The following is a 72,089-nucleotide window of genomic DNA, read 5'->3' as shown; positions in this document are numbered from 1 at the left end:
GAATATTCAAATAGTCATATAACATGCTTTAAATCATAATCATGCAGTTTACTAATTAAGGTCACACATAATTCCCATTATTCCCTCCAGGCACACTAATCAAGGCCCTTAAGCCTTATTAGCGAATTTGGGTCGTTACAGCTGCTCTCAGTAGATTCATTTCCAAATCAGCAGACGAATGCGTCCCATTCTTTAATCTGCTCAGAGGCAACAAAAAATTCGAATGGACAGAGGAATGCGAGCAGGCTTTTCAAGCATTGTAGGCTCACATGTCGCAACCACCAATCCTATCAAAACCGATTGATAAATAAACTTTGTTCATCTACTTGGCAATCACAGAATACGCTGCTAGTGTTGTCTTAGTAAGAGAAGAAGAATGCATGCAGAAGGCTGTTTATTATGTAAGCAAAAGGCTAATTGGAGCGGAGCTGCGGTATCCACCTATTGAAAAATTAGCCTATTGGTTAATCTTATCCTCCAGAAAGTTGCGGCCATACTTCAAAGCTCACCCAATCATGGTTTTGACCGATCAACCTCTACAGCAAGTTCTACAGAAGCCAGAAGCCGCAGGCAGATTATTGAAATGGGCGGTCGAACTTGGGCAGTTCGATATCTCTTACTTGCCACGAGCAGCAATAAAAGGGCAAGCTCTGGCTAACTTCATTGCAGAGTTCACTGGGCTTCCAGATAGCGAACAGCCAGAAGAATCTGAAGAGCCTGAGCCTCAAAACCAGACTCCCTCATGGACGGCTCCTCTAATGAACATCACATAGGAGCAGGTGTGATTTTAATAATGCCTGAAGGGCATCGATTTCACTGCGCAATCAGATTTGACTTCACTGCTTCTAACAACGAGGCTGAGTATGAAGCATTGCTCGTTGGGTTACGATTGTCCAGGGACATGAACATAAAGGCACTTGACATTTACAGTGACTCGCAGCTGGTAGTAAATCAGATCATGGGAGAGTACCAGGCCCGAGGTTTAAAGATGTTCGCTTACTTGAACAAAACGAAGGATCTATTAGCGCAGTTTGACAAGTACACCCTTCAGCAAGTCCCTCGCAACCAGAATTCAAATGCTGATGCTAATACTCTGAACATAGTGCCAGTTGAACGGCTGTCTGTGCCAAGCATTCAAGCAGAAGAGACTACTTTGGTGATCCAGGTGGCAGATACATGGATGGCACCTTACATAGAGTATCTGATGCAAGGTGGGTTACGAACGGACATAAACAAAGCCAGGACCCTTCAGCGGCAGGCCGCTAGGTATATCCTGGTCGATGGAATCTTGTACCGAAGGGGATACTCAATGCCACTCCTCAGATGTATTTCGAAAGAGAAGACCAAGGATTTGATGAAAGAGGTACACGAAGGCTTTTGTGGGGACCACGCTGGGGGGCAAAGCTTATAAAAAAAGATCCTAAGGCAAGGGTACTTCTGGCCAACAATGAATGAAGACTTGATGGAATTCGTGTGGAGATGCGACAAGTGCCAGAGGTTCTCCAAAATTCCACGAGCAGCCCCTAATGAGCTGAAACAGATGCAAAGCCCGTGGCCGTTCGCAGTCTGGGGTATAGATTTAATTGGATCTCTGTCCACAAGATAGGGCGGCATCAAATATGATGTGGTTGTCGTCGATTACTTCACTAAATGGGCCGAAGCTGAGCCACTCGCAACCATAACGACCAAGAAAGTGTTGGATTTTGTAGTAAAAAACATTGTATGTCGCTATGGATTGCCAAGGAAGATTGTCTCAAACAACGGCACGCAATTTGATAGTGATCTGTTCACAGATTTTTGTGAACGACATGGAATTATCAAGAGCTTTTCTTCAGTCGCTCATCCCCGAGCAAATGGACAAGTCGAAGTAGTCAATAAAATGCTAAAGGATACTCTGAAGAAAAGACTTGAAGAAGCTAATGGGGCATGGCCAGAGCAATTGCCTGAAGTCCTTTGGTCGTACAGAACTTCCCACCAAACAGCAACAAGCCATACTCCATTTTCCTTGGCTTATGGGTATGAGGCTATGTTGCCTGTTGAGTTAGATCCACCGTCGCATCGCAGAATAACGTACGTCAAGGCTCTAATAGCCAAATATTGATGGAATCCCTGGATTTAATCGATGAGAAGCTTGAGCAAGCCCAACTCCGAGTAGCTACTTATCAGCAAAAATTTGCCCAGTATTTCAATTCTAAAGTACATGAAAGGAAATTCAATGTCGGAGATCTGGTACTTCGAAGAGTTTTCCTAAACACCCGCGACCAGGCTGCTGGAGTACTCGGACCTAATTGGGAAGGACCATACCAGATTGAAGAAGTCCTCCATCCAGGCACCTATAAACTTGCTCGCTTAAATGGAGATCTCATTCCTTGCTATTGGAATGGAGAACACCTGCGCAAGTACTATCAATAAACAATTCTTCTTAAAGAATTGGCTTGTATTAATTTTACTTTTTATAAGTTATGAAAAAGGGTTGGTCATTTTACATGACTAATCGCTTATAAGTGTAAGATCTTATTGATCACTCATACAGACATATGTTGTCCATTTATTACGAGAAATATAAGGGACTATGCACATCCAGTCATTCTTGCCAATTATTGTATTTATTACAAGTATTTGCTCATTACGTGTGTTATTTTTCTGTATTATCATTTTAATTCCTTTGCTCCGAGCAGTAATGTTCGAACAAGTTTTGGTCAAGGCAAATGACTAAGGACCTAAAGCTCCTCAATCACTTGGGGGGCATATAAGGCATCTAGTAAGCAAAGCATATCGAAAGGTATGTAAACACATGAGCAAAATAAGTGAAAGCATGCCAAGGTACTTAGAGTATTTTTCAAAATTTTGTTAGTTTGTTAAATCAATCGAAAGTTCTATGCTAAGTTCGGTCATGCGAACATATATTATAATAACATAAAAATATTAAAATATCAAAATGAATTCTTTTACACCGCGAGCAGTGACTGCTCAGATGTAACTATTTAATAAAATGAGAAAAGCTGCCCGTGCAGCAATAAAAGTTAAAACATAAAATTGTTTTTACATCATGACCCTTAAGTCATATAATTCAAAAATAAAAAGATAAAATTATGAAGTAGCTGGGGGGTCCTGTGGAGATTTCTGTTGCTTCTGGTCGATAGTATCTCCAGCCTCTTCTCGGGCACCCTCGATACCGGTTGCTAAAGAAATCTCTGGAGACCTTGGAATTGTTTCTTCCTCCAGGCGAGCGACACACCTAGCTAGCTCTGCCTCCTTGATATGGTCTGGAATATAGGAGAAATTAGCATTAGGGTTGCTTTTCCAATACAGGTAAAAGCATTCGAACGCCGCCCCTTCGTAGTCTTCATGGTTGCGGGCATTCTGTTCCTCCAGTGCAGCAACTTCTTTGCGGCTTATCTCCAGCTCAGATTGAAGCTTGTGGGCTTCCCGGTAATTTATAAGCATAGTCTCCTTGTACTTATCCTTAGATACAGTGATCTTGGCAATGCACGCCTCCTTCCTCTTCAACTCCTCTTTAAGAGAAGCGAGTTTGGCCTCGGTCACTTGTAGTGCCTCGAGGTGCTTCGCCTCGGCTTCCTTAAGAGCCCCAGTATGCTTCGCCTCGGCTTCCTTGAGGGCCTCAGAATGCTTTGCCTCAACTACCTTCAACTGCTCGGCGTGGGACGCTTCAGTCACCTTGAGTCGCTCAGTGTATTGAGTCTCAGGAACACTAAGCTGATCGATGAGTTTCTTCTCGAATTGAGCAGTCAGCGTCCTCGAGCATCTCCAGCCAGAAGTCATGGTAAGAACTCCCTGTGATCAGAAAGAGATAAATTTGTTAGTAGGGGTGAATTGGCGAGAAAATTCATAAAGTACAATAAAGAAAGCAACTTACAGCATGCACTTCGTTCAGTGCGTGGTTGAAGACTTGATCAACCGCCATGGAGCCAGTCTCCTGAATCACCTCCCGGCTGCAACGGTGCTTTGTTATTCTGGATAGCCTATCATTGGATGAATTGAAAACCACGCCCGTGAGGTCGTCTCCCGAGGCTTCTTCTCGGCGACCAACCGGCTTCTAGACGGTGGACGTTGGAGGCGTAAGGCCAACTGGAGCTGGTGGAGGAGTCTGTCCGACCGGAGATGGGGGATCTAGATTTACTGGAGGTGGCGGAGTTGCGTCTCTGGCAGGTCTTGGTGTAGGAGTTGTCTCCTTTGTGGGAGTAGGCGCAGGAGGGTGTTCTGTTCGAGATTTCTTCGCAGGGGGATTGCTGCAGCCCTCCCCAGACTAGCGCTTGTGGGACTTTTTCTTGTTTGCCGATTAGGCATACAAGTCAAAAGCTCATTCGGCGGGCATGTCTGCAAAAGAAGAAACAAGCGAAAAATCAGGCAATATAATAAAAAGAGCTTGCTAAGTTGAGGAAACAAGGGTAGAGAAATTAATAGTATAATACCCGAGCTATAATTACTGGTCGCTACACTATTTACTTTACTAGTGCTACACTCACTTTCTGGCCTGAATAAGTCTAAATTTAAAGCAGGTGTGTATTTAAAGTTTCCATCCCTGTCGAAAAGGTGACAGGGAATAAGCAGACTATCTAAAAGCAAAAAATTAGTACCGTAGACATTAGCTCCTTGTGTGAAGGCCAGGATGTTAGCGACCATATCGGTAGTCAGAAAGTACTCTAGATGGTACTTCCCCACGTTAGATATAAAAGTGGTGTCACTCAGGAAAGTGCGGGTCGTTTTCTGGTGGCAGAAATGGAAGAACCCCGTGTTTTCTTGGTTAGGGTTGGATTTTAGGTCAAACAGGTAGTAGACCTCATGTAGCGTGGGGACCGACCACTTCTTATGACTATAAAGGATATAGAGTGCAGAGAGCATTCTATACCCATTTGGGGTTATTTGGAAAGGAGCGACCCCAAAATAATTGGCCACTCCTTGAAAGAAAGGATGAAGAGGCATGATCGTTCCTGCCTCGATGTGATACCTCGACCAGGCGCTATAGGCGCCTCCAGGAAGATTCGCCCGTTGGTCTCTGGTGGGTTGGACTAGGGTCACCCCAGGAAGCCCTTACTTCTTGATATAATTGGCAATCATCATAATCGTTACTCGACTAGGAGGGGAAACGTATCATTCGACATCTGGTCGAATGACGTTTCGGAGTTGGGCTTGAGTTTGGATTCCTGGCTCGGGAGTACTCTCAGCTCTACCACTGGTCGAGGGAATTTTTGCATGAGGAGCAGGCTGGTTTGCAGAAGGTTTTGATGGTTTCTTTTTCTGGGCAGTGGATTTTACTCTACCCATGGCTGAAGAGTTTGAGTGAGGTCTGTTAGGTTGAATTCAAGAAAAAGGGATATCCGGAATAAGTAATGACGACTATTCTTCGTCCATGAGCAGTTGGGCAAGCAGGTCGTCGTCAATTGGTCTCTCACCTCACTACAGATCTTGCATGAAAATTTGCGAATAGAAAAGGGGAGATGAGAACTTGAAGCCTAAAAACTTGTGTTGAAAGTGGGAATAACATTGCTCGCGTATAAAAAGTTAAGCTTTTATACGGCCAGCAACATTCTAGCAAAAACGCTAAGTTTTATACAAGCAGTTTGAGAAACGGATTAAAAAGCGGAAGTAAAAGTTTTTCAGAGAAAACTTTTTCGACTCCGAGAGGGCGGGAAAAACCCAGTTTTTCAACTAGCTTAAAAATCGAATTTTTACTTCGATTTTACGCCCTCAATCTACAATCTCAACTACTAAACTGACTCCTAACTCCTATGAAATGTTATTTCACTACCCTATCAAACATTGATCAATATGCCCATTTACCCCAAGACAGTTTCGGTCAAGAGCATTCAAGAGCTCAGAAATGAAACAGATAAAAAATGATTTTGCATGGCAACTCAAACGACTGAAAGGTTCAGAAAACTTACTTGGATGAAAGGTGGAGTACGAACACGAACACTTTGAGCGTCTGAGCGAAAGTTCCTTAGATCAACAGTGAAAGCTTCTGGGTTGTTTGGCTCGGTTCTTCAGAGTTCTTGAAGAAGAGAAGAGAAAATAGATGAAAAGTAAAAAGTAAAAATGTGACTTGGGGGTATTATTTATAATGATCGTGGCGCCATAAAAGAGGTAATCATGGAATTACTTTTTTCAGCGTATGGGGAAGTGTAATAGCCGTTAGACAAGTTTTTGGGAAACCGAAAAGACTTGATTGGACATGATTAGTTACCTTTTTCAAAGAGGCATGGGCGGCTCTGAATGATTTGGTAGGGTATGCGAAGGGTCAGTTTCCTAAGTTTACTTTATGCTGGTCGCAGTAAAATAAACTTGTGGGGTAAATGTTTACCCAAAAACGGTTGTTGATGACGTGGCAAGAATTTCTCACACGTGGTTGACACGTGGCAGAGTCAAAATAAGGAGATGTTGTTCGATTATCGACCAGCTACACTGTAACGCCCTACTTCCTTAGAGTTGTTACTAAGTGAGTTTTAAACGTGCATTTAACTCGCTAATCGAGGTTTTTCGGTCAAAAGTGTAAATAAATCATAAATAGTGAAATAAACTTTGAAAATAATTCCATTTACCACAAATCGTTGAGTGTTTGACACTTGGGATCCCAAGATACTGTTTAGAAATATTTACAACATAAAATTTACAAGTTTGAGTCGACTAGACGACAAAATCTAAGTTTTAATACAACCATCTCCCAAAACCACTGGCCGTGGCAACCAGGCAGGCCAAACATGTACACGCCGCTCACGCTCTCCATACTCATGGTTGGTTGACTTTCCTCTCGCCCTTACCTGCACCACAGAGCACTCGTGAGCCGAAGCCCATCAAGAAAACCCTCACAAGCAGATAACATATACACAACAAACACTTAGCATATAATCAGGCCACCAATAGGCTAAATACATACGGATATGCCGTCATAGGTGCTTTACCAGGCCCTAGGTTCACGGTCCACACCGTGAGGATATCCCAGGTATCCTTTAGGGTCTCACCCTGGCAACTCGCACTCCACGTGCTCAACGCTGCTCCTGGCCCCTTGCCGTACTCGGCCTTGCACTCAACGTGTCGAACGTCGTTCCCGGCTCTCGCCGAACATTCACATAATCGTATTCATAGCATAACAAACATATACTGATTACTAACAAATTCAATCAAAGGGCTATGCCTTGCAATTCAAACATATTGGGCTCAGCCCTGCATACAAGCTCTGTGGGAACAGTGGTTTTCTTACCTGTATCCCGAGCTTCCAATGCCCCAAAGCCGCGAGCACGGTCCTCTAACCCGAGCCTCTCCAAAGACCTAGTCACAACACATATAAACATCATTTAATACTAACCAATCCAAAACCACTTCCCCGGACCAATCCCACACTCTCGGAATCCCCAAATTCCTAAAACAATACATCGGAAACATCCCCCGAACCCCCGGAGCAAAAGCTCAAAATTGCAAAATTGATATGCCCTGAAACTAGCCTAGCACCGCGGCGCTGCCCTAGAGGGCCACGGTGCCCAGCAAGTCAGAGAGCCTTCCCCTGACCTGAAGCAGCCTCGCGCCGCGGCGCCCAAGAACAGGGCCGCGGCGCTCCTTCGCGAACCCAGATTTCTGGGTTTTTCCCTGCATTTTCCCCGAGCTAAAACCACTCCAAATCATCCCAAGCAAGTACCTAAGCCCCAAAATCAATTCAAAACCCCACATAGACCATCTAAGAACTCAGAAACATTAACAATAAACCCAAACACACAATTAAATCCCCAATTCACCAATTGGCTTGAAACTTTATGAAACTTAAACCAATAAACCAGAAACTTAAACTACCTCAACTAAAACATATCAGGGTTGCATAGAACCTTACCTCAAGTTGAACTTTGTCCCTGAGCCTTCTCCAAGTCCAATTCCAAGCATATCCCTCTTATTTCCCAAACTGACCTAGCCAAGCTTCAACCCAAAATCCACCAAACAAAAACACATATATCAGCTCTTAACCTTAGCTTTTCTCTGCAGATTTCAATCAAGTTACTGAGTAAAACTCACCTTTGAGCCTAGTAGACCAATCCCCCAATTCCTAGCCTTGAATCCTTTGAGCTCTAGCTTAGTATCCTTCAAATTCAGTCACCTTAGAGAGGGAGAGGAAGAGCATCGATAGAGAGAGGTTGAGTTTCCTTTTGTTAAATGGTTCTAGAGTCCCCAGCCCTTAAATTGAGCATATCCATCCACCCAAAATGACCATTTTACCCCTCATAGAAACCCTTTCCTAACTAAACCTCAAGGCCCTTTTCGTCATTTCCCTTCTTTTACTATTCTACCACTTTCCCATCATAACTTGTTACTCTCAGCAGTTACTAATGGTTAATCAGGTTACCTAATCACCAATAACCATTAACCATAAACTCACAACCCAACTCATGAAATTTACCCAAAGTACCCCTAGGCTCCTCCCGAGCCGGGTATAGAATCCCGTTGTGACTTTTGAGTTATCAAGCTCTCTAGGACCCTCTTGGCACGTGCATCACATTAATATCACCACACCCATGTGGTACAAACCACATAATACAATTATCACATTTATGCCCTCAACGGGCTAAGATTACCAATTTACCCCTATCATGCAAACGGGGCCCACGTGCATATTTATACCACCTAAACATGCATTCTAATCACATACTCATTTAAATTCACATATTAGCATATTAATTCACTTATTGCCCTCCAGGCACGCTAATCAAGGTCCTAAACCTTATTAGCAACTTAGGGTGTTACATACACATTGCTTTGTCAAACCTCACGATTAGATACGACCAGGCTGGTCGTATGATTCAGTTTATTTCCTTAAAAGATTGTAATCTTATAATAATCACATTGATTATTTCCTCTTTATGGCCTTGATTATTATCTCATTTCTTGTCGTATTCTTGACTCCGTGTCGTTGGCCAAATCGAGGGTTAACAACTCTTTCTTTACATGATGGTGAGCCATTGTCTAATGCCACAGAGTATCGTAGCATAGTTGGAGCATTGCAATATTGTACTCTTACTCGGCCAGGCATCTCTTACCCTGTCAACAAATTGTGTCAGTTTCTTCGTGCTCTTACTTCAGTTCATATGCAAGATGCCAAGCATGTTTTAAGGTATCTAAAGGGCATTGGACATCTTGGTCTACTACTTCAACCCAGCTCGAATCGTTCTCTCACTTGTTATACAGATGTTGAATGGGCCTCCTGCCTGGATAATCGTCGTAGCACTAGTACTTATTGTGTCTTTTTTGGCAAAAATTTGATCTCTTGGTCCTCGGCTAAATAAAAGGTGGTATCTCGCTCCAGCGCTGAGTCGGAGTATCAGGTTCTTGCCAATGGTGCGGCTGAAGTCTCTAGGATTGAGACTCTTTTACATGAGTTGTCTATCCCGCTGTCTACGCCTCTTGTTCTATATTGTGATAATCTCAACACTATTCATCTTGCCTCCAACCTGGTTTTTCATGCTTGTATGAAGCATATTGAGATCGACTATCATTTTGTGTGTGAAAGGGTGGTGTGTAAGACTATGCATGTGGTGCACACTCCATCTCAGGCTCAGATTGTAGACTGTCTCACTAAGGTGCGCATGACTTATCATTTTCAGGAGTTAAGGGCCAAACTCACGGTGCTTCCACGCCCCGTAACTTTGAGGGGGATGTTAAACCATAATTAGTATCAGCTTAATTACACAAATGCTTAGTGTTATTCTAGAAGACTTTTCTGGTATGGGTTGTCCTATTACAATAAGACACATCCCTTGGATTCTGTTAGTTGCCTCAATTTGTGTAATAACTTTGGCTATATAAGCATCTTTTCTATCTTGCATATTCTTCAAGGAATGAAATACAATTTACATGTAATGACCCAAAATTACTAATAAGGCTTAAAGGCCCTGATTAGTGTGCCGGGAGGGCATAATTGGTATTTATGTGAATAAATGATTAAAGGCATGATCCTATGATAATATGGATATGTGAGGGCATATTTGTAATTTTGGCCCGTTGATGGCATAAATGTAATTATATGTGATTAATTGTTGAGACCACATTATTATGTGGATATATTTGCACCATATGGCTCGAGACGGTCCTAGCGAGTGAATTGGTGAAATAATCACGGCGGGGATTTATACCCGGCTCGGGGGATCCTAGGGGTATTTTTGGGAATTTGCAGAATAATTTGGGAATTATTAGACATTGGGTGAATAATTGGTGATTAACTGGATGACGGGATTTAAGTGGTAAATAATAGGAACACTCAAGGAGCTAATGGGAACTAGGAATAAAATGACTAAAGTACCCTTTAGACACTCTTGAAAGATTTAAATGGGTAGAGGGGCAAATGAGTCATTTGGTTGTTAAAGGATATGTTCTGAATTAAGTGGAATAAAGCAAAAAGAGGTGGAACCTCCCTGCTCTTTCTTCCTCACGTTCTCCTCTCTCTTTTCTTTCTCTCAATTGGTTCAAAGGTTAGGAAGGGAAAAGAAGGGCAAAAGCTTGGGTATTTGACTGGAATTTCTGAGCTAAGGTGAGGGGCTGCCGAATTTCAGCTGGGAACTAGATTGGTTCTGGCTTGGGCAAAGCTGAAGGGAAGGCTTGTGTATTTAAGGCTAGCCAACCAGAGAATCCAGTTGAGGAATTTGGAGAACTCAACCATTTTTGAGGTAAGGAGTCAAGCCTTTAAGTTTGTTAAGTTTAGTTGAGTTTAATTCCTGAGTTCTTACCCTGGTTTTTATGGTGTTCTGGGTTTTGGGGAAAAGAGGTTTGATTTCTGGTGGTTGCTGGAGGGAAAGGAAGAATTGGTGGTTGTTAGGGACAATCCAGAGGCTAGGGCCGGAATCATCCAACTGAGGTAACCATTTTTGGCCCTTATCTATTTTGAGTTTTCTGGTTTTAGATGGTGCTCTTGAGCTTCAGAGCTCAAGTTTGATCTTTGTGTTTCATGAAGTTGTTAGTCAAGGTTTGGTGTTATGTGGGTGTTTTGACTGAGCCATAGTGTATTGTAGGTTCAATTTTGAGTTTATTTGAGGTTTGGAATGGATTTTTGGAGCTTGGGCTCGGGGAGGTTCGAAGAAAGAAAACCCAGAAGTTTGCATTTCTGGTACTAGCGTTGTAGCGCTAGGTTGGGAGCGTTACAGCGCTAGGCTGTGTTTTCTGGCAGGTTTTAGGTTTCTGTCTATAGCGCTGTAGCGCCCACATTGTAGCGCTCCTCAACCTCCTGAAATTGGTTTTTGGGTATTTTCTTAGGGTTTTCACTTGGGGGCTCGGGGGATGGGTATTGTAACGCCTCAACTCTAGGGACCGCTACAGTGCACATTGCAAACAGTGCTAAACTCGCTAATCGAGTCATTTGGCCATAAATGTGTAACTAAGTATGATTAGCGGTTTAGGGATTAAAAATTTCGGTTAAGATTTAATGTTTCATTAGAACGTTTACTATATACATTGGGATCCCAAAAATATGGTTTAAAGGTCTATTACAAGAAAATATTTACAACAGGCCATTCTAAGCGACAAAACAGGGTTTAACCCTAGTTTCTCTTTCAAACCTCGTCCAAGTATTGGTCGAGCAGCCGCATATGTACACGTCATCACCTAAGCCCTTCAACTCAAGGATGGTCCAGCTTCCTTTTGCCTTTTACCTACACCACACAGAACCCGTGAGCCGAAGCCCAGCAAGAAAACTCATATGCTCATAAACAGTCATATCATGATATCAAATCATATCTGGCATGCCTAACAAACATAACTTTATTCAAGTATGCAATTGAATTCAAACAATGTTGGGGTATCCAGGATAAGAAATCCTGCCCTTCTGATTGGAGGACTATCAAGTCAATCCTAATCAGATGAGTGTTTCGACACTTAAGGTTCTGGTAAACCATGCTGAGTGACCAACAAACAAGTCACTACGGGACTCAGCACCCAAAGCCATGCATATGATGATCAAAATGATCATACATAGCTCATAGCTATGATCAGATGAGTGAATAACACTTTGAGGTCCTGTTAAACCATAATGAGTGACTACCAAACAAGTCACTAGGGGCTCGGTGCCCATAGCCGTGTAACGACACCGTTACCTGGGCTTTCCTGCAATGGCTCTAACCAAATGAGTGACTGATGGGTAGTCACTAGCTTAAATAGAAGAGTGGCTGATGGGTAAGCCACTAGCCTTAACAAATGAGAGACTGATGGGTAAGTCTCTAACTTAAATGATGAGTGACTGATGGGTAAGTCACACAAGCGCTTTTAATATTCATCGAACATGAGGTCAGTCCGGCATTAATGCTCTTTGAGTCATTCAATGCAGATTGTCGATTAGATCTAATCTTTGTTGGCTTGCGTTGAACACGCGAAGGCCGTCCTGACTTATGAGTCAGCACCGTGTGACCAGTGCCCAGTACCACTGCCGAACCTGACTAATGAGTTACGACTTCACAGTTGATACTAACACCTTTGCCAATTCTGACTAATGAGTCAGTACCATGCACAAGTAAGCACTGCTACCAAACATATATCATATGTTAAACATCCAAAGATGGGGCATTCAGCATGCTTACTTAACAGTTGCTAGCATAATAATGATCATGCACAAACACAGAGACTCATGCTCTGACCAATCCCACAGTCAATATTCATGGCATGCCCTAATCACATGTTTCTCGTGCATCACATGCATCACACTTAATCATCCAGCATGCCTTAACAATAACCATATGCAAATGAGCAAGATTGCTAAGCATTCAATATGCTATCAATGTTCACATTTAAACATCCAACATGCATCAAGAATGACCATGCATGTCACACATGGGGTGCAGTTTTCTTACCTCTGGTTCGAGCGAGAATTAGAACAACAACGACCCTTGAGAATGATCGATCCTTTAATCCCTTAGCGATCACCTAGTCATAACCAAATATAATCTCCAATTAATGAAAATCAACAATGATAAGGTCTTGGTCTAAACTCCACTCTCGGGACCTCGAAACATGCCCACACGATGAGTAGATTCGATCCCAGGCCTTAAGGATTGAAACCCCGAGCCAAAAACCCTTAAAAACACTTAAAACAGGGTTCTGAAGAAATAGGGTAGCGCTGCCCTCCTAGCGCCCCAGCGCTCTACTCAGAACCACAAACCGCCCCACCTCCTCTGCAGGTAGCGTTGTAGAGCCCTACACTGGGCGCTGTAGCGCTACCTTCAGCCAGCTTCAGCCCAGAAATTTCCTCCTTCGATTCTACCATTTCCAACTCAAATCAAAAGTTTCCCAACATCAAATTCAGTCCTAAATGAACCTAAAAACCATCCTCACATGTCCTAAGCATCACAACCCCAAGAACCCTAGCCAAAACACCCATGGAAACTCAACTTTCCAACTCAAAAACCAGCTGGAACTTACTCAGAAAACAGAGCAAAAGCTATAGTTCTAATTGCTAAAAACTCACCTCAATCTCAGCAACACACCCTCTTCAATGGTGGAGCATAACCCTAGCTTATCCCGGCTTGATTCCTTGGCTTGATTCCTTAAACAATGCTTGAAAATCCAGAGAGAAAATGGAGGTAAAAGACTATCGGGAGATAAGGAGAAAGGATACTCTATTTTGCTTCTCTTCTACAGCCTTAATGGCTTATATAAATCCTTTAGGGGAAAAGACCTAAATGCCCTTAAGTCTAAAATATAACCTTAACAGCCACCAAGGGAAAAACCGTCCTTTCGTACCTATTTCGTTAATCATAATTAACACTCTCCAATTCCCGCTATTCTCAATATTCTCGAACAACAATAATCCATATCCCATTACCCTTTAATTCCCGGTAATGCTCTAATCATTAAAACCACCCCGAGACCCGAACTTAAACCTGTTATGACTAGACCGAACACTTGCATTTCATGATCGTCTCATGTCGAAAGGCTCGAACATATCTCCATAATGATGGGATCTCATTCACTAATCACAAAATGCACCCAAATACACAATTATGCTCTAAACGACCCAAATTGCCAAAACAGTTTAATAAATAGTTGTGGACCCACATGCATGTATATAACATCATATTATAATATAATTCACATAAACATGCATATAATCATTGAGTAGCATAATAAATCAATTATGGCCCTCCCGGCCTCCTAATCAAGGTCCTAACCCTTATTAGGAAAATCGGGGCATTACAGGTACACCACCTCGTTTGGTGGAACTTGGGGTCCCAAGAGCACGAGTGTGATCCCGGAATTGTCCTTTCGAATTTAAACTCATCAAAGTACCATTTATGGATTGTTACTAGGTTTATCGCCAAGGCTCAGAGCTAAGGGTTGTGCTCGGAATCAGTTCACCTTCTCCGCTTGAAATCAAAGGTAAGAAAACTGCACCATTTTATGTGGATAAGTTGGGACTAAGAGTTCCCTATGTTATATTATTTTATAATATAATGTAATATTATATTATTTTATAATATAATGTTTTAGATTAAATAAATGTGACATGGAGTGTCACATATTGTAACATATAATAGAGAGTTACATTATTTGGATATATGTGAAATATCCAAACATGTAACATATTTGGTGTTACAAATTCATCACAAATTTGTAACTCCTAAATATCACCCATTATTGTGTAGATTTGTTGTTACACAATATTGAGATGAATTTCTTAAAGCCATATGAGAAATGGCTGATAGAGATGTGATTTTAACTCCCATATTGTGTATGGAAGTTACAAAATCAAGTGGGAATAAATTGGAACGTTTTGGAAAAAACTGAAAAAATGTGTTGCTGAAATTGACTGAGGGCCGCGGCGCCTGGAACTAGCGCTGCGGCCCTAATGGCTGACAGCTTCTATAATTTCAGTTTTTTATCCAACTTTGAACGATTCCAACAGCTAAGTAACTCTCAAATCTCTATTTTAATTTCATAAAACACCCAATTAATCATTGGTAACAGCCATGGGGGTTGGTGGAATTTGAAATTCAAAGGGTATCTCTAAACTCTATAAATAGGAGCCTAATGCTCACTTGTAAGACACACCATTTCTATCCACTAAAGCACTTGGCTAGAAACACCTTGAGGCTTGATAATTCCATAAAGCATTTCCAAAATCTGAGAGAGATCCCTTAGTGCTTGAGTTAGGGGGAAATAAGCTTTTGGACAAAGGTTTTAAACCTTATTCAAGTTGGTGATCCCCAATCCTCTTCACTTAGGTTGTGTAAGTGAGAGTTTGTTTGTGGTTTATGTTCTTCCTTTTGTTCTATTGTTCTTCTTCTTATTCTCTTGTTTTATTTACTTGTATATTTTGTTTAAGAGTTGTAATCTCTTCATTTGGTCCAAACACTTTATTTTATTTGTAACTTTTGTTTTGAGTTGTATTTTACTATTCTCTTCTTCTTCATCATCTTCTTCATTTCCTTTGTTGTATTTGTATTTTCAGTTATAGAGTTGTAACACTTTATTTAATCAATCTTGTCCATTGTAATATTTTGCATAGAGTTGTAACATTATCTTACCATTTCCATTGAGGCAATATTATTTTTCCTAACACCCTATACTTGTATGCAATATTGTATGATGGTATTATGTCATGTGAGTATGAAATAAACGGCCTAAGAGTGTCAGAATTAATATTGGCGCACAAGGACGTGGCTCGGTCACTGGTAGCTGAGGTTAATTAAATAATCACTGAGCTTGGCCTAAGCGAGCTAGAATCAGTGGGTTGAACACGTTATATTATTTTATAATATAATGTAATATTGTATTATATTATAATGTTTAAGATTAAATAAATGTGACAAAGAGTGTCACATATTGTAACATATAATAGAGAGTTACAATATTTAGATATATGAGATATATCCAAATATGTAACATATTTGGTGTTACAAATTTGTAACTTCCAAATATTTCCATTTATTGTGTAAATTTGGTGTTACACAATATTGAGATGAATTTCATAAAAGCCACATGTGAAATGGCTGTTATAAATATGCTTTTAACCCCAATAATGTGTTTTGGGGGTTACAAAATCATTTGGGAGGGTTTTGAACCGTTTGGAAAAATAGCACATTTTCAAGTGCTGAAATTGGGCTGTGGCTGCGACCACTGAATGATAGTGGCCGCGGCCTGGGGGACAGAAAGCAGTGGCCGCGGCCAATGATGTCCTTGGCCGCGGCCACAGGTGCATTTCAGGCTATTTTTTTAGTTTTTTCCAAAAGTGTTGAACGGTTCCAAAAATCCAAATAACTCCCAAATCTCATTTTTAATTCCATAATAATCAAATTAAAAATTGGTAATAGCCATGGGGGTTGGTGGAATTTGAAATTCAAAGGGTGTCTCTAAACTCTATAAATAGGAGCCTCTAGCTCACTTGAAAGACACAACATTTCTATCCATTAGAGCACTTGGCTAGAAACACCTTGAGGCTTGATAATTCCAGAAAGCATTTCCTTTAATCTGAGAGAGATCCCTTAGTGCTTGAGTTAGGGTGAAATAAACTTTTGGACAAAGATTTTAAACCTTGTTCAAGTTGGTGATCCCCAATCCTTTTCACTTAGGTTGTGTAAATGAGAGTTTACTTGTGTTTCTGTTCTTAAATTTTATTCTTTTGCTTTTCTTCTTATTCTATTGTTTTATTTACTTGTAACTTTTGTTTAGAGTTCTAATCTTCTCTTTTGTTTCAAACACATTTACTTTACTTGTAATCTTTTGCTTAGAGTTGTATTTTTCACTATTATATTCTTCTTGTCTTCTTCTTCTTTTTCTTCTTTTTGTTTATTTGTACTTTCAGTTATAGAGTTGTAACCTTATTTAATCAATCTATATTTATTTGTAACATATTGCCTAGAGTTGTAATATTCTTACCTATTTTCATTGAGCCAATACATATTTTTCCTAACAGAACACTGGGCTTGGCCTAAGTGAGCTAAAGATAGTGACTTAATCAAAAGGTGCGGCCTAAGGGCGTCGACCCTAGTTATTGAATGATATGTTTACTATTGTTAATATAATGATTATGACATGTTAAATGCTTGGTTAAAAGACTCTTGAATTGTTTATTATTATCACTGATCATGAGAATGTTGTGGACTGCTGAGTATCTGGTTATGCTTTGTGAGTCATTTGATTACTGTTATTGATTATGCTCTGTTATATGGTTTTCTTGTTGGGCCTCGGCTCACGGGTGCTACGTGGTGCAGGTAAAGGCAAGGGTAAGATGAATCAACCATGGGTTGGAGAGCTCTGGGGGCGAGGTGTACATTGTCAGCTACTCGATCGCCACGGTCGAGGAATTGTGCAGGGACGGAAACCTAAAATGTGTATTTTTCCATTAGAGTGGCTTGGTTTATTTATGACACTTGGAAATTTTGTAAATACATCTTTTAAACCCTGATTTGGGATCCCATGTACTAAACATTTATTTTAATAAAAATGATCTATTTATGACCAAAATCTTTTAAACCTAACATGTTTATGACTTTATGTTTGGTTAGTGATATCCCATAATATTTATTAAATTCAAATATGTGGGATATTTGATTGCACCAATAGCGGTACGCCTCCTCCTTGTGTTGTTGGGCACCAATAGTGCCTCTTAGCAATTCTCTTCTTAGTGCGGGTGAGGTGGGACACCATTTTGTTAATTAAAAAGATATTTATATTTATATTTTAAAAAACACCACTATAATTTAAAATTAATTAAATCATATCACACATGATTCATGAACAAAATAATGTCTCAAAATAAAACCAAAAACCTTATAACAAAGTCACCAAACTCATACTTCATATCTAATCTCCTAAGTAAAATCATAACTAATTATTAAAAAAATTAAACGAGAAGCATCGAGTCGACTGTGAGAGAGAGAGAGAGCCGATTCCCGTCGCGGCCCCAAAACCCACCGAAGAAGCATTGTGTCGACTAAACCCGAGGAGCGAGGACCTTCAGAGTTCACTGTTACGGAAAACCAAATCCGAGGCTCTGCTCTGCTCTCCATCTATCTCCGGTCTCCTCCGAGAAGCTCCAGAATATGAGTCGACTGTGATGGTGTTGCTTCACTTCGCCGAAGGTATTGATTGTTTTAGGGTTTAAAATTGATTTGATAAACTGATAAGGGAAATTGGCAATTGTCCGAATGGTGGATGAATGATAATTTGATTGACATTAATTTGGGTTTCTAATGTTTTCTTTCCAGAATAAATGTCATATAGTATCAGAAAACCATGTGAATGAATGGAGCTCTCTCTTAATCTACTCTGAACACACTCGTTCAAGCTCAGCTTTCTCTGCCGCCTCTCTCTCGTCGACTCAGGTTTTTTTTCTTTCTCTACTCTCTTTTTTGCTCTGAAAAACGATTCATATCCGAAATTATCGTGCTCATTTGAATTGTTTCTGATTTGATTCTTATTTAATTTAGGTATGTGTTTGTTGCATTTTCATGATCACTGCTCACTCCTTTTTTCTTTTTCTTTTTAAATGTTCAAATTAGATTTGGATTATTTTGATATTAATTAGTTGGTTTTTGATTGAGATCATTTGAGGTTTTTTTGTGGAAACTCTTAGATTTCAGAACTATAAATCAAATTATTGTGATGACTCTACAATAGAGCAACCCAATACAAAACTTGACTTGAATCTAAAACATTACTTAGCAATAATAAGATTAAAATGCTGTAAACTTAAGCTTATGGACAAAAACAATGTAAAATTCCTGGACATATGCATAATATAGAAGTCTATAGCAAAATATTATGCAAAATTCAATACCTTTATCATCATGATTTTGCATAGTGAATGCCTTAACTCTTGTGATACTGAATGAAGCTGTTGTTCCAATGTAGAAAATGATTGCATCAATCAAATTATCTTATTCATATTTTCATTTTAAATGTGGAAAAAGTAAACTAAGAAGAGCATGAGTTTATGATTCAAGATATTCAATGGGGAAGCTAATTTCATCCTGTAAAATAAGACATTAAGAATCAATTATTAATTACATAAAACTGCATGAAAATCATAGAATTATATTTTGCAAGGTGGAAAATAATCAATTAACAAGGTAATTGTTTAGGCGAAACTTTGCTTCTTGTGGTGAATTACCATATACCATTACTAAGCATATAGTAATAGTAGTCAAGAAATTATTGTCATATGTCAGTACAGTTTAAGTGTTGAAACTTCGAAGAATGTGACTTGCAGTAAAGTTTAACGATTCTAATTTATGTTAGATTCCTAATCTAACATATATGTCAATTTAAAGATTCCTAATCTTTACTTTGTTGAGAATATATATGTCAATTTACCAAAATAGTATAAAGAAAAAAAAAACGGGTGTTATGTTTTTTTTTTGTTGAAAATCCTATTTTAACCTTATAAATTTGGGTTTATTTAATAAAATATAACGTAGGGGAATTTATGTGAGCAAAAAAGTAAAAATTGGATATAATTGCTAAAAGAAATGTCGGGATACTATACAACGGGTGAAACTTGGGGATCCCAATTGTTATTTACACTAAATACAAGTGTGCATAATATTTTAATAAACTGGGTGTACTCTTTCCTGACATTAAAGTAGCTATTGTTCTTCTTCAATCATCGAAATAGTGATATAGTCACCTAAAAAAAAATCTACAATAATGATATGAAAAAAAATTACATACAATACTATAAATTCTAATTTTTTTTTTTAAAAAATACAGAATTTTACAAAAATACAAATATCAATTTTGTTACTACTTGTAATAATTTTTTATTTAGTCTGTAAATGTTGTTTAAAAAAAAACTTATTGTTACAAATTTGTAAACTTTGTTAAAAAAAATCATATTTATAATTATGTCATTACGTATTTTTGTTATTTTTTTTAGGTTCGGTATTTTTAGAGGCATTTTTGTAAAGTTCATTATTATGAATTATTAATTTCATTTTACCTTAACTTACCATGAATAGTATTACACGAAGATCTCACGATCTGGATATTTAGTTTACAGAAATCGTAATCGAGGCCCATACCACCAAACGACATTTAACTGGGCCGCTATATAAATGGGCTTTAAGATTGTGTTCGGCCCAATGTGTGCGTAAAGTGAAAAAAAGAGGATCGAATTCTATCCTTCCTCTGCGCGCCCGCGCTCTTTTTCTCTCTTTATCTTTACCATTCACTGTTTCTTCGCTCACATTTTGGTCTCAAATACCTCAAGGATTTTGTTCTAATGGAGCCTCTAGAGTTCGTGGTCGACAAAGTCAAAGGTTTTGGTCAATGGACTCAAGACCTCATCGATGGCTTCATTCATCGCCCCCGTCGCCGCACTCCGGTAAAATCCATTTTTGTTATTCTTTTTGCAGATGACTTTATTTTGTTCCCTTTCAGTACTATTAACTCTTATCTTTAATGGGTTTGTTTGTTTTTGTCTAGATTGAAATATTGAAAAGGCTGCAACGAGAAGCATTTTCGGATTTGATGAAGATTAGGGAGAGACAAGATAAGGTAGAGAGAATTCTGTCCTTGTATAAGACTGCTAAGGGGAGTCCATTTCAAGAAGTGGGTACTGTTCTAAGAGGAGAAGTTGATCTCATGGGGGGTTTGTTGATGATGAATAATGTTGAACATGATGATAACTACAATGTACTTAGTAAAGCTGGTCTCAGAACAGGACTTGATTTGAGGTTCACTTTTGAAACCACTATACAGGATAATGATTCCCTTGTTGTCGAGATTGTAAGCTCTCAAAATCGCAACAACAACAACAACAACAATAACAATAATAGAATTAGTATTAGTAATAGTAATCCTGGTCAGGGACTAGGGAGCTCACTTTCTTTATCGAAGTTGTGTTATACAGCTAATGCTAGTGACTGGCTATCTGCATTTTTTATCCCTTTGGGGGGGAAATGCAGTGATGTTGCAATCATCAAAAATCCTTCTCATCAGGTAGCCTCATACATGAACTTAATTATGCCTCATTTGTTGTTCACCTTTGTTATTTCCCTCTTTCATTCTTTTTCTTTTTCGCTAATCAACCTTGTATAACTCAGTTCAGAGAGCCTATGAGAATTTTGCTCTTTGTTTTGCAGGGTAAGGGCCTAACTGATGTTTCATCTTCCGGACCATCCTTCTTGAATCAGCCAAGTGGTAGTGCAATTGGTTTAATGGTGAAGAAATTTAATGTCATTGCTTCATTGGCTCAGTTTGTTTCTGGGCAGGGAAGGCATTCGGATTCTCATAGCTTTGACCATTGTTGTAGCACATTTGGGCAAGTGTTGTGTGAACTTCCAAGAGGAACAAAGTTTTCAGTCATGGGACTTTTGCAAGCCCCTAAGTTATCATCTCAACTACCTGCCACTCATGGACCGTTCACCCTTTCTATTGGTGGTTCCAAACGCCAAGAAACTCCTGAGGGAATGGTTGAGGAATTAGTTTCCAACATGGGAAATAGCTCACATGGAAATGAATCTACTGGGTCCCTTGCTTTGATGTTGGAGTCAGAGATTGACGAGTTCACTAAGATTGGTGGCTGGATTGAGCTTAAAAACTCGGACCCCAAATATCTAAAATGGGCGGCGAGTTTGTCTGATGATTCTGAAGATTCATTTGGATGGGGAATGAAGTTCGGTGGGATGGTTGAAGGTCCCTCAAATTTTGACCATTTTCATGTTGAAACTTACATGAAGTTAAACTTTGGAAAGAAATGCAGTATAAAGCCCGGGATTGCTTTTATAAATGATGGGAATGCTAGAGTAACCGCACTTATGCTTCGGTCTAACTGGTCACTTTGATTACCATTTTCAGCTCATATTGGGAATGTTTTTTGTTGTGCTATAGGTCCATTGTTCAAAAGATCTAATGCATTATTCCCCAGCCTGCAGGTATATATATATATGTTATATTTATGTGGCTTAAAAATTTCCACTTTCTATTAGATTGCACAGCATATTTATAACTGGTGCAAAGTAAATTTTTCCTTTTGTTCTAATTTACTTGTAAAAGATATAGAACAGTATACAGCGTCACAAGAATACCAAGATTATGCCCTAAACAACAGAGGATTCATCCCAAAATTCAAAGACTCAAGCCGCAACTTCATTAGTTTTCTTTCTTGTATAGGGAGCGTTATGGACTCGTCCCAAAATATGAAGACTGAAGCAGCAATTGTTTTTAGAATTTTCGTAGGGATTTTTAATTAGTTATTTATTTTTTGGTTGAATGTTCTTTCATTTTAAGTGATAATAAATAAGTAAAATTTTCCCCAACCAACTAGTTTCCAATTCTTTTCATATGGTATTGGTAGTACTAGTATAGGGTGTTCATTATAATTTTAAACAATCAATTCAGATATTTTGATCATCCAATCCAAATTTAATTAGCTTCTATCAGTCAATACGATCCCATCCAATTAATTGGATTGAATCTATTTTTAAAACTTTATATAAATTTTGATTAAAAATAGAGGCAAAATATTTAATGATTGTAACATAGGAAAGAATCCTTTGGTGTCCTTTCTCCAAAGAAATATGGGATTGGTGGGATATCCATTCATGTCACATTAGAAAGAAGATATTTACTTTAAGGAAATTCTACTTTATGCCTTTGAAAAAAATGCTCATCATAGGTTGGGTAGTTTGATTTGAGAGGAATAAAAGTATACCAAGTGTTTTGAATGGGTAACCTAATACTGGGAATCAATAAGAAGCACACAGAGAACGACAGAGCAATTCTTACAAAGTGCAAAATCTCCACACCAAAGAAGATAAGATTTGGGGAACCATCCCATTATTTTATTAGTGGATGCTGCAATATCTAACCACACAGAAACGATAGGATTCAGAGCAATCATCCTCTCCCCCGAGAAGGAAGTTATAGCAGCTCTATCAAAGCTTTTAAAAAGGTAAGTGTTTTCTGTAAGTTAAAACTTACTACAAAGACTCAACAACTAAAAGATGGATGTATTCCCATAAGTGAGCAAAAATGGTAAATAGTTATATCGATTTTAGGATCCTCATCCCTTTGTTTAAGGTTATTTGGTTGTTATGGAAGTTTTGTTTTTATTTTCAATTCCTATGACATACATTTGTTTTGTTCTTACCTAAACTCTCTTATGGATTGTAATGCAGGAACATTGTCAGCCTTTCAAGCAAAAGCTATTGCACTGTTGGTTGCACTCATTTGGGCTCAAAGACTTGGACTTCAACTGGATGTTGTTTTTTCGGATTCCCTTTCTCTTGTTTTGGCTATGAATAATAATACAGCATATCAAAATGAACTGAGGATTATTTTTTTATATATTAAAACTTTATTGTCTACTTTTCCGAGGACATCTCTGTCATATGTTGGTCGTAAGTTTAATAATGCGGTCCATGGTATGGCGAAGCATGCACTTAGGCTAGATAATGAGTTTTGTTGGTTGGAGGAAATCCCCCTCCAATTTGTACTATTTTTCCGATACAATCTGAATAGTAAAAATCTCTATTCCCGACCAAAAAAAACATAATATTGGATATTAATTACTATATTTCTATATTTTAATTAAGTATGATAAGTTGCTTTATTATAAATTTTAATAACTAATAAGATTTTGGTTATATTTTTTTTTTACATTTTATATCAAATTTAATATATAGAAATAGAATTAATTGGATTATTTTTAATTGAATTATTAATAGCGTCATCATTAAATCTAGAATCTAACTTTTGACATCCAATTCAATTATTATTGAATATCTAATTTTTTTTCTATTTAGATTGGATGGCATAGATAAATTTGGTTTAGATAGTTTGAATGGGATCATAAATACTCTGATAATTGGCATGTCTTTAGTCATCACACACGACAATACTGTAACGCCTCACGTCACTATGGCTGCTTCCTGGAATGACGACTGGCCCTACAAACCAACACGAGTTTTTCCAGCGTACTTTGTCCTCACTCGCACGCACGCTTCCTGGGAAAATTTCTCAGGAGGTCACCCATCTTGAGATTACTCAAAGTCAAGCACGCTTAACTTTGGAGTTCTCAAGTGATGGGCTACCGAAAAGAAGATGCATCTTGTTGATATAGGTAGTACCCATCAATCCATTTAAGCCATCTTCAACTGTATAGTCTCATACCTACGCAGTCTTAGAATCATCACACTTGACCTTCCCCAGACAGTGTGGGATTGCATAACTTTTTACCCGTTCTTTCCCCTTGCAGATCACAGGATTCTAACTGTCACAAATACTATATTTTTTTTCAGAAGACCACAAATTTTGTAAAACCATCTACAAGTTTTTCTATACCAAGATATAATAAATCAGAATTATAGCCATGGTATTACCTCTATAAAAACAAACCATACTTAATTATATAAGTTAAAATGGGATGACTTATGAAATTAATCTATAGATTTGTCCATTGAAATATATATATTTTTTGAAATGGCATATTGAAAGAAAATTGATACATGGACATGTGATACCAAACCAATACCCCTTTCTATACTTGTTCATTTCGTTCATAAATGTATTTTAGCTCTAAGTTTTTTTTTTTTGAAAGGGTCTAAAAATGCTTTTTAGTTGCGTCAAGTGTCATTGCATACATTAATTATATTCATTATATGTATAATGATACATGTACTAAAATTATGCAACAAAATATTGCACCAACTAATGTGGTACTGTTTTTTTAAGATAGTAAATTTCGCCTGAAATAAATTTAATTGGTTAAATGAAAGTGTCACGTCAGTTGATGTAATAATTTAGTACATAATTTTAGTGCACATATCATTACTCTTGTATAATAAGTACTAATTTGTTTTTTAACAAAAAGAATTAATAAAAAAATATTATTTGATTCGTTTTGAAAACACGTTATCGAAAAAGTACTATCATCCTATAGCTAATCTATCAATTAATTTTTGTTTGTTTTAGAAATGGAAGCAACCTAACGATTTAAAAGAAATTTGATCGATATATCTAATTCAATATCTAATTAATTTTAATCATCGACTTTTAGCTTTTATGTTCCCATTTTAGCCTAAAGAATATACCTAATTGCAAGTTTCTATAGAAGAGACATTGGAAATAGTTTTTTAATTAGTCTTTTACATGAATTATGTTATTAAAGTCCACATATTTAATGCTTGAAGAAAATGTTGGATTTTAAAGTAAAGACTTAATTGTTATTGTTGTTAGTACGATATTTTTGGAGATTTGTATTCTCTTCGTGAGTATATAAAAATTAAGTATTAATATACTCAAAATAATTATGGAATAAATAATAAATTATTATTTAAAGTAGCCAAAATAAGAATAAAAATTAGTAGGATTTGTGTTAATCCCAGGTAAAAAATTTGAGTACTCTTTTAACAAGGTATATATAGAATTTTATATTCTTAACTTAGTAAGTTGATAAGCAAGGAGGCCCACAAGATGCTTATACAAGATTTCTTTTGGAACCCAAAATTTATTTTTCCTTCTAAATTCAACCAATTCTCATTGCCTTGCAGGAAAATATGTATTTAATGTCAATTGATTTTGGGCAGTAACCCAATTAATTGGGTCACTTGAATATCAAGTAGTTTTTTGCAATTAAATTAGCCATTCCTTCTTAAAAGCCTATTCCACCTCATTGTTTCTTATACCATTTTTGAAAATCACCCTATCAATTTATGAAATTATTATCTCTTCCTCATGGTGTTGAAGTTCTCTTCTTTTGTGTTCTTGGTTGAAGCCCTTCCTGAATTCATACTATATGGTGTCGAAACTCTCTTAATCATCAATCAAATCTACATGGTGCTCTTATTCATCAATCATCAATCAAATGTTTATAATATAAACATTAGTCAGTTATTACAAATCAAATCAATCAATCAAATCATAACATTAGGTGAACAAGCATAATTATTTGGGAGTAGAACCTAGCACTAGGTGAACAAGCATAATTATTTTAAGTACATAGTGTGATACACTAGAATAAGTTGGACTACAAAAAAGATATTTATATTATATACTTTATTTTTTAGTTATTATTATTGATAATATTGTCATAAGATTATAGTTGATTTTCTTATTCATTTTCACAATATATGTTTCTCCTATTTAATTATTTTATCTAATAATCGATATGACATGCATTTTTTCTAACAAAAAAAAATGATTAAAATTTGGGTTTATATTTTTTTGGACCCTGTGTTTTTTCTCAATACCTGTTTGGACTCTGTGTGTTTGACAAATTACTTTTTGGACCCTATGTTTTGTAAAACAGTTAAAATAGAACCTTAAACTCAATTTTAATGAAGAAAAAATTGAATATAACAACACAGTTTTTAAGCAGAATGAATTTATTTTTGTTCTGAATTGTTAGTTTGGTAAATTATTTGTGATTTTAGTTGAAAAAACATTGATCAAAATCGGGTTTAGGGTTCTATTCTAAAATTTTTACAAAACATAGGGTCCAAAAGGTAATTTTTCAAAACACAGGGTCCAAACAAGTAATAGGAAAAAATATAGGGTCCAAAAAAGTATAAACCCTTAAAATTTTATGAAAAGTGACATAGAGATTGATCAAGTTCAAGTGTGTGAAGGTCTACATTGTCAATTGAAAACACATACATTTATATTTTTACACATCAATTTCACAAACTAATCGATTCAATTTGGTTTTGAAAAATTATATGGGATATCAAATTTTCTATACTTAATTTTAAAAGATAAGTAAACTTAGTTGGTTTTATAAATATTTGGCTAGTAATTTATTTTTCTTCTTTAAAGACAATAAGCATTTGACAATGAATACTTTTTGGGGCCGTAAGAGGAGTTCACAATTTTTATATTACTGGGAAAGTTGAAGAGGGTAATTTGATAGTCTGGAAACTTACATCATTGTGTTTGGTTGTGCACTGTAATTTTATCTATGATTCCTGGGATCACTTTCTGTGTTTGGTTGTGCATAGGAATCTGTTTAGTTTTCATATTTTCATAAAATTAATATAATAATATATTTTATCAAAATAATTTATAAACAATTTTACTCATGAAATATTTTTTAACAAAATTAAAAAAATATATCTATTGAATACTATAATCAAGTATAATTTTTAAAATTACAAAAATACTCTTATTTTATTTTTAATAATATTTCATTTGTTATTTAAAACTAAAGTAATGATATAAATGCTTTACAAATCAATTTCTTTAAATAAACAAATATTATTTATCATTTTATAGTTTGATATATGTATATTTGTTTTTATATTATAAGTTTCAAAAATAAAATAAATTATTAACTAAAAAATTATTGGTTTAAGATTTTTTAAAAAAAATAATAATAATAATGTTGACCGCGTTTTTGGCCAACGACGTGAGAACGTCAAAAACGATAAAACCTTCAAGAGAAATTAAACGACACATACAATTTTGAACAGAAAATAAATAACACACGCAATTTTTTTAGTGGTTCAGCCCCAATATGTTGGTAATAGCCTAATCCACTTAGAGTTGTGATTATAGATCTGTACTCAAGATCAGATTAACTGAGTCAACTGAGTTTCTTCAGTACAAATTACAAGAATACAAGAATTCTTTCAGATGCAAGCACTTTCTCTCTTTAGAAAACTCAGACCCAAAATTTCCCCAAAAGTCTCAAAAGAAGCAGAAGACCCATTTCTAATCCCATAAGCCATATATTTATAGGCTTAGGATCATACATCTGATATCCCCTAGAATCGGGATATTTCATTATATTTCTTATATATAAATTACAAAAATATTCAAAATTTAACAGAACACCAAATTTGTGGGAAGAATGAGAGATTCCCGCGTGTGCCAAGACCGGTTCTTGTTGAAGCCGTTTCTGGGAATCTTGACTTAGTCCTCCTCTATCTGGTCGACCCATATCTCCTTCAAGCTGGTTGAACACACCTCTACTGGACAGTCACGCACTTGGCTAGTAGGACACGCACTCCTCTGGTCTAACATGACACTCTGGCCTAGCATGCCATATCTCTCGTCTAACATGGCACTCTGGTCTAGCATGCCATGTCTCTCGTCTAACATGGCACTCTGGTCTAGCATGCCATGTCTCTTGTCTAACATGACACTCTGGTCTAGCATGCCATACCTCTACTTGGACAGTCATGCACTTGCTGGTAGGACATGCAAGTGCTGGTCAGACATATGCATGCTGGTAGGACATGCAAATGCTGGTTGGACACATGCATGCTGGACATATTCAAGTGGTAGGACATGCATGCTGGACATATTCAAGTGGTAGGACATGCAAGTGCTGGACAACAAAGTCACTCCTGGTCGGATGCAACTTACCCGGTTGGTCATGACACCTCTCAAGCAGTCAAAACTCTTCATTGATGTACTGGGTCACTTCTAAGCCAGATCACTTTATCACAACTCTGAGGAGCCAATATATTTATTGACTTATTAATGTGTCTTTTACGGACCATGTACTGCCACTTGTCACCTCTATTGCCACGTCATCGATCTCCATTTTTTGGGGATAACAAATAATTTTGTAGTGTTTTACATTCCTGGGTATCTGAAAACCACTTGTCAGATGAGTAAACCCTTGGAGTACAAATTCCTAGGTTAGAAAAACTCAAACCCAGTACCAAACATGAGAAAGTGTTCAGATTTCCATTCCCGTGTCCAGATTCCTACATACTAAATGACCCCTTTTAGTTTTTTGGGGGAAGAGATTTATCTTGAAAGGTTCACCAAAATTTTACAAAAAACGACATCAAAATTTGAGAGGTAAAAAACGACAGTGTTTTTGTCCAAATTCCAAAAGAATCTAACTAGCAATTGTCGTTTTCAATTGATGCCAAATGGCAAATACTATGTCGGTTTAACTTTAAGGAGAGAAAACGACAACATAATTTCGAAAATTACAAATCAAAACGCGTAAAATACTATGTGGTAATTTAATATTCGACTAATAAATAATTTTTTTTTATTTACCTTTTTTGGTATTCTCTATTATAAAAATCAAGTTTCGTGTTCATCCACTCTCTCTCTCTCTCACTGTAATCCCAATCCATATCCCTATTCTTCTCTCTTTCTCCGAATCGATCAGAGAGCGTCACAGCCCGAGATCGCTTCAGCGATGTCGACCGGCAGAAAGATTACGTTGAAGAGCTCTGACGGTGAGACCTTCGAGGTCGATGAGGCGGTGGCCTTGGAATCGCAGACGATCAAGCACATGATCGAGGACGATTGCGCTGACAATGGTATTCCCCTTCCCAACGTCACCAGCAAGATCTTGTCTAAGGTCATCGAGTACTGCAAGAAACACGTTGAGGCTCCTAAGGCCGAGGACCGCGCCTCCTCCGTCGACGATGAACTCAAGGCTTGGGACGCAGATTTCGTCAAGGTTGACCAGGCCACTCTTTTCGATCTCATCTTGGTTCGTTTCTTCTCCCCTACTATCCTCTGATTTTTCTATCTAGTTCCTTTTATTTTTATTGCTTCGATTTTAGGATTAGGGTTTGTAGTATTTGTTTGAAATTGCAGTCTTTTTGTTGGTGTGGGTTTATGTACTGGATCGTTCATTTAGGGTTTTGCGTATCGTGTTCTTATGGGTGTTTGTGAATGTTTATTCATTCATTCATGTATAATCAATTTTGATTTATGGGGTCTTAGAATTATGATGATGTTGTTCTATAGTCTCTGCTGTTGATGAAATCTTGGGTCTAATTTGAAGAAATTGGATGTTTATGAGACGACCCTTTTTGGTTTTTCTAGGCTGCAAACTATTTGAACATCAAGAGCTTGCTGGACCTGACTTGCCAGACGGTGGCGGACATGATCAAGGGCAAAACTCCCGAGGAGATTCGCAAGACATTCAACATCAAGAATGACTTTACACCAGAAGAAGAGGAGGAAGTTCGCAGGGAAAACCAATGGGCATTTGAGTAAATCTCGTTTACATCAAATGAGCTACTCTGTTTTTGTGTTCAAGTGTTTTTTTTTCCTCTCTATCTCTCTCTCTTTTTACTGTTTTTCAATTGGATGTCGAGGTTACTGAATGCTATTTCAATCCATTATGGGAAAAGCCTCTTAGTCCTTAAAACTGTGGAATTTCATGTTCCTATAAATCTTCTTCCTCCCCCTCTCTAAATTTAGATACTGGGATGATCATCATGATGTTATCTTGATCTCTTCAAGTATATGAATGTGATAAATGATGTTCTTTATTCACATTTCTTTTCTTTACTTATTCATATTTTGCTATGTTCATGATTGAAGCTTGGATTGTCTTATATCCAAGACAGCTTCCATCTACTTCTTTATACATAATTGTCAAGGCTAATCTGATGGAATCATGGACCATAGATTTTTTTTTGTGATGGAGCTGAATGTGAGATTCTTACTTTAGTGCTATTACTTTAAGTAGATTCTTCTTTATTTTTTTACACGTATCGAACTTCAATTCATGGGTTATTCTCATATGCATTAGAATGGACACCCACTTTCATAGTTTAATTATGTGCTGATCATAGCAAATGTCAAAGTCTAATTTTTTTTGTTTTTGTTTTTATTTAAAATATGGAAGTTAAGCATAGGTTACCACTACATTACTACTAATTGACCATAGTACAATGATTTGTCGCTTTATGTTTTTTTTTTTAAATCTAGTTTCCGGGAAGTAGTACAAAAGGGGTACGGACATTATACATTTCATTTGTCCAAGAAATTACCCCCATTGAATTCTTTTCCATCACCCCATGAAATGTGAAAGTCACTTGATAAGTCAACGTCTGATTGTATCCCTTGAATCTAAGTTCTTCTGGTTTCACTGTGACGTTTAAGCCACTTGGTGCCTCAGTGGCAGCAGTGAAAATCGCTTCACCATCACCAACATACTTAACGACCCTGCTTATAGTCTTGCTCGCACTCCCATTGAAGTTGGAGATTGCTATCGAGGGGTAGTTGATATTTGATATCTTATCAGAGCTCGAGTCTTTAGGGCAAGCAAATTCGTTAGGAATGGTTTTGGAGATGAGTTTAATCTTCGATTCGTTATACCCATAATAGCATAGAAAGTTGAGGTAATCAACAATAGTGGTTTCGTAAACCAACCCTGGCTGTAATGGTCCTTCTGTTGTTACTTCTCCTGCCCCATAGTCAAAGGGTGTTGCCACAGAACCGGAGTTTGTTGTCATTGGAGCTTTCAGATTGTTCGTTTGGATTGCTGTTGTCATGATAGCAGATTTGATTGCCGAGGGACTCCATTCGGGGTGCTGGGACTTGACCGTGGCGGCTACACCGGAGACGTGTGGACATGACATGGAAGTACCTGAAATAACGTTGAATAGTGAAGGATCTTTACCAGCAGGGGTGTCATCTGTGTCGTTGGCAATCCACGCCGCAAGAATGTTCACACCAGGTGCTGCTATATCAGGCTGCAGAGCAGTGTGCAATATATATTCTGGTGAGAAATCAGAAAGAAAACTTTGGTGTTAGATCATTGGTGAATAATAATAGCCTTACCTTGATCATGTTAGAGGTAATGTATGAAGGCCCTCTGGACGAGAAATATGCCACAGCAGGAGCTGGTTTATACTCTGTTACCGTCTCAGTTGGCAAAATTGTAGCAACTGGGTTCCTTCGCAAGCATTAAAAAGAAAAGAAAAAAACTCGTTTTATTATTGTCTAACAGAGAGATTTGGAGATAATAGAATGTGTAGTATTCAATTTTCACCACATTCTTACTTGGTCGAGTTGATGTAGGAGAGGATGTTGGTAGCATCTTTTGAACTGATGACAGTGGCTGGAAAAGCTTTGTAATTATCAGCGACAGCCCTGGATTCGTCGTCGATGATAACAACACCTATTCCTCCAAGACTCTTCACTGTATCTATCTTGTCATAGGTTGAATAACCATCTTTCTTTTCACACACAACGATGTTCCCCTTAATCGCTATTCCGTCCAACGATTCTTCTTGGCAATTACTGGTGGTAATGTTCGATTGTTCAGTGATTTTTAGATAAGTTAATGGCAAATAAGTTGCAGACCAATACTTTTTGAAGCAAAATACCTGGCTCTATCGTCATCCCCGTCGCTTTTTTTGGCAGACTTGGCGTATATCAATGGGTACTCAGCAGTTTTTTTAAGAGCTGAGAAGTTTATGCCTCCTCCCTGAATTAGTTCAGGATATAAAACATGCTTCCATTAACCTGAGAAAGTCACTATACTACTGACTACAAAACACTTCTTTAAATTTATCGGATGTAAAAGAAAAGAAATGAGTTATTTTGAGCTAATAGCATTGTTATAAGACACTCTAGGGTGCCAAACACCAAATGATAATTGGTGCAATTAAATTTTGGATGAAAACTATTTTATTTTAAATTTGAATATGTGACATTTTATATTAAACTGCATTATCACTATTTATAGCATTACGTGGCAAGATGACATGTAGCGACACCATCCAGCAGCACTCAACTAAAATCGAATCTTTTACTTTGGTTGTTTATAAGATCAAAAGTAGAGCAAATCAACCAACTAATTAAAGAGAATTATTAAGCAGCAACACTCAAGAGGTGGTACAATTTAATATTTAATAAATATTATGAGATACTGTTAATCAACTCTAACGCAACTGATGTAATGTTCGACAACTCGAGGAGCTATATAGTAACACTATTAGTTAAATAATTTTTCCCTTTGAAAAAAAAAAAAGATGACTTTTGGACTTTGGTTGTTAAATACTTTTACTTTATTTAGAATATATTTGTTTGTGACAACCAAGATAAATATCCATGTAAAAATGGAAGTAAAAGCACATTCTAGTAGTGAATCTTGCAACATAAATGATTGTTTGGTTAATACTCAAAAAGTAATAATGAAAAAAGAAAGAATGGTAGGCCACAATGAGGTCCTGTTTTTGAACCAAAGAACATACCTTGATCACTTTGTTTCCGCCCAACAAGACATTGGATTCAAAATCCCGGTCAATAGTAGTAGCAGCAACGGTCAAAATCCAAGGCACAGCGTTGGTAACCGTTGACGGCTCTGGTCCATCGTTCCCAGCTGAGCACACCACGGTAATCCCCTTCTCCACAGCGTGGAACGCCCCTATAGCGATGGGGTCGGAGTACAAGTCAGGTTGAAATGCCGCCGAAGCACCAAGAGAGAGCGAGAGCACGTCGACCCCGTCTTCAATGGCGTCGTCGTAAGCCTTCAATATCGACGAACCAAGGCACCCTGGCGTGCAGACCCTATAGACCGCGATTCTCGAACCAGGTGATCCACCCTTGGCTGTCCCCGTTGCCAGGCCATAGTAGGAGGCACCTGTGACGGTAGTCCCCGCTGCTGTGGATGCCACATGTGTTCCGTGCCCGACTAAATCCCTTGCCGTTTGGTACTCCTCCGGCATATCGTCATCTTCTTCATCGTAAAATCTTGCCCCGATCAGCTTCCTGAATTCAAAGAAAAAAAAATTATTTTCAAACTTAACTAAAACTCATTTTCTCTGGTTTATCAATGTTAGGCAGTAGTGTGTTATTACTTGTTACAATTGGAGGAGTTGAAGTTATGGCCAGCCATGCACTTTCCTTTCCACCGGCCAGTTGGAATGGGAGTCATTCCTTCATCGCTGAAACTATTTGATTCCGGCCAAATACCCGTATCCAGTATACCAATGATGGTGTCTCCACCGTTGGATGAAGCAGAAGAAGAGAAAGAGCTGGAGTTCTCTTTGGGAAAGGAGTCGATTTTAAGAGCTGTTTGGTACTTGAGAAAATCCCATGAATGAGTTGTGTGGAGCTTTAGAATGGGATCACGAAAAACCGACACCACACCAGGTTTTTGAGCCACTGATTGTGCTTCTGCTTCTGATAAACGAGCCGCGAAACCAGAAAATCCATGCTTATAGGTATGAACTAGTGCATTTGCTTTCCTATATATATATATATATATATATATATATCAAACCAAATAACCATATAGAGTGAATGAATGAGAATATACAATAAGAGCAGACAAAATATGTAAATATTTTACGTTAATATATATATATATACCGTCTGAACAAAGAGTTGATAAGTTTAGCATGGTCATCTCTTAAGGAACCATCGGTTGAGGGTGAAGCTCCCATGTAGACGATATAAAGGCCATTGTTATTGCTCCCACCAGCTTGAGCTGCTTTAGTTTCTCCCAAAAGAAGTGAGAAAACGAAAGTGACAACAAGAGTAAATAATACCGGAATGAGCAAAATGGATTTCATGGTCGTGTGTGTGTATTGATTATTAGTGTGTTAAGTGATAATTAGTTCCACACATCGAGTGATTTATATAAAGGCCAAGGAAAATGAATATGAATGTGAATATGAGGTGGGTTTTGGCTTGTTGGTGGTGGAGAAGACCTAAGTAGTCGACCTTCGACGTTGGTGGGAAGTTATCACGCGTATCCATTAGATTAGGTTTTTAGATATCCACTCAAAGTGCGTTATTGATATTGCTAATCTAATTGTAGTGCCATTTACATATAATCTCAATATATATATATATAATTATGTATGTTTATATATAATGGTGGTGGTGGTGGTGAAGTTGCGTTTATAACTATTTTTGTATATGTTTATTAAGTAATCGATGGTGTGACGTTTTAAGCAGAAATTTTTGGAAAGAGGTTTGCAACTTAACAAACTCTAATGATCATGCCCTTTGAATGGATAGATATGCCCCTTTTGCCAACGGGTAGAGTAGAGGAACTAATTTGGGCTTTTACCAATTTTTGAGTGGTGCCGTGCAGGCCTGCTCCACTATCAGCCGAAAAGGCCTAATCTTACTTAATTCAAGGCCTACTTTTGGTGATAAGGGCAACTCCAATGCTAAAAGCTAAATTTGATGTTGAACTACCACAAAAATAATGATATTTTACCACTATAATTTTTTCCCATTCCAACCTTTGCACTAAACAAAAACACAAAAAGTATGTTTTTTTTAATAAAATATAACTTGTGAAGATAAATAATAATGATGTATATTTTAAAGATTTATTATTGTAATATTTATTAGTAAAAAAATAAAAAAGGACCAAATATGTTTTTGCCAATGTCTATAGTACCCATCAAATTTGGTGTGACAATGTAGATATCACTAAATTTGGGGATAGATATGTAGTCACATTGGGTGAGATTTGATGTCAAATCTAAGAAAATATGTTGTTATGTTTCTCTGTTGGAGTTGGCCTAAGTATATAGTATATCATTTTTGTATAAGTAATGGTATTGTGGGTACACAATTTATATCAAAATATTTTGAGTAATTGGTGGCTTAAATGCATAAATTTATGGATTTGTAGCATTTTAATACTTAATTGGCTTGGCAGCGAAAATGTCTTTAAATGTCAAGTACTTGCCTATGTGGCTGGTTCTCATTGGTAATTAATTAATATTTAAAAAAAATTAAAATATAATAATTCATTTGAATTTATTTAATAATAAATAAATAAATTATAATAATGAATTAAATATAATTAAATTAAACATAAATTAAAATTAATTATTAATAACACCATTAATATTCATCAAACAAAATTACAAATAAACTAATTATAAAATAAACATAATAAAATATCAATTGACTTAATTTAATTAAAAAACTTAAATTAATTATTATTGTTTGGATCGGGCCAACCATGAGAGAAATATTCATTAACATTCAGGTCAATATCTTCACCAATGTTAGGACGCGACAATGGTGATGAAATAAACTGTGGTGCTAGTGGTGAAGGGTAATAAGCTTGTGGACCCCAACTCACGATGCCTAGGATGTAACGTCTGAGATCCTGCAGGAACGTTATTATTTAATAAACCAAATAATAGTTTTTCTTAAGCTTTTTGGGTAGGTAACCATTTGGTACCCTGTGTTTTTGCAAAGCATCATTTTGGTACCCTCTGTTTTCAATAATGCTCATATAGTACCCTGTATTTTAAAATCGTACATATTTAGTACCCTAAACTCAAATTTAATTAATAAAATTTTACCAATTTAATCAAACTGCTGTCAATTATGTAAGTTACAAATTTAAATTTAATTACATAATTACATATAACTGATGACAGTTTGATCACATTGACAAAATTTTATCTATCAAATCTGAGTTTAGGGTACCAAATATGTACGCTTTCAAAATATAAGGTACCATATGAGCATTATTAAAAATAGAGGGTACAAAAATGATACTTTGCAAAAACATAAGGTACCAAATGAGTAAATTCCCTTTTCTTAAACTAATTTATTATTTATTTAATTAATTATTATTAATTTTTAAACATTTATTAATTAAAATTATAAAATTCTACATTAAAATAATTTATAACTATTTAATATTAGATAATGTTATTTAATAAACAAATTAATAGTTTTTCTTAAAATAATTTATTATTTATTTAATTAAATTATTAAAAAATAAATTATTATTTAATTAATTATTTATTCATAATTTTTTTAATTTGAAATAATAATAATAATTTTACAAATTAATTATTATTTAACTTTTAGACTAATTTTTTTTAATAATTACATAAATTTTATTAATTTTTTCATTAATTATATTTTAAACTTATTAATTTGATAATTACTGATAAATTTTAAAATTAAATTAGTAATTACTTAACTTAAATAATTATAAAGTTATATCATAAGTTAATCAAATTATTATAACAATTTACACTAATCTTTTTTAATTATTTATTTAATGACAGAGAAAATAAATTAAAATTTATCATTTCTGTGCCGATATCCCTATCATTGATGGTTGTGGTCAACAACCATCAATCATAAGGATATTGGGACAGAAAAAATAAAGTAATTTCTAATTAACTACTAATATATTTGAATAATAATTTTCAATTAATTATAAAAATTCTAATGAACTCTAATTATATAATATTCATTACAATTTAAATTTCTCTTTATGTTGACATAACATATAACAAAAAAAAAATAAAATAAAAATAGTTTACTTAATTAAATTTCACGAAAAATTCAGCATAATAACAGTTTAATATGACAATTTCAATTTTTTTAAAATCGTCCACTCAGAAAATCCCAAAATATTTATAATAACACATAATATATTTACAACTAAAAAATTTATATTATTTTAATTTTTCTCTATTTTAAAATTTAAAAACTCAAACATATATAAAATTGCTAACACATAATCAAAATTTTCTAACACATACACAAAATAATATATTCATAAATTACATAAAAACATACCTTTCCACTGGTTTCACAGCGGAGCGACGACGGTGGCAACGAAGCAGCAAACCTTGGACACAAAAATAGAATATGTTAGAAATTTAAACAAAAATTAAACAATAAAATTAAAAATTTAAAACACATACTGTGGGGGTGTGGGGTGCCGTGGGTGTGGAGGGCTCAGGTGGAGGGGCTCGGATGGGGGTGCCGTGGGTGTGGAGGGGCTCGTGAGGGGGGTGCCGTGTGGAGGGGCTCGGGTTCAAGAGGGTGGGCGGATGATGGTGGCTGGGGTGGAGAGCAGGGGCTCGAGGGTGAAGAAGACAGAGAGAAATGGAAGAAATTGGAAAATGGAAAACTGATGACAGGGGTGCTCAGATCTTTTATATAGAAGATTATTAGAGGCGGAGGTCCGCCGCTAATAATGGATTCCCGCTGGTATTAAAATAAACTTTTACAATTACTCGCCGCTATTAAAAAACAGTAAGAATTACACATTATTAGCAGCGGGAAGTTCGCCGCTAATAATGTGTTGGACCTGCCGCTATAATGTATTAGCGGCGGACTAATACCCATTTAAATGGTAGCCCGAGAAAATTCCTGCACTTTTCCTCTTCTTTATTAGCGGCGGACCCTCCGCGCTAATAGCTTTTTGTCCATTGCTAATGCTCTTTTTAAATAAAAAAAATAAAAAAACTTTATTAGTGGTGAACTGCTGGGTCCACCGCTAATAGCCCTCTTATTAGAGGTGGATTCAGCTCCGCCTCTAATGCATCTGCTCCTACTTTTTATATTTCTTGTAGTGACGGTCAAATATGGTGGAATAATTGCTGTAAAAAAACATAAATATTAAAGTGCTACAAATTAATAAACTTAGGTATTTTGACGCCCAATTACTCAAATATTATTACACATTTATATAATTTTTTTGTCTGATCACATTTATTTAAGATAAATTCTACCAAGTCAAAAAAACTTATATGTGTATAATGTTTTAATATAAATTGTGCATACAATGGAAATTGATGGAAGGCCATGCCAATTGGTGTACATCTTCACTCCTTATTATTCTCTCCTTTTATCTCATGCGCTCATCATCTCTTCACCCTTAAAAATGATGATGTCAGACTTTGAGTTTTATGATCTTAGAACACTTATATTGGATGAGCTAAAATGTGTTATTCTTTATAATATAGAGAAAAAATTGTTAAGTAGCATTCCATTGGATAATGTAAAGTTATATTTTTTTACCTGAATGAATAATATTTCTTTATATGTAGTGAAATACTATTCATCAAGCTATAAATATTTTTTTATTTTTTTATAAACTTTTGTATATATATATGAGTGTGATACTATTATGTTTAATTATTTTATTTCTTAAAATGAATAAAATATTTTTAAAAATATAATATATAAATAATGTAAAGAAGTAGATGCATGGTATAATGTAAAAGTTTTGAGGTAAATTATAAAAATGTATATTTTTGTGATATATTTTATAATACACTATCTTTATAATATTTAGCTAAAACTCATAAAAACATCTTCCATCAGCTCCTTTATACATATATTTATAATAGCTATGCACAAACTCCAATTAATTCATCTTTACATTTACATAATATTTACATATCTTTTATATAATATTTAATATTATTATTTTTCTTTATAAGCTTTCTCTCTCCATTTAGTATATATTTATTATTTCTTTTTTGTTTGTTAATTATTTTATTTTACTTTAAGTAATAAAATATGTTTAAAGATATAATATTTAAATGATGTAGAGAAATATATAGAGAATCTGATGTATGGTATAATGTAAAATTTAGAGGTAAAATAGAAAAAAATGTGTTTTGATGAGGTAAAATAGAGTCTCATCTCCAATGAGACTCTATTTTTATATTCAAAACTACTTTTTCTTCATTTTTAACCAAATTTCAACTTCAACATTATAATAAAGGAAAACATTATTTGCCTTCAATAAAATGAAGACCTTACTGTTCATTTAAAGTCAAAACTAAATGTCTAAATTAGTCTTGATAATTTTCTTTAAATACAAATATATCCTCATATATAATATTATAAGTTTTAATTATATTTTTGTTATTTTAATTATATTTCATTTATAAAATTTAAATTTATGTTATATAAATAATAAAAATAAAAATATATACAAATAAAAAATTAATAATAAAAATAAAAACCAATAACATTATCAAATTTAAAACTATAAAATTTAAATTACTAAATTAAATAAAAACAATTAAAAAAAAACTAACAACAACAATAAAAAAGCAACAATTGTTACTAAAATTTATTGATGATTAAAAAGAATAAAAGTAGAATATTGATGATCTATATTTATTTTTGATGATTAAAAAGAATAAAAGTAGAATATTCTTTTTTAAAGTAGCAATTCGAGATAAAATAGTAATTTAAAGTGGAAAATATGATAAAATAAAGATAAAATTGATTTAAAATAAAATTGTGATTGGAGATGAGGTTACGTATAATAGTACTCACAACCAAACTAGATCAGCAGTGTATAGGAATTTCATTTAAAAAAAAACATAAATAGTATACTTTGTCATTAAGAGCCATGAACCGCAAATTGACAAGTCTATTATAAACCATTAACAATTTGTTTTTAATGTTTTATATAGAACCAATTATTTATTCAATTGCCATATTAATTGTTTATTTTTAAACACGACTTTCTTTTTTTTTTTAAAAAAAAAAAAATCGAATTTGATCATATTTACAATTCTCAATAAATATGTGTACTCATTTTTTTTTTAAAAGAAAAAACTAAAGCCTCCTTAATTTATTGTTGAGGCCCTCCGGTGCCGTGGTGGAGTGGTGCATATTTGATTTAAAATGTATAAAGAGTCGGTGTGTAGGTAAGATATTAGAATCAATTATTGAGACTTTCACCAACTTTTGGGGTAATGCACACGTACGTATATATCACACGTACGTATATATCACACGTACGTAGTACACTTGAAAAAAAAATATCAAGGGTAATGCACATATGATGGTATAGGTAGTATTGTTTGATGATATAAATAAACTTTAAAAGAAGGCAACTGACCAAATTGTAGGCACAAGAGTGCGCCACTACCTCTTGAGAGGCAGTGACTAGCCGTATATAGTAGGCATGGGAAAAAAAGAAAAAAGTTAATGAGTTATATATGCTTTATTGCAATGACAAGTAAAAAAACAATAATTGAGTTTTTGATTAGTGAAGGAGATTGATTCGATCATATATATATATAAAAATAAAGAGAGAGAGAGTTTCATATCCTTATCCCTTATATCTACTTTCTTCAACTCTCATGCTCTATCTCCACTAATGTTTCATGCTCCTTTGGTAATTTAATCACGAGCATGAATCATAACATCAGAGTTAACATTCGTTGGGTGCCGGGAAAGTTTAATTTTGTAGTAGTGTTTCTTTCTAGCATTGTGCAAATTTATCTAACTTTTGTCTTTGCCCTAGTGATGACATTTTTACTGCTTATTATTTTATAATATTTTATGGGTTGTAGTTAATTATATATGTGATTTTTAACTATTTCCTATTTAAGCCCATTTGGCTTGTGAAAAGTTGAATTTTTACACTACACCAAATTTGGCTTTTCACGTTATCTCACGATGTCGGTTTATAACTGACGTCTCGCTTTGTTGACAACATCAATACTAGTACTGAAGCCACTCACAGTGCCTAACGTTAGCTTAAAACTAATGCTAAGGAAAAAAAGAAAAAAAAAATATCAAAAGAGGTCTCCAACTTTTTCTTTAAAGCGTCACTTAAATCTCTAAACTTTATTCTGTATCATTTGGATTCCCAAACTTACTAAATGTGTATCACACATAAGTCATTTCTATTGGAAAATGATTTACAAAATGTATAACTGAAATAGTTTAAATCACTTTTGGCGTTATCTCACAACGTTGATTTATAATTGCGCCACGCTTTGTTGACAATATCAGTACTAGTAGTGATGCCACTAACAGTATCTAATAGCATTAGCTTAAAACTGATGTTAAGTAAAAAAAGAGGACTGAAATTTATGAAACCGCCCATTCCTATTATCTCATTCTCTCTAAACCGTATCTCTCTATCTATCACACTCTCACTGCATATGCCTTCAATCTTTTTTATGAAAATTTTGTGTTGACAATTGAAATCTCATGAATTCATAGTTGATGTAGCTAGATCGTGATTTTGGCTTCCTAATATGGTGTTCTACTATTGTTTTTTTTCCAAGGGTGACATGCCTCTCTTTTGTTGATTTAAAATATTGTTGTAGATTTAGGTATTGAAAGCATTAATTATTCCCTTTCAAGTATGAGTTATATATAAATATATAATAAGGTCAGGCTGGTGTAGGATATTCTCCATGTATCAGAATGTTATTTGCTGCAGTAGTTAATTAATAATTGTAGCATATTAAAATCATGGTTTATTACGTACTAACTAGTAAGATCGTACGTTGTTTAATTTATTACTAAACTTATATCTTTGTTGAGAAGATGTGTGTGTCTCAAGCTTTGAAATTTTTGTTGGTTTATAATAAGGTCAAGATAGTTAAAATTTTTGTTGAAGATATGATTATATTTTGTCTTTTCTTATTGTTATTTTCTAGCTCAGTGACACGCACTTGTGTTGATATGTGGTTTTCCTTGTTACACAATCGTAGCATAAGGTTCCCTTTATATATATATAAATATATTGAAGGGCCCTTTAATATTTACCCATTAAGAAAAAACATAAAGACATGTATATATTTTTTACCCATATCGATCTCTATTTGAATTGAATTTTTTATATTTTAACTTTTGATATTTCTTAGAAAGAAAAAAAAAAAAAGCGACGAAACCATATGAACCAAAGTTTATTAGACGAAACTAACCCAACTATAGTTTGGAAAAATAATATGTTTTGTGGGAAAAAATAAAACATGTGGCGGCTATATTTATATGCCCAACAACATATGATGCCACAAATAATCTCTAATATCAAGTCTTAATTACAGCTACATATATACCAATGGGGGAAATTTGAGTATTTATGCATAATAATGTAGTTGCATATATATAAAAAATATTATTCTTTAAAATTATTCTAAAATAATGCTAGCATTTGTTTGATTTTCAAAAATACCCTTATCATTTTTTTAGCTTCCATCCCTCTTCTCTCTCAGGTCACCTTTATTATTTGAACATCATCAATTCATCCATCAATCTCTTATCAATTAAGATACTAATTTATGCATTTCGAAAAGATCTGTGCATGATTTTTTGGTTTTTTGTGTAATATTTTTCACAATTTTTTAGATCTAAAACATAAAAATTTGCAGAAAACTCGTTAGACCTCGATGTATCTCGATGCCCAGCTCGATGGGCCCTTAAAAATCACGATTTTCAAGAAAAAAATCATCTGCCTCGATAGACTTCGATGCAAATAATTGCAATTAATAAAAAGTGTATAACTTTTCACTCGGGTGTTCGTTTGATGTGATTTTTTTTAATTTTGGTATTTTCTTGAGATCTACATGTCTGGGATGTGTACACACACATTTGGGAAGTTGAAAGTTTGAAAACATATCCAACCTTAAAAATATAAGGGTATTATTTTGAACTTTGGTGTGTTTTCAAGATATTAACTTCCCAAATGTGTGTGTATACATATTAGATGTGTAGATCTCAAGAAAATATCAAAATTAAAAAAAAAAATCACCTCAAACGGACACCCTAGTGAAAAATTATGCACTTTCTATGAATTGCATCGATGTATGTCGAGGCTTATCGAGGCATATTGTTTTTTTCATGAAAATCATGATTTTTAAGATATACATCGATAGAACTCGATGTACCTCGATGCCCAGCTCGATAGACCCTTAAAAATCATGATTTTCAAGAAAAAAACCATCTGCCTCGATAGATCTCGATAGGTCTCGATGCAATTGATAGAAATTGCACAACTTTTCACTCGGGTGTCCGTTTGAGCTGATTTTTTTTTTTTTTTGAATTTGGGTATTTTCTTGAGATCTACATGTTTGGGACATGTAAAAACATACTTAGGAAGTTGAAAGTTTGAAAACATACCCAACTTTAACTTTGGTGGGTATTGTTTTTTAACTTTGGTGTGTTTTCAAGATTTCAACTTCCCAAATGTATGTTTAAATATATTAGACGTGTAGATCTCAAGAAAATACCCAAATTAAAAAAAAATCACCTCAAACGGACACCCGAGTGAAAAGTTATGCACTTTCTATTAATTGCATTAATTTCCATCGAGACCTATCGATGCCTATCGAGATATATCGAGGCAAGTGGTTTTTTTTTTCATGGAAATCATGATTTTTAAGGGCCCATCAAGCTGGGAATCGAGGTCTATTGAGGTATATATTAAAAATCATGATTTTCATGAAAAAAACCATATGCATCGATACCACCTCGATAAGCCTCGACATACCCCGATGCAATTAATAGAAAGTGCATAATTTTTCACTAGGGTGTCCATTTGAGGTGTTTTTTTTGTTTTGAATTTGGGTATTTTCTTGAGATCTACACATATAAGATGTGTACACACATATTTGGAAAGTTAAAAGCTTGAAAACACACCAAAGTTCAAAATAATACCCTTATATTTTCAAAGTTGGGTATGTTTTCAAACTTTTAACTTCCCAAATGTGTGTGTACACATCCCAGATGTGTAGATCTCAAGAAAATAACCAAATTAAAAAAAAATCACCTCAAATGGACACTCGAGTGAAAAGTTATGCACTTTTTATCAATTGCAATTATTTGCATCGAGGCCTATCGAGGTAGATGATTTTTTTCTTGAAAATCATGATTTTTAAGGGCCCATAGAGCTGGACATCGAGGTACATCGAGGTCTATTGAGGTTTATCGAGTTTTCTGCAAATTTTTACATTTCAGTTATAAAAAATTGTGAAAAATATTACAAAAAAAACCAAAAAATCATGCACATATGTATTCGAAATGCATAAATTAGTATCTTAATTGATAGGGGATGGAGGGATGGATGAATGGTGTCCAAAGAATAAATGTGACCTGAGAGAGAGAAGACGGATGGAGGCTAAAAAAATGAGAAGGGTATTTTTGGAAACCAAACAAATACTAGCATTATTTTAGAATGATGTTAAAGAATGATATTTTTTTGATATATGCACCTACAATATGCATAAATACCCAAATTTCCCTACCAATACTCTTAAGAGCATCTCCAATGGGGAGAGCTATAGCAGTAGCCATTGACCAAAATCTGACACAAAGTGTAGCTTATGTATTGGAGCTCTTAAAATTTTTGACCATTGCCTAACTTGGTTGCCTCATAGAGGCAACGCTCCTTTTCATTTTTTCTCTTTTCTTTTTATATATAAATATATATACATATAATTTTTTTTATATATAAATATGTATATACATATATTTATTTTCTTACAGTTTTTTATATAAATATATATACATATTTTTTTTGTTACCGTTAGAGCTTTTTTTTTTTTCTTCTATAAATACTCACTTACTTAATTTCATTTTCACACTATATTTTTCTTCCAAATTATCAATATCACAAAAAAAAAAAATCCTATCAATGGATTTCCAAAATGCTCCAAATTCTCCAAGTACCAATTCCCAAAATCCAAATTTTCAATATTCTCAAGTTTTTCAAAATTCATCATATTCTCCACATACCAACCCTCAAAATCCAAATTTTTAATATTCCCATTTCAATCAAAATTTTCGAAATACTTAATCTACTAATCCCCTAAATCCAAATTTCCAATATTCTCAATTTAACCAAAGTTTTCTAAATTCTCAAAATTATCCAATGTCCTCTTACCCTTACCAAAATTTTGCCTCTTTTGAGACGCCCCAACAAGCTCCATTCTTCACACCAACAAATTCACTACCATATGCCTTTCATATGCCTTCCCTACACCAACCTGAAATGGTTTCAAGAAATTATAGGCCTAGTATAGAAAAGTCTAGTATTGATTTGAATCGCGAAACATCGTCAACATCTATCTCTGAAACCCAACCTGAACATTGTGCTGAAGGGTTGGAAAATATTATTCTACACAATGAAGATGAATCAAGGCATAAAGGTAAAGTCAAATAGAGCAAGGAAGCAACTATACTTCTTATAAGTGGATGGCTTAATACATTTAAGGATGCCATTGTGGGGAATACCAGACTTCTACACATTTCTGGGCTCGAATCGCAGATTACTTCAACACCAACCAAATAGGTGAGCAAGCAAGGACTGGAAGGCAATGCAAAGACCATTGGAACAAGATGAATCAAAAGGTGGCGCGATTCAATGGATGTTATAAACGAGTTCAATTAGCACATCACAGTGGTTGGTCTGATGAGCAAATTCTTGAGAATTCACATCAATTGTACAAATCTGAAAATAACAACTCAAATTTATTATTTGTGGACTGTTGGAGATTGCTAAAGGTTGAGCCGAAATGGAATACAATGTACCAACCAACATGTGGTAAGAGAACAAAGGTGTCAGAATCAGGGGCATTTACTTCATCTTCTAATGCAGACATCAGTGACGATGAAGTACGTGAAGTGCGCCCTACTGGCCAAAAGGCAACAAAGAGAAAAGGAAAGGAAAAAAAAGACACAATGCTAGATTTATAGAGATTAGTGAACGAAAAACAGTTGCATTAGAGAAATTGGTGGCGATAAAGGAGAAAGAGGCAGAAGATAATAAGATTAAAGGATATATGGATTATCTCATCATGGACACGTCGCATATGACTCTTGAGCAAAAGAAAAATCATGAAGCCATGTGTACTTATATTAAGACTAATATCCTAAAGTTGTAATTGCTTTGTATTTTCATCAATGTCATTATTATGTATTTTGATTTATTTAAATAAACTATCCTTTATTATTTAGTAACGGCTATATTTAACGACTATATTTTAACGGCTACATTTTAACAGCTATATTTTAACGGCTATATTTAACGGCTATATTTTAACGGCTATATATGTCACCATGTCTATAAATACAAAATTTCAATCATCTTTTTACTCAACTGATCATTCCGTCCTTCATTTTACTCTCTCATTTATCTTTCATTCTCAAATATCATATACTCTAAGTTCGACAATGGATTCGCTAAATTCTACGAATTCATACGATAATATGAGTCTAGAGGATATCATAATTGTAGAGTGTACTGATGATCAATATTTCAAAGCTTTCATGGATGGGGGTAGCTCAACAAGGCAAGGAAGAAAGAGAGCCCATATTGATAAGGGTCATGTAGAAGGACATCAACGTTTGTTCGATGATTACTTTTCTGATGAATCGGTGTATACAGACTATCAATTTAGAAGAAGATTTAGAATGCATAGACACGTATTTCTACGCATAGTGCAAGCTCTAGAAAATCATTCGTAGTATTTTCAGATGAGGTTTGTTGCAGTCGGTAGAAGAGGGTAGGGCTGAGCATTGGGCGGGTTGGTCGGGTTACAAGGCATTTTTACCAGTCCAATGTCATAATCGGGTTAGCAAAAGTGACCCGTAACTTGCCCAATTAAGAAATTTTTTTTTTAACCCGTCCAATAATTTGGGCGGGTTGGTCGGGTTAACCCGCCCAAACCGAAATGATATATTTTTTTTGGCTGGTTGGGCGGGTCAACCCGCCCAAACAAAAATGGTATTTTTTTTTTAAATATTTTTGTAATTTTTTTCTTTTAAATACTAGTACTAATAGTGTGAAGTTTATATTTTTAAGCTTAAAACAATATTTTAAATTTATAGTAAAAAAATTAAAACAAAACTTAATTAATTTATATATTTATTTGAATATATTAAAAATAATAAATTCTTAATTGGGCGGGTTGGGTTATATTGGGCGGGTTGATAATTATTTTCAACCCGCCCAATGTAACAATTGGGCGGTTTAAATTTTGGTCGGTTTATTCAGGTTGCATTTTTTGGCGGTTTTTTTGGGTTGGTTTGGGCGGTTTATTCTGGTTGGGCGGGTTGTAAAATTTTTTGCACAACCCTAGAAGAGGGCTTTCACCATTACAGAAGTGCACCGCTGCAATGTGAATATTAGCATATGGAGCGCCTGCTGATTATGTTGATGAGTATGTTCGAATTGGTGAAACCACCGCTATTGAATGTCTAGTAAATTTCGTTCGGGGAGTGAATGAGATTTTTCGTGCTGAATATTTGAGACGACCCAATGATGGGGACATTCGTCGCTTACTTCAAATAGGGGAGGTGCGTGGTTTTCCAGGCATGTTGGGAAGCATTGATCGTATGCATTGGGAATGGAAAAATTGCCCAGTTGCATGGAAAGGACAATTCACGCGAGGTGATCACGGTAGGCCAACAATCATGCTCGAAGCAGTTGCATCACAAGATCTCTGGATATGGCATGCATTTTTTGGTGTTCCGGGATCCAATTATGATCTGAACGTGTTAAATCAATTCCCATTATTCACTGAAATCTTACAAGGGCAAGCTCCAAGAGTTGAGTTTTGTAACGCCCTACTTCCTTAGGGCCGTTACTAAGTGAGTTTTAAGACAAAACAGTGCAATGAACTCGCTAACCGAGGTTTTGAAACAAGAGTGTGACTAATAAAAGTTAAGGCTGTAATCTTTGAAAATGCGTTGACTTAATAAAAACTTCTAGTATTAAACAATGGGGATCCCAAAGTAAGATTTGAAAACTATTTACATCTTGAAATAAGTTTACAGTTGATCAGTTCTAAAAATCATAGGTTATTACAGCTATTTTCAAATAAACCCCCAACCAAAGCAGTCGGGCAGGCCAAACATGTACGCGTCGCTTCACGCTCTCCGTACTCATGGTTGGTTGACTCAGTCATTGCCCTTACCTGCAACACAGAGCACCCGTGAGCCGAAGCCCAGCAAGAAAACTCATGCAGAACATAACATATGCAGTTTATACAGTTTATCATAACAGATAATCCACAGATAAACAAGTCAATCATTAGACTAAGCAAACACGGCCAAGCCGCCCCAGAGCCTTACCGAAGCCTGGGGTATCGGTTCTCACCGCGAGGATAACTCATGTATCCCTTGGGTCCCACCCTGAATATAGCATAACACATGTATCCACCGGGCCCCGCCCTGACTATAGCATCCCATGTGCTAGGTGTTACTTCCGGCCCCGCCGCCGTACTCGGCCTACGCCGCTCTCGGCCCTTGCCGTTCATTCCATTATAATCACACATATAATATAACACAACAACATGAAATCAAATATTAATTCATTTAAGTCTGCACCCTAACATGTGATGCAATATAGGGTCGTGCCCTGCAATCATCTCATCATGCAACATGCAACATAGGGCCGCGCCCCGCAATCATACTATGGGCCCATGCCCTATCCTACGGGTGTTATAGTTTTCTTACCTGTATTCCGAGCCTGCTGATGCACTCACGCCGCGAGCACGGCCCTCTAGCACGAGCCTCTCCAATATTCTAGTCACAACACACAAGAAACACCCTCAACACTAATCAAATCCAAAAACCGCTTCCCGGGACCAATCCCACACTCTCGGGACTCCCAAATCCCTAAAACAATTCATCGGAAACACCCCCCGAACCCCCGGAGCAAAAGCTCAAAAATGCAAATTTCCAACCCCTGAAAATGGCCTAGCGCTGCGGCGCCCAGCAAGACAGAAAGCCACCCTCGCCTGGACACAACCTCGCGCCGCGGCGCCCAAGAACAGGGCCGCGACGCTCCTTCGCGAACCCAGAAAACTGGGTTTTCTCTTGCGTTTCCACCGAGCTAAAACCTTCCCAAATCAAACCAAACCAATACCCAAACCCCAAAATCAATTTCAAACAACAAATAGACCATCTAACAACCCATAAACATCATCAAAGACATCCAAACACACAATCAAATCCCCAAAATCCACATCCTTGATTTCAATTTCAGAAAAATAAAAACTCAAAGTTCAAACTTAAACCATGCTCAAATTTCTTAACCCATAACATAATCAAGCCTTAAATGTGTATAAAATTCCTTACCTCATATGGAGAATCCATCCCTAAGCTTCCTTCATCTCCTAGGTCTCCAATTCAGCTCCTCCACTCATCTTCTTCTTCTTCATGCCCTAGCTTTTCCCTTTCTTTTCTCTTCTCTTCAAACTCTATCAAGACCAAAATGACTAAGCCCCAAACCGTGTACCCCATATAACCCAGCTGCCATTTATCTAATTCCCAACCAAATGACCATTTTGCCCCTCCTTGCCTATCCTTTCCTACCTAAACCTCAAGGGCACTTAAGTCCTTTCATTTCTATTTCATTTCTACCATTTTATTTCTAAAACTTGTTACTCTCAGCAGTAACTAATGGTTACCCAGGTTACTAAATCTCCAATAACCATTACCCGCTAAATCTCAACTTAACCATAAAATTCCCGAGGTACCCCTAGGCTCCTCCCGAGCCGGGTATAGAAATCCCGTTGTGACTCTTGAGTTAAATTTGCTCTCTAGGACCGTCTTGGCACGTGCATCACAATAATACCACCACACTCACGTGGTACAAATCACGGAATACAATTATCACATATATGCCCTCAGCGGGCTAAAATTACAATTATGCCCTTCAAACACAATCAGGGCCTACATGCATACTAATACACATAGTCATGCATCTCAGATAAACAATTAGTCAAATAACATGCTTTAAATCATAACCATGCATTTAACTCATAAAATCACCCATAAATCCCAACATGCCCTCCTGGCATACTAATCAAGGCCCTTAAGCCTTATTAGTGAATTCGGGTCGTTACAAGTTTACAATAAAAGGCACACAATACAACAAGGGGTACTATCTAGCAGATGGTATCTATCCAGAGTGAGGTACATTTGTTAAAACTATCCCACTACCTCAAGGAGAGAAAATAAAATTATTTGCTCAATGCCAAGAAGCGGTACGTAAAGATGTTGAGCGAGCATTTGGAGTACTTCAATCTCGTTTTGCTATTGTACGAGGACCAGCACGTTTTTGGCAAAGAGATGTTCTCAAAGATATTATGTATGCATGCATCATATTGCACAATATTATTGTCGAGGATGAAAGAGATGCATATGAGAGTTTGGTTGATTTTAATTATGATGACGGCCCTACAGACACCCCAACAGTTGAAGTATTGCATGTACCTATTTCCGACTTTCCGACAATGCTGCAAAGAAATGCTGAAATTTGTGATAGAAATATTCATCGCAATCTTCAAGCAGACTTGGTGGAACACATATGGTCAAAATTTGGAAATCATTTTAATTAGTTTCTTTTTTTAATTATGTTAGATTGATTAATTACGATTATGTCATTTTATAAGTTTTTTTTTAAATTTAGTCTAATTTAAATATCATGTACTATTTATTTATATTAATATATGAATTTAAAAAATTTAGTATGATAATATTTATAATTATAAAATGATATATTAAATAATAATATGTGGGGACCATGGTTGACAATTTTTAGGGTAGCTTGCATTGGAGTATTTTTAAAAAATAAGTTGCCAAAAGTGATGTGGATGAGAGAGAAAATAAAAAATTATATTTTTTAGTTGATTTAGACATTTTAGGCAATGGTTGGGGTAGTTTGCATTGGAGAGGCTCTAATGGGAAGATGATTTTCGTTTTTTATTTGCAAACATAACAAAGCAAGAATAAAATAACACATCAATATTGAATAATAACGGCTTTTTTTTATTATTTTATTTATATTAAGATATACAAAATATATCATATTTCAAAATTAATCAACAGTAATATATCACATTTATACATGTGGTCTAGGCTTGAGTCATATTTAGTACAACATTTAAAAATACATACCCGAGCTACAACTAGTTTATTAAAAGGGATATTGGCGATGATAATACTTAAATTTTTAAAAAAATTATACTTTAATACCCAAATCTTATTTTTACCAGTAATAATATTTAAATCTACAATTTTTGTGCAACCTTTAGTAATCACTGTTAACTGCCCGTTAAGTATCCACGTGACACATTTTTTTACTCGTAAATTTAGGTATTATAGTGTAACTTTATAAATGATTTGAGTATTATTTCCGCCAATATCCTTAAATTCTGTAAATACTATAAAAATCATTTTAAAATTTTAAAAAATCTAAAAGATTATTAGAGACTAATTAATAAAACTAAAATTTGCAAATTCGAAACAACCAAAATTATAATTGAAACTCAAAATCATCCCAAAATCCATATTATTAATTAGTTTATAATAATCTTTTAGATTTTTTAAAATTTAAAATGAGTTTTATAATATTTAATGAATTTAAATAATTTAGTCTAAAATCACCCCAAAATCTATGTGCCACATGGATACTTAACGAGCAGTTAACGGTGAGTACTAACGGTTGCACCAAAATTGTAGATTTAGATATTGCCGCAAAAAATGGGTATTAAAGTGTAACTTTTGAATTGAGTATTATCGCCACCAATTAGACTAATAAAAATGTGTCACGTGGATACTTAACAAATAGTTAATGATGAGTATTAACAGATGCACCAAAATTATAGATTTATGTATTATTATCGCAAAAAAAAATTTGGGTATTAAAGTGCAACTTTTGAATTTTTTTTAGGTATTATCGCCGTCAATATCCATTATTAATATGCATCGAAGACCAATGAGTCTACAATGTCATAATTTCTTTAAAATGAATAGAGAAAGGTTAATTAAAATCATTTTTTTCAATAATTAAATTTTCACTTTTATTAGTGATTTTTTATATTACATTGTGCCAAATGTATTGAAAAATATTTGATGTCCATCGATCATGTATAGTTACAAAAAAATTTACTATATTTCCACTACATATTAAATTTAGTTACAAAATATATATTGGCTTTCTTTTACTCTAGCTTAAATTTCTGTCACATCCCCTCTTATATGTTTCCTCTATGTAAGTATATATGTGTTAATAAGTGAATGGATTCATTTTAATTCCCTAAGAAAAAATGGACTCATTTTAAATATTAAAATCATTTCAATAAATTTCCACACCATTAGCTAGAAGTTACTACTACATATATATATATATATCTATATTATTTATAGGGGTGAATTGATAGAAATATGTCAAAATTAGTCTTCTCCCATTTCAACTTATCTTGTTGGGTTTTAAGAGGAAATTTTCTAAATTAGCATAAATAACCCCACCAGTTACTTTTTTCAAGTATTACGCATCTTACCACAATTTTAGGCATGATTGATAACTAGAAACTTATTAGTCATGCCCATTTAATATTATATATATATGTATATATTATTTACTCATACTGATCTCTATATTTGAGTTGAATTTATTATATTTCTTAACATTTGATCATATTTCTTTTTACATTATTAATTATATATTAGTCAAGCAGCAGAGTACGAATAATCTTGATTTTGTTACTCTCTTTTTTAATATTTTCACCTTTCAACACCACCACTCACTCATATCTCCTCATTGGCCACCAACGACCGATTTGAGGAAATTAAAGAACAGTACTAGACCAAATAATATTCAAGTAATATATATAATTATTAAGAGACAAATTATATAATCAAGCTTATATATAGAAACTTAATTAATTAATTAGACACCCTTTAATTTCATGATCTACCACACAACTCCCAACTATATATTGTTTTAATTAGAGTACGTAGTCTTTCTGAGAAAACTTCGTTAAGCCAAAGCCAAAGCCAAAGCCCGATTGTAGATCACCCCAAAAAGCAAAAAGAGATCGAAAAAACTCAACCATCGACCTTATTTTGTTTTCTTTCTCTATTACAACACACCACACACCAGTACTACTACTACAACTACGTTCATCTCAAAATGGAGCTGTCAAGGCTCTGTTCAGACTCGTACTCTTTTCCGGGAATTCTTGCTCAACTGAGATTTTCAGCCTTTGAATCTGCAATTTGATAGACCCAAATGAGAATTAGTGTATAACACATATTTGATTATCAGACGGAGTCAGAATTATTATATAAATGACATATATATTGTGCATTATTCTATTAAAATTTTTAAAAAAAATTGAGGGTCATCATGGCTCCCTCTAATCCCTTTAATATTAGCTCTGTCATTTTCATTGATTACCCGTATTTCGAGCCGTTCATTCTCTTCGTGTAGCTGGTCCAGTTGAAGTTCCAAGTCCTTGTTATAAGCCTGTAAATTAAAACAAAAACTAATTAAAGCTAGGGTTAGCATAAATAATAGAGAACCCTTAATTTAATTAATTAACCTAAAGCTTTTAGTACTTCAAAATAATGATAAGGTGAAATGAAGAAGGGGTTATTGGTTGCCTTTTTTCTGGCTCTGGCCCGAAGAGCGTAGCCTCTATTTCTAATCATCTGCATATACCGTTTTTCAGGGGTAATAATCACACTTTTTTTCTGGACCCTTTGTTTTTTCGCAACAACAGTAGTAGTAGTAGCAGTAGTCAAAGAAGTACTCGAACCACTGTGCTGGACTGGGTTTGACAGAAGCGGAGGTTGAGCTCGGGTTTCGACGAAAGGGAAGCTTAAATAATTAGGCTCAGGATTCAAGCTGAGGGGTTGTTTATTAGGAGGAGGACGAAGAGAAATGGCATGGCTAAACGACGGTGAATCTTCTGTCGTTGGTGAGTTAATAGTGTTGAAATGGGAAGAAAGAATAGTACTGGAGTGGAAATCTTGGAGAGTATTAGTAGCTGGGAAGGGTGTGGTGATGGAGGAGGAGTCATAGTCTGGGAGGCAGGACAGGTCGAGCTCGTTCCACACAGCTTGTTCTTCTTCCATGGATTATTTTTTTTCTTTTCTTGGGAGGGAGTGATTTGATGATGTTAATTAACGTTGATGGTGCTGTTTGCACCTTGGACTCAACATATGTTTGGATATATATATTGAAAGAAAATATTAGAATATTAATTGTAGACCTCAATATGGTTCGATATATACTTCAAAACAAATTCAAAACAAATAATAAGAACTCATATTAACAGAACGATGTGATCGTGTGGTGTCTTACAGGTTTAGTGTAACGACCCAAAATTACTAATAAGGCTTAAAAGCTTTGATTAGTGTGTCGGAATGATATGATTGGTTTATGTGTGATTTAAATGATTTAATGCATAATTATGTGATAAGCATGCTTATATGCTTATATGAATATGTGAAATGCATGACTACGAATATTAGTATGCATATAGGCCCTATTTAGCTATTGTAGGCATATTTATAATTTTGGCCCGTTGATGGCATAAATGTGATTATTTGCGATAAATTGTTAATACCACATTATTATGTGGATATATTTGCAGTATATGGCTCGAGACGGTCCTAGTGAGCGGTTTGGCAAAATAGTCACGGTGGGTATTTATACCCGGATCGAGGGAGTCTGGGCGTATTTTACGGAATTTAGGAGAATATATTGGAGATTATTAGACATTGTGTAAATAATTATTGATTAATTGGATGACGGGATTTAGGTGGTAGATATTATGACCATTTGAGAAATTAGTGGGAATTGGGAACAAATGACTAGTATACCCTTAGTTTGAGTTAAATGTTAGCTTTGTGTGGAGGGGTAAAGTAGTCATTTTGTTAGTAAAGGGATATAACCAGATTTTTTTATGTTAGAATAAGGCTCAATGTTGTGGAATATTGAAGTTAGAACAGCAAGTCTTTTTCTCTCTCTCTCCTTAAACGATTTATCTCTTGTTTCCATTTGGGTTTGAAGCTAAGGATTCAAGAGAAGCTTAGGCTAAGTTTTGGAGGCTGTGATCCTTGAAGAAACTGAAGGAAATTCAGCCGAGACTTGAGGGAATTGAGCTGGGAAATTGAGGTAAGAGTTTGGTTTCGATTTCTGTGTTATGTTGATGAGTAGCTTAGATTGATTTTAAGCTTTGAGTATAGATTTAATGATGAATATGGCTGAAGGTTTGAGTAGGAAATTTCAGTGGTTATTACTAGAATTCTTGTGGCTGGATTTAGGGGCTGGTTTTTGTTTTTATTGCTAGCAATTATATGATGAAAATATGTGTGATTATGGGTCTAAGTTCGTGGCTGGTTTAGTGTGGAGTTGGGGGGAAATTCTGGGTAATTTGGTGTGTTCTTGGCTGGAAGAAGAAGGAGGAAAACCCAGGTTTTCCTTGGGTTCGTAGGGCGTGCCGCGACCCAGCCTGGGGGCACCGCAGCGCGTGTGGCCTTTCTGGCCTAGCCTGCTTTTTGACTTGGGGGCGTGCCACGACTTGCTTGGTCAAGTCGCGACCCGCCTCCCTTTTGATGTGAGAGCTTGCTCTCTGACTTCAGGCAAGTCGCGACTTGTTGAGCCAAGTCGTGCCCGCCTGAGAGTTTTTAGCTTAGAGGAGATTTTAGTGTTGTTAGGGCTTGGGGGTTCGAACCTAGGGGCTCGAGACAATTTCTACTACCCAGTTTAGTAGAAATTGAGGTTCCAGAGGCTAGTTTTGTTCCCTAGGTATTTTATTTCTGAATTGGAAATTGATAGATATCGATAACTCTTGTGACTAGGTTTGTCGCCAAGGCTTGAGGCTAGGGATCGTGCTCAGAACCAGTTCACCTTCTCCACTCGGAATCAAAGGTAAGAAAACTGCACCCGATTATGTGGCTATGCTGGGACTAAGAGTTCCCTATATTTGTATGCAATGTTGTATGATGGTATTATGCCATGTAAGTATTAAATGAACGACCTAAGAGTGCCGGAATTAATATTGACACACAAGGACGTGGATCAGCCACTGGTAGCTGAGGTTAATTATATAGTCACTGAGCTCGGCCAAAGTGAGCCGGAGTCAGTGGGTTAAACAGAGGGTGTGGCCGGTGTCGACCCTGGGTATTGTATGATATGTTTATTGATGTTGATCTGATGATTATGGCATGTTTATTACCTAGATGATTAACTATTGGTTTGTTGACTGATATCACTGATTATGTGAACGACATGGTCTATTGAGTATTTGATTAATGATTTGTGAATTATCTGATTACTATTATTGATTATGCTTTGTTATATGGTTTTCTTGCTGGTCCTTGGCTCACGGGTGCTATGTGGTGCAGGTAAAAGCAAGGGTAAGCTGGACCAACCCTGAATTAGAGAGCTTTGGGGGCAGAATGTACATAGTCGGCTGCTCGGCCGCCACGGCCGAGGGATGATACAGGGACAAAAGAATCTAAAAGGCCTATTTTGCCATTAGAGTGGCTTGTGGTTGTTTATGACCTTTGGAAATTTTGTAAACTGTTATTTAACCCTGTTTTTTTTGGGATCTCGTGTATCAAACGTTTATTTAAATGAAAATTTGTTTTTTCTATGACCAAAATCTTTTAACCCTAGTTCAATAATAGTTTAGTGTCACATTTTCAACTAAACGACTTGATTAGCAAGTCTCGCACCTTTATAAACACATAGTGTAACAGTCTTGGTTATCCAGGGCGTTACATTTAGTGTCATCTTTCAGCATACACCATGTTTGTATAGGCTTGTTGTTGAGCCTACTTGTAGTAGGTTGTTTATGCCTATTTGTAGGCCTTTTGTGCTAGTTTGTAGGCTGGCTTGTGCTTGTTTGTAGGCTTGGTTTTGTGCACATGGTATTCGTGCAAAATCAGGTTAACATGATGGTGCTTCCATTATGACACTGTATATTCTAAAGAAAAAAAATAGAAGTCATGGAAAATTTTATCTACCTAATATATATTCAATCTTACAAACCTTTTTTTGGGTGTCTCTGGTTGGTTGATATTTCAAGGAGAATCACTTGCTCTTTTAATCGATATTTCTAACATCTAACTGAAAGACTTTCCTTCATCAAGAATAGTTAGTAACCCCACCAAATATATATATATATATATTTATATAAATTATATCATAGTAACTTATAATTCTTATTTGATTTTCAGGTTGAAATCTTACTTCTTTTGGAAGGTTAAGAAGTGACCAAGTTTGCGGGGTTATAGTATTTTTTCTTTTAATTTTTATTGTCTAATTTTTGAGGCATATTTGTATGTTCTTTTGCTAGACAATAAAATTGTAATCTTATTCCGTTCTTCACTTTAAATAGTAATAAAATTTATTCCCCAAAAAAAAAAAATTAATTGTAGAGGAAAAGGAAACCCTCACCAAATATAAAAAATGTAACACCTTCCTAATCATGGACCGTTACACTGTGTACTTTAAATTGTGTCAGACTTGCTAATCAAGTCATTTGGTTATAAACGTGTAACTAGGGTTAATGACAAAGGTTAGGGTTACAATTTTTAGTCAAATGAACAATTGACTTTTATTTAAAAAGTTTATACATACATGAGATCCCAAAATATTACAAACAAATGTTTAAAATTGTGTATATCCATCGAGCGACCGAAGTGGCAAAATCAGGGCTACAACCCTCGTTCCTCTGAGATATCCTCGGCCATAGTGGACGAGCAGCCACATATGTACACGCCGCCACCGAAGCTCTCTAGCTCATGGCTGGTCAAACTTTCATTTTTCCTTACCTGCACCACAAAACACCCGTGATCCAAGGCTCAGCAAGAAAACTTAAACATGTGCATAAAAAAGAGTAATAATCTACTCATATCAACATACAATCATAAATAAATGGTCATTAGACCATTCTAGGGCCTTTTCCCTGAACAGGTGACCTTAGAGTCAACCCCGGGGCCCTATCCTCTAGCTATGTGACCATAGAGTCACTTGGGGCCCTCGCCCTTAGCTCTAGGTAACTAGCCATAAAGCTAGCCAAACACTTTTGTTTTCCATCGACCATTGGGTCGGCCTATGTAATAGTATGTTGGTAGTTTAGGCCTAAGCCTTTCGACTAGCGCGCAGCGTGCTATTGCCGTCCTTGACTAATAAAACAAGTACTGATCCAGGTATTCGAATATCTATACAAAAACAGATATGGATAGGCATACCTCAACAAGACAAACACGCTTACATATTAATCACATAATATGTAACGCCCTGGATAACCAAGACCGCTACACTGTGTGTTTGAAATAGTGCAGGACTTGCTAATCAAGTCATTTAGTTTGAACTATGTATCTAATAACACAAAAAGATTAGGTTAAAAAGAATTTTGATTATAAACGGTTAAACTTTATTAAAACAGATGTTTGTTTCATGGGATCCCAAATCAGGGTTTAAATAATGTAAATACAAATTTCTTAATTACAAATAAATAACCCGGCCACTCTAATGGAAAAATATACGTTTTAGGTTCCCGTTCCTGTACAAATCCTCGACCATGGTGTCCGAGCAGCTGACAATGTAAACCTCGCCCCCAGAGCTCTCCAACCCATGGCCAACTTACCTTACTTGCACCATGTAGCACCCGTGAGCCGAAGCCCAGTAAGAAAACATAACATCACAACATAACAATATTAACAGCTAACAGTTCACAGAGCATAGCCCAATAATCATAAAATACTATTCGGTTCCATCAAGCCATAAAATTCACTCAAAGCAACACACTGATCAATAACCATTAATCCATCTCTAGATACTCTTTAAGTCACAGACAATATTCCATAATAAACACATATCAAACAATTACTAGGGTTAGCGCCCGCAAGCCGCACCCTATGTTTAACTCACTGCCTTTGGCTCGCTTAGGCCAACTCCAGTGACATGCCCACTGACTCTGGCCAGCTTAACCGAGCTCAGTGCATAATAATCTGTCCTCGGATACCAGTGTCCGAGCCGTGCCATGTGCGCAAGTGTGGATTTCGGCACCCTTAGGCCGTTACCACATGTCCCCGTGGCATAATACCACCTTATGACATTCATACGATTTTAGGGAACTCTTAGTCCCAACATGTTCACATGATTTATTATGATCACATAACAATACATTCAAATAGAGGGAACACTTAGTCCCATCCTATCCACATACACAGGTGCAGTTTTCTTACCTTGATTCCAAGTGCTTTAATTAGAGAGGACGACCCCCGAGCACGATCCATTCCCGAGCCCTAGCTTATCACCTAGTCACAACCAAGATAATGGATTCCATTAATATTCAAATATAGATTTCCGGGTACAAAACTAGCTTCCGGGAAAACAAATCCCACCAAGCACGGTGATGGAATCGATCCCGAGCACTTAAGGTATGATTCCCTTGCTTTAAAACCCCAAATGTTCAAATATACACCCAAGGGTTGTGGCCCTTGAAGCTTAGCTGCGGCCCTGCCCTCAGAACAGAACCAAGGGCCTCCCTGGAAAAAGACATGCACTGCGGCCCTTGCCTTGGGCGCCGCGGCGCTCCCCCTTGGCCGAGCCCTCCTGGCTCATCTTCATCCTAGGGCCGCAGTGCTCTAGAACAGAGCCGCGGCCCTTCCCTTCGAGCCCAGAATTTCCACCATTTCCAACCTCCAAACCTTAACCAAAACCATCCCAAAGCTCCCTATTTCCATATCAATCATTCCCAACACGTTTAAGACAACTTTAACATCTTAATTCAACAGGAAACCCAACCTAAAACTCATTGCAACCCATGTTTCAATCTCTGAAACTCAAGAACATCAAACACTAATACCAACCATACAGAACTCAAATTTAAGCTTCTAAATCATAAATTAAAGTTTACCTCTTTAGCTGAACCCCTTCTCCAAGCAGAATCCCAGCTAGTTCCCAAGTTTCTAGCTTCAATTCAACCTTAAACATAAAAATTATAATTATCTTACTACCCAGAAAAACTCAGAGCTTCTAACCTCAAAAAAACAGTTTGATTCTCACCTTGGCTTTGATTGAATGTTCCTTGGATAACCCTTGCACTAAGCTTTTGAATCCCCACTGAAATTCTCTGGAATCCCAACCTAAATCCTCCAAATTTCCTTTGCTTCCCTTGTGTTCTTCCTAGTTTCCTTGAGAGAGAAGAGGGAGAGAGAAGAAGAGTCGGTTTATCTGTGTTTCCCCTATCTTCTTAAGTCTAACCTTATCATTTAAGTCAAACCCAAGGCTCGGGGTGCCGGAACTGTCCCCGAGGCCAAAATGGTAAAATCCCCCAATATTCCCACCTAGACATCCTAACCTCAAATATATCTCCATATATTTATTTTCATAACCCGATAGTCTAAATAACTACCCGGTACCTATAATAATCCTGACTTATCCAAAGCCAACTATTAAGCCCCGTTGTGACTTTTCCCGCTACCTGCTCCCTGGGATCGCCTCGTGCCGATAGTTACAAATGCACACACTTGTACACGCATATATATTTATCAATCTACCCACATAATAATGTGGTCTCACAATCCATCACACACATTCACATTTATACCCTAACGGCCAAGATTACCATTATGCCCTTACCAGCCAAACAGGGCCCGCATACTTATTCAATACCCCTATTCACGCTTTCTTACCATTAATTCTCTTAACCTCCAGTTATGCCCTCCCGGCACACTAATAAAGGCTCTTAAGCCTTATTAGTAATTTTGGGTCGTTACATAATATCATCAAGTAATTGTAACGCCCTGGTTACCCCAGAACAGTTATGGTGAACCGGAAATTTGACTCGCTATCTGAGTCCTTTAGTTAAAAACGTGCTTCTAAGTGTTATTAACAGGCTAAGGTGGAAAACCAATAAAAAGGAAATGATATATTTTATTAAGTACATAGAACTGTTCATGGGCCCATCAAAAACATTTACAAGCTATTTACAACTCAAAATGGTCATTACTGTTTCAAATTTACAACCCCGCCGACCTAAGTGGAAAAAATAGGGATAACCCCCTAGTTCCTCTGAGAACTCCTTGGCCGTGGTGGTCAAGCAGCCGCATATGTACACAACACCACCTAAGCTCTCCACTCAAGACTGGGTGAGCTTTTCTTTCCCTTTACCTGCACCACATAGCACCCATGAGCCAAGGCCCAACAAGAAAACACAATATAGCATGATATAATATCAACAATGATCATAATAATCATTCAGGAATTTCAGTCCAAAACAGGTAAGTGACAGTCGCAAAAGTCACTAAGGTGGGTACAACTCCCTTTAGCCATGTGATGATAGGGTCATCGGGGCTTAACAGATAAGTGAACCTTTAACTAGCTTAAACAGGATAGGTGCATGATGACTAGTCACCAACATAACCTTCCTCATGACTCTAGAGTCATAACTATGGAACACTGTTTCCTAGCCATGTGACAAGCAGTCACCTAGGCCTTAGGCCCTGGCTCTGAGTAACTAGTCCTAGACTAGCCAAGCGCTTAAAAGTTTTCATCGACCTTAGGTTCGGTCCAGCGTTAATGCCTTAGGGTCATTCAGCGCTGATATCGATTAGATCTAATCTTCATTCGGCCCTGCGTTCAGGACGCTTATGCCATTTCTGACTCTTAGGTTAGTGATACGTGACCAGTGTCGTCCCTGACTAGTCAGTGCCATACATAAGTAAACAACATTCGCTAGCTTTTAATATGCAATCCATGTCCACATTTATCAATCAACATGCCTCAACAACAATTATGCATGTCACATACACAGGGTGCAGTTTTCTTACCTCTGATTCGAGCGAGAATGAATATAAGAACGATCCTTGAGAACGATCTTACTTTTAGTCCTTTAGCGGTCACCTAGCCATAACCAAATATATGATACCATCATTAAAAAGAACATCAAAGGTTCCCAAACCAAGATCTAGCCTCTGGGACATCAATCCCTACTAATCCGGGTGGTAGGAACAATCCCGAGGCCTAAAACCAAGTTCCCGGAGTCAAACACTCAAACGGGCTCAAAACTGCCCAAGGGCTGCGGCCCTAACACCTTGAGCCGCGGCCCCCAACCACTCTAGGAGTAAGGGCCGCGGCGCCCAGCTAGGCAAAATCGCTCCACCAGCTTCTTTGAGCTAGGGCCGCGGCGCCCAAGAACAGGGCTGCGACCCCCAACCCACAACCATCCCCAAGCTCGTTTTCCTTTATCCCAAACCCTCCAAAAACATACCTAAACACTTCCAAATCAACAAATCAAATTTCCCAAGCTTTCCAATGATCCAAAACCATCAAATCCCGAGGCTCAATCGAACTAAAAACTCAACGATTCACAAAAGCCAATTCGAAGCTTAGAAACACTAAAAACTCAAAACTTAAAACCTAGATTACCTTTGATTGGGTTGTTTCTCGTCGAATCCTATTAAACCGGGTAGTAGGAATGATCCCGAGGCCTAAGGTTTAAGTTCCCATAATTAAAACACAATTTTGGCCAAAAATTCCCTTAAGCGCCGCGGCTCTACACCAGCCTTGCGCCGCGGCCTGCCCCCAAACAGAATCAAAATCCACCTCTGCCTGTGGCTAGCGCTGCGGCGCTCCTCCTTGCACCGCGGCCCTAACTGCTCATACAGCAAGCCACCTCCTTCATTGAGCCTAGGTCGCGGCGCCCTAGAACAAAGCCGCGGCCCTACCACGAGCCCAGCCAAAAACCTCATTTTCCTTCATCCCAAACTCTCCAAAAACATACCTAAACACTTCCAAATCATCAAATCAAAGTTCCCAAGCTTCCCAATGATCCAAAACCATCAAATCCCAAGGCTCAAGCGAACCAAAATCTCAACGATTCACAAAAACCAATTCTAAGCTTAGAAACTCTAAAAACTCAAAACTTAAAACTTAAATTACCTTTGATTAGGTTGTTTCTCATAAAATCCTTCGGTCAAGAAGCTTCTAATCTTTCCTAGGATCACTATGCCTCGATCCTCGCTTGATTCCGACTCTTAGAACTCAAGATTTCTTCGAAAATGCCTCGAACGGTAAAATGAACTAACGGGAAGAGAACGAGAGGTTTCTAACGTACTGTTCTATCTGACAAGCTACTTCAAGCTTAAGTAATCTCAAATAAAACCTAGTGCTCGGGACCCCAAAAACCTCCCCAGGAACATTATAGTCAAAACTCCCAGAATTTCCTCCTGATCTCAATAACTCCCAATTTATCATCAAATAGCATTCTCATTACTCAATATCCCAATAAAAGACCTCCGTTATGAAAAAGCCGCTAATTCATAATATAAGACCGTCTCATGCCGAATAGCTCGAATATATCTCCATAATAATGGGATCTCATTCACAAATCATAATATGCACCCAAATATACAAATATGCCCTCAACAGGCCAAATTACCAAAACACCCTAATAATCAAATGTGGACCCACATGCATGCATATAATATCATATTATAATATAATTCACATAAACATGCATATTATCATTTAATGGCATAATTAAACAGTTATGGCCCTCTCGGCCTACTAATCCAGCCATTAAACCGCATTAGGGATTTTGGGGCATTACAGTAACCGTAATCATAGTAATAATCATGCTAATTTAACGGGGCCAAGCCTTAGCCACGCAAACCAAGCGAACAGTCATGAAACACTTAAGCAGGTATAGAATATTCAAGTATTTTAATCAATAACAAAATGATAACTTAGTCATAATCATTTCTTAGGGGCCCAAGCCCTATTCATAATTATTATTAACTATCGGGCCAAGCCCTAATCACATATAATACGTATTGGGTGCAGTTTTCTTACCTTAGATCCGAGTATAGCATAAAATAAGAACGACCCTCGAGCACAATCCCAGTTCTGAGCCCCTAGCGATAACCTAGTCACAACCATAATATAGGATTCCATCAATAACAAGCAAATAAAGGCTTCCGGACTGAGTCCTAGCCTCCGGGACCTCGAATTCTACTAAACCGGGTAGTAGAATCGATCCCGAGCCCTACAGAAAAGATTCTCGTCTCTAAAATCTCCCCATGGCCAAAATAGCCCAGGCGGGCCGCGACCTACCCTTGAGGGGCGCGGGTCGCGGCGTGCCCCTCAAGTCAGAGGCCCTCCTCCCTTGGAAATAGAACACGGGCCGCGACCTGCCCTTGAGGGTCGCGGCGCGCCTCCCATACAGAAGCCTCTCAGGGCCCTGGGTTCAGTTGGGTCGCGGCCCCTCAAGAACAGGGCCGCGACTTAGCCTTGCGAACCCAGATTTCCTCCATTTTTATCAGCCAAATCCAACCAAAACTATCCCAATTTCACCCTAAAACGATAATATTCAATCCACATAATAGTTTTAATATCTTCCCAGCAACAAAACCCAACTAAAACCTAGATGCAATACTCATCAAAACTTCCAATTCAAATCTTGAGCTATAAGGCTCAAGAACAACTATGAATTCTAACAAAATTCAGTTAAACATAGAGATTAACACATTACCTCAGCTATGAATGTTGATCCCCTAGCACAAGCTATCCAAATTTTAATCCCGAGCCTTCAATTCCTTACTTTCTAGCCAAAATCTTCTTAGTTCTTCAAGAACTTACTTAGGAAGCTGAGAGAGAGAGAGAGAGAGAGAGAGAGAGAGAGAGAGAGAGAGAGAGAGAGAGAGAGAGAGAGAGAGAGAGAGTCTGTTATAAGAAGGAGTGTTTTGAGTGTTTGTTTTCCTTAAGGCTTAAGTGACTTAAGCTAATCCCGAGGCTCGGGGTACAAAAAACGTCCCGGATGGCAAAATGGTCAAAATCCCCAGTATTCCCTCCTAATCTCACTAACTCCAAATGTATCCTCAATTATTTATTCCCATTACTCGATAACCCAATTTAATGCCAAATACCCATTGACTCACCCCGAGTCGGGTATTGGGTCCCGTTGTAACTTTCCTGCTAACTTGCTCCCTAAGATCGTCTCGTGCCAAGTAACCCAAATAAACCCACATAATAATGTGGTCTCTCACATATATCACATATATGAGCATATATACAATTATGCCCATAACATGCTAAATTACGAAAGTTGCCATTCTAATAAGAAACGGGCCTCCATGCATGTTTAATATCCTTAAACATGCATAACTAGTTATATTATCATATAACTCACATAATCGCAATCAAATATATCAAATAAACATATAATTTCATATATTGTCATCCTGACCCCCTAATCAAGGCCCTAAGCCTTATTTAGAGTTGTAAATGTGGGTTGGGCCGATTTAAAGCTGTAAATGTGGGCCGGCCCGGCCCGGCCCAGCCCACATTTTCGTGCCTCCGAATAATTCCGGCTGGGCCCATATTCAATTCGTGTTGGGCCAGGCCGACCCATATTTGAAAGAGTAAGCCCAGCACGGCCCATGTCGTGCCGTGTCGGGCCGGCCCACTTTTCTTATTTGGGTCCACTTTTAGGCCCATTTTAGTATTGCCAAAAAATATGAGGATGGAGAATTGAACCCTCCACCTCTTCTTTAACAATCAATGGACTCACCACCAATTCAAATACATTTCTTTATTTAAATTATAGTATTAGATATTTTTAACAATACTTTACACAAAATTATATCAAAGATAATTATTAGAATTTGAATACCTACTAATAAATGCTAAAAAATTTAACTCACAATTCTTAAAATAAATTAATATAATTATAAACATATAAACATTGAGAAAAATAATAGAATTTTATTATCATTTTAATTTATAGATAATTGATAAATAAAAATTTATTATCATTATTAATGTCAAAATATCGGGCTTTTTATCGTGTCGTGCTTTCGGGCTAGTTTGTTCGTGCTTTCGTGTTGTGCCTTCGGGCTTGTTGTGTCGTGCCGTGCTTAGGCCCATGTTGTGTCGTGTCGTGCCGTGCCAATTTTTAATTTGTGTCGTGCCTGGCCCAAGCCCATATTTTTTCGTGCCGTGTCGTGCTCGTGCCTCCCGGGCTCGTACTGGTTTCGTGCCGTGCCGTGCTCGTGCCTCCTGGGCTCGTACTGGTTTCGTGCCGTGCTAGAAAGCTCGATCGGTATTTACAGCTCTAGCCTTATTAGGTAATTTTAGTACGTTATAAAAATTATATATATATATATATATATTTATATATAGGGATATTTGCGGCGAAAATACCTAAGTTTTGCAAATTATGACACTTAAATACCTAACTCTTTTTTTTTTGCGACTAAAATACTTTCCGTTACACTTTCTTGGCACCCGTTGGTACCTCATCGTTATCTAACAGGTCAGTACCTACGTGACAATTTCTGATTGGTCCACGTTATTAATAATTGAATTTATATTTAAAAATTAAATAAAACTCATTAAAAATCTAATAAAAAATTAAAATTTTATTTAAAAATCATACTTTAATTAAATTAAAATTAAAAATAATTATTCAAAATACCTAAAACTAAAAATCTAATTAAAATAAATACATTTTTTCTCTTTCTCTCTCCCGATTCTTCATCTTCACCGTTCTTCCTCTTCTTCTTTTTTCTGGATTGCTAGGTTGTAGAAGATGGATGTCAAGGCTGGGATTGCTTGGACCGAAGGAGGATAAAGAGCACAGATTTGAGTCTGCTTGGATGGAGCTCAACAGTCGGCATCTAGGCTGGAGAAGATGGATCTGCAATGCTGATGGGGCTAGCTTCAGACGGAACTCCAACCACCCTTGAGCATGGAATGGCTGGGACATGGGGCGCCTCTTCGACATGGGGCTGAGATGGAGACTGAGAAGTGGCCGTGGTTGGGCTCCAGTGATTGAGGCAGGCTTGGCATCTCCCGATGCTACATCTTCTGTTCAACAAGGAAAATCTTCAAGGGTGGCTTCAGTGCTAAGCTTCACGACAGAAGCGTGGATGCGAACTTGGCTTCTCAGAGATCTGGGGCTTCGTCTTCGTGGAGATCTGGGGCTTCGTCGAGACAGAGGCGTGGATGGCTTCGCGACTGGGTTGCTTCGGAATTGTGGATTTCTTCATATTTGGGTAATGTTTGATTGATTTTGTAATGTTGTTTGTACATATTTTGAGATTAGTTTTGATTGAATGTTTGAATATTTGTATGGATTTGAATTGTTTGAGATCTGAGATCTGAATTGTTTGAAAGTTGATATTGATTTTGAAATTTATTTTGATTATGAGATTGGATTGAAATGTTAATTTTTTTATGATCTGGGATTACAGACTTTGTAATTGTTCTTAAGTATGAGTTAGCTTGGATCTTGTAAATCTAGGTTTGTAAATCTGGGTTTTAGATCTTATCGGCTTGGGTTTGTAAATCTTGGAAACAATGTCTTATTTAGTTCTTAATTGTTTTAAATTTATTTTAATTTTGATAATGTTTTAATTTTAATTAGTTATTAATAAGATTTTTGTTTTATTTTTAATAAGATTTTTATTTTTACGGATTTTAATTAATAATATTAATATTTAATTTAATTAAAATATGCATTTTAAATTATTTTAAAGTTTTTATTAGATTTTTATTTAATTTTTAAATATATAAATAAATTTTTTTAATTAAAAAATAAAAAATATACACTTAGACCAATCAGAAGCCACCATGTAGGCGCTTTCCTGGCACTTAACGACCAGGTACGTACGAATGCCAAGAAAGTGTGACGTTAGGTATTTTAGCTGCAAAAAAAAAAAAGTTAGGTATTTAAGTGTTATAATTTGCAAAACTTAAGTATTTTCGCTGCAAATATCTCTTATATATATAACAAGGCCTAATTAGACTCCACAAAAATAAAATTTTCACTTTAGAAAATCATATGAAGGTAAAGAAATTAAAGTTTCGGAGGAGAGTACGTTTGACGAGTTTGCTTTGCTAATTATTAGTTGATAATAAGGTCTTTCTCAAAATTTTGAAAAAAAAATAATACAAAATTTTAAAGATTTGTTGACTTAGAGAATCATATATTTTTAAGTCATAAATTGTGTGTATAAGATTTACTTGCTTAATCCAGGAATAATTAGTTTACTCTTTTTCTTAAATTTAATAACATAATAATTTTTTCTTTGGTTTTTTTATAACGTACTGTCTAGTTTTTGTAAAATAATTACAAAAATGTAAGTGCTAAAAATAATTTTAAAATAGTAAAAAATACACAATTATCAAAATGAAAATAATTACAAAAATATTGATACTGAAAATAAAAATAATTTATTTCCATAAAAAAGTCACAAATTGTGGGGATATATTCCCAAATTGTGGCCATCAGCTAGCTCACCACATACAAAAGGAGAGAAATTAAAATTCTCTTCGTTCTCTCGAATTTCTATTGGTTCACGATTGGAAAACTGTATTTAAAAAAAATGTGTTTTTAAAATGAAAATCTAGATTCATAGTCTTAAAACATGTTTTTGAAAATGTGAATGATTCATAATCAGTAAATTGTTTTTTAATTTTAAAAAACTGAATATGTGATTGGTAGAGAATCTAAAATATAAAAAAGTGATAGATTTGTGGATATTAAGATATAATGATTTGGATTGTGAGAAAACGTGAAAATAATGTTTTCTATTTTGTAGCTTAAAGTTAGAATCAGTATTTGGATTGAGAATTTGAAAACAAATACTCAATCAAATATTCATATACACCCTACCATGTTTTAGTTTTAGAAATCATAAAATTAAATTTGGACTCACTACCAATCAGACTCAAGTTATCTTATTTATATTTTAAACTATTTAAGATACTTATTTCTTAGGTTATACTACAATAATGTGTTATTTGGCAGCTTATTATAATAGTTACTATTTGGAAACGTATTATTGCAATTACTTTGTAGTAACTTATTTAATTATGAGAATTTTAAGTTATTTTTTTGTTGCCATAAAAACTATTTTAATTAGATATGGATTGAAGTTGCTCTTTAAAAGCATGTGTTATTTAAGATACTGTTTACCGAGTTTTTAAGAAACTTAGAAATATATTAAGAAGTAAAAGCTGAAAAGAAAGAATTAGAGATGAACAATCAAAGTTTTTTATGTGGTTGGGGTGTTATTGAGCCTTAGTCCATGAGTCAGTTGTATTAGGCCTTAGACATTTTTTGACAATTGAGTTTTCTACTAGTTTTAGCAGAGTAATTACTTACAAAAGAAAATTTAGGATCCCTGCTACAGTGCACAACTGACCCTATTTATAGGTAGTCAAGCGTAGTGGGCTTGAGCCGGATTAATCTAGGCCCAATAGGGATGTAATCACAGTTTGCTCGCTAATGGAGCCATAATCACTACAAGAAAAACCACTTTCAGGGGCGACAATATTAGGGGCGACAATATGTCGCCCCTAATATTGCAATATCAGGGACGACATGTTGTAAGTCGCCCCTAATATTATGGAAAGTTATTAGGGGCGACAAAATGCAATATTAGGGGCGACACGTCGCCCCTGATAGTGAGATATTTTACCTGAAATTTGGGCGCTATTTTAAAATTGGTGAAAAGTATTAGGGGCGACATGTCGTCCCTAATATTGGGGCATGTCGCCCCTAATATAGTAATATCAGGGACGACATGTTGTAAGTCGCCCCTAATATTGGAGTCGTCGCCTCTAATAATCATCCCAGCCGTCGTATCCCTACATGTATGGAGCTCGATCGTCCACATTACCTCCCCAATGTCCTTGGTCGATGCCACCACCGCAGCAACCGCAACAACCACAACTGCAACAAGAATTCAATAGGGAGGACGAGGCAACTAATTTAGGAGATTAGGTTTATTTTATTATTAATTATTGTTAAATTATATGAACAATATAAATATTTGTTATCTTAATGTATTAAGAATATGGATAATTGTTATCTTAATAAAATAATTTGAATATTTAATATAATATATATTTTTTCAATTATTTAAATTTAAATTAATAATTTAGATTAATAATTAATTAAAATTTTATTTAATTATTTAATTTTATTATTTTTTATAAATAAAATATTTTTAGGGGCGACTAATCAAGTATTAGGGGAGACTAGTGACATATCAGGGGCGACATATCAACTAATATTTATGCCACGTGTAAACATTTGAGGCGACATCTCATGTATTAGGGGCGACATGTCGCCCCTAATAATCAAGTATTAAGGGCGACTAGTGTCATATCAGCGGCGACACATCGACAAAAGTTATGCAAAATGTTCAAATTTTTGGGGCGATTTTTCAACTTTTAGTCGCCCCTGATATTTGAATATTGGGGGCGACTCATTGAGTCGTCCCTAATGTACCATAATAGGCACATTTTATCAGGGGCGACAGATCTGGGGCGACATGCGTCGCCTCTTAAACCCATTTTTGTTGTAGTGAATACAAAGACTGTTACATTATAAAATGTAGTTAATATGGGCCCATTGGGCCGGCTCAGGCGTGGCCAAGCCTTACAGCTGCCCATTGTATGTTAGCTCAGACTGGTCTGCGTGAGCTTCTAAGGGGATCCTGGAGACAGGATCTGTCAGGTAGTTGCAGTATTGTTTCTTAGGAACAGTGTTCGTTCCGTGCATACCCTCTTCTAAAAGTTAGTTGAGGAGAACAACTGTTAGATTTCATGGGGACAGGTCAACATTGGGGCTAGCTAGGCTTGCCCTATCCGGAAGTCTGGTTCGGGTTCGTTTACTAATGTCCCGATTCACTTACCGGAGTCCTAGTTCGTTGATGGACATCGTGACACTGAGTATCTCCCCTGTACTCTTGATACGATCTATCTCTATCGACTAGTTAGTCTGCCACCTCAGTTGGCATCCCGGAGGATATAGATAGGTCGGGACCGAGAAGATGAGTTGGGCCTGCATCTTAGTCCCGGTTCCTTTGTTATGCTCGCGTCCATCGAACGTTGTTGGGCTCGATGGTGCTTGGGTTATCTGGGGTTTCATCATTCCCCGTTCACCAGGTTCAGGATGGGCGTGGACCTCTTAGGAGGGCCCACGGACCCTTTGGGTCATGCCATGTGTCATGAGTGGAAAACAGGGATAACATATGCTATATGTTAACTTTTAAATAAAAAATAACATTAGTTTTGTTACTTTTAAATTGAATTTACTTTCAATTTTCAATTTTTTTATTTTATTATTAACGAAATATAAAAGTAACAATTTTGGCCCTATAAATTATTTTCTCTAACTATAGTGAGGAAATGCTTGCCATGCGTAAAAATGACTACATCGGATAGTAGGTCGCATTTGTATCACTCTTAAGTGATAGCACTGGATTTTGGAAATAACAAAATATATAAAAATTAAAAGAATTCAATTCTAATATAATAAAAACACTCTCATATGTTTGTACTGTTATACATGTAAAATATTTTTTATTTTTATTTTTTTAAAGAATAGTATAAAATGATCAATCTGTGCATCAAAATATATGAAGGAAACAGTTTGGGAAGATAGAACTAAGACGAAACTAACAGAAAGTACTATTGTTTAGACAAATGAAACAGTTGAAGGGAAAAACAATAATAAGACAAGTGGTGGTTATTTATTGAAAGGACAAAGAGGAGACCATAAATGGGGGAGAGGATTTTTCATTCTATATTTATTTGCAAAAATAACGAAGCAAGAATTAAATAAAATGACAAACCAATATTGGACATTAATAACGATATGTGGTCTAGATTTAAGTCACTTTTTTTGTACTTTTTTTTTTTTTTTTTTTTTTTTTCTAATGGATGATTTGTAATGTAGAATTTGATGTAGTTACACAATTCAGATTAAAATTTTCCATTCCAAGCTAAATTTATGCCTCTTTCTTGTATTATTAAAATTAAAAACGATTTAGTATAACATTTGAAATTACTATATAACCGATTGAGCTAGAACTTATTTATTAATTAATATATCTGAAATCTCGAAGGTTGGTGATTATGTTTGTAATGTCAAAATTTCTTCAAGAGACGTTAAAAGTATTTTTTTATACTGAGAGAGAAAGATTCAAATTTGAGAACTTCTGAGGAAGTGTAGTACACTAGGTTATACTTGTGACTGTTGAGTTTTATGCCCTTATAAAACCATGTCGGACATAAACACGATTTTATATTATCAATAAAAGAAGTAAAAATCATTTAGTTTGAC

General features: G+C 36.1%; 5 protein-coding genes and 1 pseudogene across 8 annotated transcripts; 4 read left to right on the top strand and 2 right to left on the bottom strand.

The window, feature by feature from the left end:
- Positions 1-17,799: 17,799 nt before the first annotated feature.
- Positions 17,800-22,242, top strand: LOC133803521 (uncharacterized). Of its 4 annotated transcripts, XR_009877995.1 has the most exons (6): positions 17,800-18,059; positions 18,186-18,302; positions 19,972-20,302; positions 20,404-20,919; positions 21,063-21,854; positions 22,093-22,242. XR_009877995.1 is itself a non-coding variant. In XM_062241600.1 (5 exons), the coding sequence occupies exons 3-5, from the start codon at positions 20,201-20,203 to the stop codon at positions 21,762-21,764; spliced, it is 1,320 nt and encodes a 439-aa protein (XP_062097584.1). In that variant the 5' UTR covers positions 17,800-18,059; positions 18,186-18,302; positions 20,189-20,200; the 3' UTR covers positions 21,765-22,242. The 4 variants fall into 4 exon arrangements, 3 of the variants coding, with proteins under 3 accessions (XP_062097584.1, XP_062097583.1, XP_062097582.1); XM_062241600.1 differs by having other exon boundaries at positions 20,189-20,302; positions 21,063-22,242; XM_062241599.1 differs by having other exon boundaries at positions 19,979-20,302; positions 21,063-22,242.
- Positions 22,243-28,956: 6,714 nt separating this feature from the next.
- On the top strand, positions 28,957-30,173 carry LOC133804849 (SKP1-like protein 1B). The gene is made up of 2 exons (XM_062242970.1): positions 28,957-29,383; positions 29,722-30,173. Exons 1-2 carry the CDS (start codon positions 29,084-29,086, stop codon positions 29,893-29,895), a joined length of 474 nt encoding a protein of 157 aa, XP_062098954.1. The 5' UTR covers positions 28,957-29,083; the 3' UTR covers positions 29,896-30,173.
- On the bottom strand, positions 29,977-34,249 carry LOC133804848 (CO(2)-response secreted protease-like). The gene is made up of 7 exons (XM_062242969.1): positions 34,009-34,249; positions 33,495-33,884; positions 32,889-33,405; positions 32,019-32,119; positions 31,693-31,932; positions 31,471-31,585; positions 29,977-31,382 (listed from the first exon to the last, which is right to left on the bottom strand). Exons 1-7 carry the CDS (start codon positions 34,209-34,211, stop codon positions 30,612-30,614), a joined length of 2,337 nt encoding a protein of 778 aa, XP_062098953.1. The 5' UTR covers positions 34,212-34,249; the 3' UTR covers positions 29,977-30,611.
- Positions 34,250-45,181: 10,932 nt separating this feature from the next.
- LOC133806704 (glutathione S-transferase T3-like) lies at positions 45,182-45,885 on the top strand. The gene is made up of 2 exons (XM_062244796.1): positions 45,182-45,338; positions 45,458-45,885. Exons 1-2 carry the CDS (start codon positions 45,182-45,184, stop codon positions 45,883-45,885), a joined length of 585 nt encoding a protein of 194 aa, XP_062100780.1.
- A 477-nt stretch (positions 45,886-46,362) lies between these two features.
- On the top strand, positions 46,363-50,537 carry LOC133806703 (uncharacterized; annotated as a pseudogene).
- Positions 50,538-53,520: 2,983 nt separating this feature from the next.
- Positions 53,521-54,060, bottom strand: LOC133806702 (uncharacterized). Its single transcript, XM_062244794.1, has one exon. It carries the CDS (start codon positions 54,058-54,060, stop codon positions 53,521-53,523), a length of 540 nt encoding a protein of 179 aa, XP_062100778.1.
- Positions 54,061-72,089: the final 18,029 nt, after the last annotated feature.

This window comes from Humulus lupulus, chromosome X, assembly GCF_963169125.1.
Source record: "Humulus lupulus chromosome X, drHumLupu1.1, whole genome shotgun sequence".
Taxonomy (NCBI): Eukaryota; Viridiplantae; Streptophyta; class Magnoliopsida; order Rosales; family Cannabaceae; genus Humulus; species Humulus lupulus.
The sequence above is the reverse complement of the archived record's forward strand: the minus strand, read 5'-3'. Positions and strand labels throughout refer to the sequence as shown.

What these genes read in the sequence shown, in the direction of transcription:
- LOC133803521 (XM_062241600.1), top strand. Translation starts at nt 20,201, where the DNA reads ATGGAGCCTCTAGAGTTCGTGGTCGACAAAGTCAAAGGTTTTGGTCAA. An exon ending in GCCCCCGTCGCCGCACTCCG is followed by an intron (nt 20,303 to 20,403) that starts GTAAAATCCATT and finishes GTTTTTGTCTAG; the next exon opens with ATTGAAATATTGAAAAGGCT. An exon ending in TCAAAAATCCTTCTCATCAG is followed by an intron (nt 20,920 to 21,062) that starts GTAGCCTCATAC and finishes TTTGTTTTGCAG; the next exon opens with GGTAAGGGCCTAACTGATGT.
- LOC133804849 (XM_062242970.1), top strand. Translation starts at nt 29,084, where the DNA reads ATGTCGACCGGCAGAAAGATTACGTTGAAGAGCTCTGACGGTGAGACC. An exon ending in CTCTTTTCGATCTCATCTTG is followed by an intron (nt 29,384 to 29,721) that starts GTTCGTTTCTTC and finishes TGGTTTTTCTAG; the next exon opens with GCTGCAAACTATTTGAACAT.
- LOC133804848 (XM_062242969.1), bottom strand. Translation starts at nt 34,211, where the DNA reads ATGAAATCCATTTTGCTCATTCCGGTATTATTTACTCTTGTTGTCACT. An exon ending in ATCAACTCTTTGTTCAGACG is followed by an intron (nt 33,885 to 34,008) that starts GTATATATATAT and finishes ATATATATATAG; the next exon opens with GAAAGCAAATGCACTAGTTC. An exon ending in GGGGATGACGATAGAGCCAG is followed by an intron (nt 31,933 to 32,018) that starts GTATTTTGCTTC and finishes CATTACCACCAG; the next exon opens with TAATTGCCAAGAAGAATCGT.
- LOC133806704 (XM_062244796.1), top strand. Translation starts at nt 45,182, where the DNA reads ATGGTTTCAAGAAATTATAGGCCTAGTATAGAAAAGTCTAGTATTGAT. An exon ending in AGATGAATCAAGGCATAAAG is followed by an intron (nt 45,339 to 45,457) that starts GTAAAGTCAAAT and finishes CTCGAATCGCAG; the next exon opens with ATTACTTCAACACCAACCAA.
- LOC133806702 (XM_062244794.1), bottom strand. Translation starts at nt 54,060, where the DNA reads ATGGAAGAAGAACAAGCTGTGTGGAACGAGCTCGACCTGTCCTGCCTC.